The sequence below is a fragment of the Felis catus genome, chromosome B1 (assembly GCF_018350175.1).
Source record: "Felis catus isolate Fca126 chromosome B1, F.catus_Fca126_mat1.0, whole genome shotgun sequence".
Taxonomy (NCBI): Eukaryota; Metazoa; Chordata; class Mammalia; order Carnivora; family Felidae; genus Felis; species Felis catus.
The window spans coordinates 177,792,750-177,864,838 of NC_058371.1; positions in this window are offsets into that span (position 1 = coordinate 177,792,750).

Here is a 72,089-nt window from a genome sequence, read left to right on the forward strand (position 1 = left end):
GATCATAGTAGAGAAAAAAGAGATATGAAGACAGAAGCAGAGGTTTGTGTGGTATGTTTTAAAGGTGCAAGAAAAGGCCATGATCCAAGGAATATAGCATCCAAACGCTGGAAAAGTCAAGGAAACAGATTTTTCTTTGGAGTATCCAGAAAGAATGTAGTCATGCGGATACCTTGGTTTTATATAAAATCATAGAATCATTTTAGATTTTATGTAAAACTCATCTTAGAATCCTGACATCTAGAATTACAAGATAATGAGTTTGTGATAATATTTTTACAGTGGCAATAGGAGACTAATAGAAACTATTACAATATCTATCATAGACAAATTGTTCCATAAACCGATATTATATTATTAAGTCACTTATATCTTATAAAACATATTCTTTCAAAAGTACATGTTTAAGAATCAATAACATACTAATTTGTTAATTTATTAGCTACAATTTGCAAGGCAACAGACACTGTGAATGATACTTTGCATTTATAAGTTCTATACCTCACACCATTATAATCAGTATTACTAGTATTTTTTCTCATTTGTAATCGGCAATACTATAGTCACGCTGAGTATTTAATTCATTCAGAAGTCATTCAATCATTAAAAAATATGTAAAACAAATTGTGTGATTATCTATCGATTTATCTATCTATCTATCATCTTCCTATCTATCTACGATAGTTATTGTGGAACCAACATCACATAGTTAATTTCACTTATTATTTATTGAGTTCCTAATGTAACATATACTATTTCTATATTTCCCCTTCTTTTAACACAGATAGTATTATTATTCCTTTTTTTTCCCCTCATTTGTTATTTAGTATTACCATAGATGTCAAAATCTGTTCTTTATTATTCAGGGTTCTGTTTAGGGCACAAAGTGGAAAAATGGCTAGTTTCTCTTTCTTCTCATTTTTAATATTCTGGATTTATTTTTCCTGAAGTATTTCTGACCTTCATGTGATTATAGCCATTTATTTTCCTGCCTTCAGTGGTCTTTATTTACTCATGGTCATTTTGTGGCATCTTAAAAGGGACATGACCTTCCTTTCTTCTAAATATTTTCAACTTATGTTACTAAGAAAGAAGGATATTAGACAAAGTTAAACAGGTTTATTTATATAGTACATATAGACAATGTGTTCCAAAGCTCTTGACCATCTGGAGATTAACATATGGCATGCATACTAATTGTAGCCACTCCTATAATTCAGAAAACAGTGCTTGGAGCCTGATTCCAGCCCATTTTTGTGATCACATTTTCTGAATCAGAAATTGAGATTTATCATGTTTTTTTTTCAAATTGCAAATTTATGTCTATGAAAAGTTTTTGAAAAGTGAAGCATTAACTCATGAAAGCAACTTCCACATTTATATACTTTCATTGTACCACTCTCTAATCTCAGTTGTAGGCATGATAAAGATGGAGACAGTTGATTCATATTTATGTTTACTGTACCAAACGATGTATCAGAATGTGGGAGAACTCAATTTATAGATGTGAAATCAATGTAGTAAATCGCTCTACTATATGAGATACTACTATATAAATAGGATGAGCCATTATGAAAAAATCAAGATGAAAGTTATTTGTAGAGAAATGAATAGTACATTATTGGTTATTTATTAACTACTATTTATTCCATGTGCTTTTAACTCTAAGGAAGCTAATTATATGGCTCTGGTCTCTCTCTCATATTCATATATCTAATTAAACATGTAAAATTGTCATTCTGAGAAGACACCTCATCAATTACATATTTGTGTCAAATTTGTTCTCTTTTTCCAGTCTTTTGCTTAGATTTTTCCTTATGCTGATAAATGATGCCTATTTATTTTTTGTTTAAACATGTAATGTTCTGTTCTCCATTTCTGCTTTTCCAGAATGTTTTCTCCAACTCCTTGAATACATACTGATCTATTTTTCCTTGAACTTATGCTGTTTGCAACTATATCCTTTATAATTACATCCTCTTTCTTGATTACCCATTGCCTAGCTATTTGCTCCACCTGCTTTCTGTCAGCAAGTTATTTCCTATTTTAATAAGTTAAGTTTCTCAAGAATAAGAAAAGTGCTTTGTTCCTTTTTTATGAAATTCCCATGTGGTCTGAGATTTTGTCTATTTTATCCATCTTAATTCACCACCAGTATCACAAAGTAGGTGTTCAGGAAATACTTATGGAATCAGTGAAGATGTTCATCATCCTATTTTTTAGCATTCCATCAGTGTAATTTCTAATAGGCTAAGTTTACTGCACCAAATATAGGAATCTCCACATTAAGAAGGGAGGAAAACGCTTGAGAATTCTGTCTTGGCTCAACCTCTAGCAATAAGTCTATCGCTGTCTCATGACCTGCTGCTTGATTTGGCTCATGAGATTAAAATGCTAGGAGGGTGCCCAGGTGGCTGAGTCGGTTAAGTGTCTGACCCTTGATTTCAGCTCAGGTCATGATCTCATGGTTTGTGAGTTCGAGCCCCACATTGGGTTCTGTGCTGACAGTGCAAGGCCTGTTGGGATTCTCTCTCCCTCTCTCTCTCTCTCCCTGCCCATTCACTCACTCTCTCTCTCTCTCCCTCTCTCTCTCTCTCAACGAGGAAACCAGGCTGCTTGAAGCTAGCAGGGAGGGGATGTACATATGCATAAAAGAGATGGGAAACCAATAGCTCAGGAACCAGGTGGAAACATCAATGTCTTGGAGTTCCCTGATTATAAACAAATTATAATTTTAACATTTATAAATCTTTTATTTTTTTAGAACTTAAAAGTAAAATCTAAATTATTTTTAATTTATTTAATGTTTATTTATTTTTGAGAGAGACAGAGACAGAATGTGAGTGGTTAGGGGCAGAGAGAGAGGCAGACATAGAATCTGAAGCAGGCTCCAGGCTCCGAGCTGTCAGCACAGAGCCCGATGCAGGGCTCGAACCCACGAACCGTGAGATCATGACCTGAGCCGAAGTTCGTCGATCAACTGACTGAGCCACCCAGGTGCCCCAAACATAAATTATTTTTAAACATTATGGAATTATTGTTTTTACTATAGAACGTTTAGATTATCCAAATGCAGTTTTCTTGAACAGAAAGCAAAAGAGTGATATAATTGCATTCACTTATAAACTGAGAACCTAGCTCCTCTAGCCATATCTGAATGAAAATATTTCAGGAATGCAAACCTATCAAAATTGGCTTTCTAATAATGATCATTATCTCCTAGAAATTTTGAGTTTTGGCCACTCATGAGTATAAAAGTTCAAGTCTAACGATCATCCAAGATGCTAAAACTAAACATCATTTATCATACCTGGCTCAAATAAAAGGATTGCATTTTTCCGGTTGTAGTGTGATTCAGCAAATGATTACTTTTTAAAAAATAGCTTGCTAATAGGGAGACCATTTTTATTATTTCACTCCAATTTATAGGTTGAATTTGTGTAGTCATAGGAAAATAATTTTACTCTTTAAATAAGTGTAATCCCATATAGTGGGAAGGAAGGAATTTTACTTTTTCCATTTGTCTGTTCAGCTCGATCAAATATATTAGAAAGTGTTCTACCTGTTGATTGTAATGTTTCTCTAGTTGGAAGATTGAGGAAAGGACCCAGGAGCCCTACTAAATATAATCTTAGGTTCTATTTGACCCCAAACTACGTCTGTGTTCCAGAGGGCTTATCAAAAATCACATTCATGAATGTTCAACTTAATCATTCTCATCTGAATCCATCTTGACAGTTGTTTCTAAATTGATTTTAATGTGAGATCTGTTTTATCAGAAAATGACTACACTGTATTAGGTTGCTGAGGGAATGTCAAAGGGCGGGAAATAAAAACTATTTTCTTAATCCCTCTTGTAACATATATGAATTCTAATAAAAACTTTATTTAAACCCCTTTTTTATTTTCAAAAAAAATTCCCAAATTTAATTTAGATGTTTTCATTGTTTTCTTGTGGTCAAACTTATAAACCTATAAAACAAACAAAGCACTCTACAGTTTGAAATAATAGTATTCCTTATATCCTAGTTTTCTTTATTATCATTTAAGTTTGTTCTATATTTGGCTTTCCTCCCCTTACTTTTTTGTTTCATACTATATTTCTGTTTGTTCACTTGTTAATATCCTGGTATGGCTCTCAGCTGCCCTGAGGGTTGAAAAATTCTCTTTAAGTTTACTAGGGCTATATTTGGCTGTTGTTGTGATATAATTGCTATTATTATTTTAATCTCATTAGAATTGCTCGAGAGTTGAGTTGGATAATAATCAAGAAAAGGTAAGCATTTCAGATAAACTCTTTTTTTTTTAAATTTTAGTCATTATTTCCCATTTTTTAGAACCATTAAAATACCTGAAACATGAATCCTTTATTTGATAGGGTTTGGAAATCATAGAATGTTGGAGTCATTAAAAACTTTATGGATTTGATCATTTGGGCCTCTTCCGTTACAGAGATAGAAATATGAGCCTTGTACAGCTAAGAGACCTATAATCACCAATGTTTGGTTTAGAAACTAAAATCCTGGTTTCCTAATCTAAATCTTTCCTTAAAATTTGCTTTGAAATGACTACTATTTCATGAAACACTTAAAAGCAATTTAAAACAATCTCCACTCCCTCTATGTGATAAGAATTTCAGTTATCTTGAAAATAAGCAATTAACAACCTTTAAGATGAAAATTACAAAAATGAGGAGAAACTTTGTAAAATCCTTGTTACATATATTCTTAGTCAAATGAAAACATTAGAGCTACTGAGGCTAGCCTTTTCCTTTCCTTTTTTATGACTTAACATGCTGAATACTTACATGTAATTATGCTTTCCTATCTTTTCATTAGAAAAATAGGGTTTTTGTATTAGTGAAAGGAAAACTGGATTTAACTGAACTGAATGAAGGCAAAAATGTTTAACAATATATCCTAGTTGTCTACATCTTACATCCTATCAATGGAACGGTGTGGGCTTCCTTTTATTTGTATACTTCTATTCTTGAATAACTCTAACCAAATGGATTAATAAGGTGACAAATATGTTTTCATTATTTTTAAATACTTTTAAATCATTTCTTAGGGGGATTTGAGGCGGAGAGAATTAAGTGCCAGATGCATGAATTAGGACCTTTTGAGATCGTGATTTTAAAGAGCTTGACATCCTCTTGTGGCAAGAATATAATGTATTCAAATACAACTCACATGTTTAAAAAAAAAGTTCCTTTATTTAGATAAATTTATGTAATTGCTCTGTCATTCCTATTCCAATTGACAGAAGATATATAATGATATGCATGACTGAGAGGTAAACTCTTTACTTAAAGCTGAGTTAGTATTTTTCAGTTTAAAGAGTAGTGTTTTGTTCACCTATCTTTGGGTATATGCTCAGTCTTTCAAAATTTCTAACTCCTATATTCCATGTTTTCGAACACATGAGAATTTATATAGGCAGGAATACTTCCTCAACAAATTTAGACATACAATTTCTGATGAACTGAAACTGACATCTGTATTATTAACATATATTGACATTATTATATTAGTAACAAATATATTAACTGTAGTAACTTATATACTATATATTGTATTAAAAATGAATGTAGATGGATATAATAAGGACTTATAAAGGTAAAGATACAATATTAAAGATATTTTTTAATAAATAGAGATGTAATGGATATTTGGTGTAAATTGGTATAAATTGGTGTGAGTAATGAATAATAAGTAATGACAAGTAGAGGCAGAATCTGCTCTGTGTTATGGATCCAGGAGCAGTTGGGAATACAAGATAGAATTCTTTACTTTACCTATGACCTGAACTAGATTGAGTAGTGATTCCTACCAAGAGAAGAAATGGCACTTATTGTGGGAGAAGATGAGCATTGATATGTCTTAACTCATATAAGACTAGAATAAAAAGGAAAAACAAGACGGTGGATACTCTACAATGGGAATTGAAAGTGGAAATACAATATTATTCGTTGAAATAAAGTCCAGGTGGAACTACTTGTGAGTAGAAGAATAAGTTTTGAAGAAGGAAACATCTTTGCCTTGATTATGGAAGACTTTAGTAATCTTGCAACAGTCATTTCTTTCAACCATAGTATCAGGGTGACAAATGGCAAGTGATACTTTCAGAGAAGTGAGTTCTTAGTCATTTATCATTTTTCCATGGAGAATAATATATTTATAGTTATATATTATATAAATAATGTAATACAATCCAACATGTATTATTTATATGTACATTTCTATATATTTATATCTAAAACATTCCTTTTCCTTCACATTTAAACAAAAGTCAGGAATAACTTAGCAACTCTTCCACTTTTAGTTTTCTGTTGCTAAAAGATAAACTGAAGCATATTAAACATTTGGAGTTTATTTGAAAAAAAAATTGATTGGAATTGGACAGAGCCAAACTGGAAGTGAGGAAGCAAAGAAAATAAATTATTGATTGGCTGTAGCCTAAAGACTAATTGGCTGTTTGTGATTGGTTGTTCTTAGGCTTTGATTTTGTAAGTGCATTTCCAGGCTTAGATTTTGATTCACTTACATAGGATGATGTGACATCTGAGACATGTAAGTATAATGACCTCATATTTTAATTATACTGTCTTGTAAAGTCTAACTTTCTCTGGTTTTATCATGGCATCAGAGGTTTGCATGCTATATTAATTAATTGATAGATTATTAACATTAATTAATATAATTATAGTTATATTATAATTAATTACTACATTCCTGCTGTTGTTTTCTCAGTGTTTCTTTGTTTTTTGGAAAAGACACTGGTGTCAGAGATAAACAAAACCAGACACTAGTTAAAGTGGTAAGGAAAGATTTTGATTAGTAATGTGTTATTACAATAAGGAAAAGAGTCTAAGGTGAACTGAGCTCTGATTTGTGCAGAGATGACTGAGCATTTTATTTATTTATTTTTAAATATAGGAAGTCCCATTTTTTAATTTTTATTTTTACATTAATTTATTTTTGAGGGACAGAGAGAGACAGAGCACAAGTGGGGGAGGGGCAGAGAGAGAAGGAGACATAGAATCTGAAGCAGGCTCCAGGCTCTGAGCTGTCAACACAGAGCCTGACGTGGGGCTTGAACTCACAAACCATGAGAAGTCAGACGCTCAGCTCAACTGACTGAGCCACCCAGGTGCCCCAATGACTGAGCATTTTAAAGGGACAATGAAGAAATAGCCAACAGGGTGAACAGGGACTCAATTGAGTGGGGAAGTGAAAAATTACAAGTGGGAAAGGGGAAGTTGATCCATGTGAAATCCATGTGGATTTGCTAACTGGTGCTTATCCAAGTCAGGCTCCTACTCTCCCACAAAAACTGAGAGAGAGACAAGGGTCCTATATTCAGTCATTATCTGGAAAAAAGTAGCAAATTCTTATGGCAGGTTTGAATTTTCCCAGGCAGGTGCTTACAAGGAGACTTAGGGTCATCTTAGTGACATGACCTTGAGTTATTAGAAACTATACAAGTGTTTTGTTCAGGTCTTTATAGGACAAAACGGAAGCCTAGTCAAAGAAGGGCTCACAGGACATTTGCTAAAGTTTGGTCAAGGACAAAATATTTGTCAGTGGGTTCATAATAGATCTTTGGCATGACTTGGTTAAATATAGTGTCCAACTACATTGTGATGGTAAATTTTATTTATCAGTTTGGCAAGGTTGGGTTGCCCAGTTGTCTGGTCAAACACTAGTCTAGTCACTGCTGTGAAGATATTTTGTCACTGTGATTGATATTTATAGACAGTTTAAGTAGATTACCCATGATAATGTGGTTGGGCTTCTTCCATTCAGTTGTGGCCTTAATGAAAAGACAGGTGCTTCTGGAGGAAGAGGGAATCAAATCTTGTAATTGAAATACTGCCTGATTTTCATCCAGCCGGTCTGCACTACAAATATTGAACTTACTAGTTCTCACAATCACATGAAACAATTCCTTAAAATAAATCTCTTTCTCTCATTCTCTCTCTTTCTCTCTTTTTCCAAATATATATTTTCTACTCTTTCTACTTCTCTTGTGTTAAAACATAAACTGATGCTGGGGTGCCTGGGTGGCTCAGTCAGTTAAGTGTCTGACTTCATCTCAGGTCATGATCTTGTCCTCCGTGAGTTCAGGCCCCACATTGGGCTCTGTGCTGACAGCTCAGAGGCTGGAACCTGTTTAGGATTCTGTGTCTCCCTCTCTCTCCGCCCCTCCCCGCTCACGCTCTGTCTTTCCATCTCTGAAAAATGAATAAACCTTAGAAAAAAAAAAGATAAACTGATGTCTATTAAAAGTTTTAAGAGTTAACTTCAGCAAAATTGATTCAAATCTACCTAGCACATAGAAAGGAGTCCAACAGAGCTGTGCAAACTGAGACTTTTACAGGCAGAAAGGAGAGGGACAAGAAGTTACACTAGACAGTGAAGCAGTTGGTTACTGCAAGGCTACTTTCTTTTAGTAGATGAAAGGGGTCTATCAGGCAGATTACCTAACTAGTGCTAATCAAGCAATTCCTGATTAACTGGGGTGGCCCAAATTGTAATTAAGTTAAGTCTCTGGTGATGCGGGGCTTATCACAAACAACTCCATTTGGGCCTGTGGTCTGTAACACTGGAGAACACAAATCCTGGTAAATGGACTCAAGAAATTGATGGAAGTCTTAATAAGAACCAGTTCCCAGGTTTTCAGATCAGATGAATTAACACGAGCAGTGAAATTTCATTAAAAGGATATTGCATAACATCCTTCTGGTAACATACACAGTATTAAGGGTTACCAGGTTGGCTCTGTTCATACAAATTTCCGATCAGCTTTATTTTATTTATTTATTTATTTATTTGGGAGGAGGGGCAGAGGAAGAGAGCGCATCGTAAGTAGGCTCCGTGCCCAGCGCAGTGCCCCGGATCATAATGTGAGCCGAAATCAAGAGTCGGATGCTCAACCTACTGAGCCACCCAGGCACCCCCTCATTTCGGCTTTCTATTGGTTTAAGGGAATGAGATACTAAGGTAGAGGAAGTTGTTAATGTTAAAAATGTTACAGGTCCTGAGAAAACTAAAACTGGTACAAAGACGTGAGAAAGGAAGGGTGAGCAACATACCAAGGTAAAACTTACTTCTTTGCGTCCTCCTCCATTTTGATCTGTTATTCTCTCTAGGTTTCGGCTACTGTCTACTTCCCTATTCTCTTCACTAGCACAATAAGGCCTCCGAAATGCCCTCTTCTGTTTTTCAATGTATTGGATATCATCTAGGATTCTGCTGGGCTATGGCTTCTAAGGGACTTTGCAAAAATGTTGAGCTTTAAAACAAATATACCATGCAAAATTATTTATTTTATGCTCTGAAACCAATCAAAATGAAGCATGAAGGGTTGGATAATTTATGGAAAGTAATGTGCATTTACTTTACCCAAGAATGGAGAAATTATTTTCCCTAAACTTGTTTGCTCTCTCAATCCCCATCCTGAATTTCTATATTTTTGTCAGTTTCATTTGTCATAAGAAAACGTACCAAGATAGTATTCTCACATAATAATAGTATTGACCCTTTGCATAAAACAGGTAAAGATAGGGGCGCCTGGGTGGCTCAGTCGGTTGGGTAGCCGACTTTGGCTCAGGTCAGGATCTCGCAATCTGTGGGTTCCAGCCCCATGTCAGGCTTTGTGCTGACAGCTCTGAGCCTGGAGCCTGCTTCAGATTCTGTGTCTTCCTCTCTCTCTCTCTGTGCCCCTCCCCTGATTGCTGTCTGTTTCTCTCTCCCAAAAATAATAAACATTAAAAAAAAAGTGAAGATACATGTTAAATTGAAAAAGATAAAGGCATTTAGCTACTGGAACTATGCACATAACTTTGTTTCCCAAAGTCTCAATATAAAGGATTTTATCCTGCTCCCCCAAAGAGCCAATTTTAAGCTCTTCAAGACAACAGGCCCCAAATGGAGTTGCTTATGAGAAGCCCCACATCACCAAACTGAGAGTTAATTTAGTTACAGTTTTGGCTCTCCCGTAAAAGGAATTCTAAACCAGCCAATCAGGAACTGCCTAATCAGCTCCAGTGAGGGAATCTGCTCGAACCCACAGACCATGAGATCATGACCTGAGCTGAAGTGGGACGCTTAACCAACTGAGCCACCCAGGCGCCCCAAAATGCTGGTACTTTAAAGTAAACAAAGTGAAATGCATATGGTCACAAGGAGGCATTATGCAGTAAGATGTACTCATTTGTCTATTACTTATTGTTATATTACTTCTCTAGCAGCAAATTTATGACTCTACAACAGGTGTATCATTTATTCCATAGTTGGTGTTTTCATGTATCTAATTATCCCCTCAAGAGGTAGATGTCTACATCTTTTTTTTAATTACAATTAATGCCAAAAATTATAGTTTCATGTAAAGTCAATTCACTTTGAACAGACATATTGAAAGAAAAATGAAGAGTCTTCAAAGTACTTCAAAACCCTGAATTCTGAAGCAAACCTGAAAACATGCAAAAAGGATATAAGGAAGCAGCACACCCAAAGCCTGTGAAGGTAAGTTGAGTGGAAACAGTGTCACTGTGATAGGTAAAATGTGTTACAAAATACCATATCACTCGCATTTTAGTTTAGTTTAGTTTAGTTTTGTACTAATGACAATCACTAAATGAGATATTGCAATACCGTAATGTTTGGAAAAATTAAGTGAGTGAATTGTCATGAATGTCATTAATTTCAGGGCAATATTAAACACTTAACAAGGCAGCAGATAAACAGGTTTTGTCTAATGACATTCAAACCCAGCATGTATCTTACTATTATGAAAAATGAGTTTTCTAAATTCAAAGATCCTGCTAGATTACAGCTGGTTTGGCATAAAGATAATTTTGGAACTCAGCTTTAAGAATCATGCTTGATGGGATGTATGCTACCATGAAGATTTATTTTGATAAATTGTTTCATTGAATTAGAGCATGTGACAGTCACAAGCTTTCTTTGAGATTATCATAAATTTTTAGGATGAGAAATTTGAAGCCCATTACTGCTAACTTCAAAAATATACAACGTTAGTTCAGGATTAAAAGCTTGCAAGAATAGTACTAAAAAACTACATGTGTTCTTTGTACAGTTTCCCCAAGTGTTAATGTGTTGCTAGATATCCTTTAGCTTTTGTAGGCTTTCTTTGTGTGAATCCCTTTATGCATCTGTATGGGTACATATAATTATGTTCCTGAATCACTGGACAGTAAGTTGTAGACATGTAGCCCTTTACTCCTACATAGCTCAGTGTTTTCTTTCCAAAAACACAGGCATTCTATTGCATAACCACAGTGAAATTAACAGTCAAGAGATTTAATACTGGTACCAGTATGAAAGCCATATACAGACTTTGTCAATTGTTTAAATAATATATTTTATACCAAAAGTAAACTAGGGTTATGAAACGCATTTATTTCTCACGTCTTTAGTTTCCTTTAATCTGTTACAGTTCCTGAATCTTTCTTTGTATTTGGACAGTGTCATGATCAAAGAATTCAGACTAGTTATTTTGCAGAAGTTCCCTCAATTTGGATTTATCTGATGTTTCCTCATGACTGGATTCAGGTTATGCACCATGGGGGCACAATGACAACAAAAGTGATCTTTTATCCTTCTTGGTGCCTTGTATTAGTAGACAGGAAATGGAAGTGTGTTAAAATATTGGTGATATTAATTTAATGCTTGGTTAAATTGCTGTCTGCCGAGTTTCTACATCATGAAGTTATGATTTTATACGTTTTAATTAATAAACATCCTGTGGAGAGATATTCTGAAAGATATGCGAATATCTTAATATTTCTCAAAATTTCTACCACAAGTTTGAGCATCTATGAGGACTCATGCGTGAATCAATTATTATTACCATGGTTGACAAATTGGGATTTATTTTCCAGTTCTATAACTCTGACTGTATTTATTAATTGTTTTTCTGTTATAAAGAAGAGTTTTCCTTTATCTACCTCTCATCTATTATTTATCTATCATCATCATCATCACCATCACCATCATCTCTCATTTATTTTGTATCAGTGTGGATCCTTGGAATTATATTATTAAATAGACTATAATCCTTCACTGTCATTATTTATTTTGAGACTCAAATTGTCCCAGATTTCTCTAGTTTTAGCCCCTCCGAGCTGACTCCTGCTCTTTTTGACCTATCTGATCATTTCTTTTAATACTTGTCTGTTTTCTGACACATCAGGACATTCCAGGATTATCTTGTTATTCTTCAGCCATATCTCTGGATTCAGGTATTTTGTCACAGCTTGCTTTTTGTGGAGGATTCATTCTATTTTTAAGCCAAGATATGGGTGCTGCATGTTCATTGTTTATGGTTTTTATTGCTTCTTAGTATTTTTAGCTGATAGAACTGGGAAATTATGTAACACACACACACACACACACACACACACACAATCCCCATACAAATCTGTTTCTAATTCCATAACCACCTATATGGATTGGAACCTAGGGTAACCTTAATTCCAACTCAACACCACATGGTTTATTCTATGCTTTTCCCTTCCACATTATAACTACCTTCTCTGACAAAGCTGGTTCTCATCAGCCACAACGTAGCAACATATTTGCTTAGTTCTAAAATGTATAGAAAAATTAATATCTAGATTATAGAAAAATATGTCTCTGTAAAAAGGAAGTCTACTAACTATATATATATAAATATACATGTATATATATATATATATATATATATATATATACACGCACACAATATATTTATGTACTACTTTTAGGTTAGGTCATATAGTCCAAATAATGTGTTCAAAATATACGTGCGTTGCTTCTTCCCCCCCACACACTCTTCAGTGTACTTGTATTTTTGCCTTAAAATTCAGTTTAACATACAAATTAACTTGTTTCTGTTTTTAATCAATTTTAAGGTTCTCTTTCAAAATTTCCGATTTTAATTTTTTCTCTTTAAGTGTGTGAAACATTAGCATGTTTTGAAAATCAGGATTGTACCAAAAAGAGAAATTTAGAAATGTGCCACCTTCTTACCTCCTTTTCTCATTCTCATCCATTACATGTAGGTAACCAATCTCATTAATCTTTGACTTATTCCCATGATATTTCAATTTCTAATAGCCGAACCCAGTTTTCCTGACATCAATTCATGACTTTTTTTCCCCATTAAATAGGTTATTTCAGTGGATTGAAAGATTGTGTTTTTAGTATTAGAGTGTAAAGGAAGATATATGTATTTTGGAGTGACCATAACAGACTCATGTTTGGAGTTAATATTTCTATTTACTAATTGTGCAAGAAGCTTAGGTTTTCTGGTACACATTTTTAAAAATGAGAATATTATCAGTTTTACAAAGTTGCATGTTTGTGTAAAATAATCTATGTAATTTGCCTAATACTGAGCACTCACTATTTAGACTTTCACAATACTTGACAGCTGCAATTGTTTCTAGTACTGACCTCGTTTCTAAAGTAACACTGCATGTTCTCCTCCTTACAAACACATGGTATTCATTAGCAAATCAATATAACAGTCTGTCAATAAATTGTTATTGAATAAATTGTTATTTTTCACTCAAAAATAAGACAGTCTTTTTTTTTAATATAAAATTTATTGTCAGATTATTTTCCATACAACACCCAGTGTTCATCCCAACAGGTGCCCTCCTCAATGCCCATCACCCACTTTCCCCTCCCTCCCACCCCCCCCCCCATCAACCATCAGTTTATTCTCAGTTTTTAAGAGTCTCTTAGGGGTTGGCTCCCTCCCTCTCTTTTTTTTCCCTTCGCCTCCCCCGTGGTCTTCTGTTAAGTTTCTCAGGATCCACATAATTAAGAGTGAAAACATGGTATCTGTCTTTCTCTGTATGATGTATTTCACTTAGCATAACACTCTCCAGTTCCATCCACGTTGCTACAAAAGGCCATATTGCATTCTTTCTCATTGCCAAGTAGTATTCCTTTGTGTATATAAACCACAATTTCTTTATCCATTCATCAGTTGATGGACACTTAGGCTCTTTCTATAATTTAATGAAAAGGGAATTCAACTATACTTATCAAAAAATAAGAAATAAATTAGAAAAATCCTCTCATATAAAGAATGATAGGTTTGTTTTGAAATTTTATATTTTGACATTTAGTTAAAGTGTCTTTGCAATTAAGAGTATTCACAGAATATGATAACATTACTAACATGATATTCAAATGTGCTGTTTATTTTATGAAGTGAATAATTTATCTCTTAGTCTCAGTGGTTGACTCTAGAATGTGGACGTAACCATTTGACTGCATTACCACTGAAACTTCAGGAAACTTTCTACTTTAATATTTGAAGGGCATTTACCACAGAGGTAAGGTCACTAGAATCCTCCAGTTTAGCTTCTATTAGTAGAAGTAGTCAGGACAGCCGCTGACAATTTTTTCTCAAATAGGAGACAAAATAAGTTATGCAAGTAATATGTACCTTAAGAAGAGTACATTCTACACTGGACATGCAAGCTTTAGTGACATTTTAAGTAGGAAGGTTGAAGGAATCAAGTCCATTTTGGAGTAATTTTATAAGCTAAAGTAAGATCGATCCATTCTGCAACAGGAAGCTTCTAGACCACAGTAAAAATAAAACCAGCTTATAAAAGTGATGTAACACTACAAAAATCTATGCTTTGGTCAGGAGAAAACACTAAACTTAAAACATCGCTAAGACAATATTTCACTCAATTCTCTACTGTGACTATGTGCCCGTGCGCATGTGGACAAAAGAATTTCCTTGATATTACTGAAGTGGCTAATCAGTTTGCTTGTTTTCTGTACTTGCCCTAGATCATCAGCCACGAATAAGAATCTTGCTTAGTCTTAGGGGACAATGGCTCATTCTTTCTTGCAACACATTTAAAAAAACAATTGTGCATATACGTGTCTGAAGTGTCTGTAGTGATTAGAGCATTTGGTCAAGGAAGAGCACTCCTTTTTTTTTTTCCCCAGGCCACACTCTTTCTTTCTCTTCAACTTTGGGAGAACTGAGCAGGGGCTCATGATGGACAGGTTTTTGTTTTGTTTTGTTTTGTTTTTTTTCTAGAGAGACATGACTTGAAACTGTTAACTGGTTTATTGGCGAAAGTTCCCTTCATACGAGTCTACTGGCTTTCATGTCTTTTTTCATTTACTGAATACAAGTAAATATTTATACTAGGAAGATGTTTTTAGCTACAAGGAAAAATGTATCTAATAAATGTTCATCATAAAAAGTCATTTTTATTTTTTTCCATTTCCATTGAAAAATGCACGCAAACAATGATTTGGCAGAATTGAAAAGCTTTCTGAAGCCCATGGTCAGTGAAAAACTAAATGCTGCCCTGGGGCACATCTTTATGAAAACAATTAACAAGACTTTTCCCCCCTAGAATTAGATTTTGCCATTTAATGAAAAATAATTCATGTGGATTCAATCAACCAAAATATAACAGTGTTTACTTAGCTATTACCCTTAAAAGTGGTTTTAGACCCTGAATAGAAATATCTTGAGTCAGGAAAATCTGACTCCCCAGGGAACATTTTAGGAAGAGTAACTCTGAAAAGCTGAGTTAAAATCATTTTGGTTCATGAAGTGCACTTTGATCATTAACTTGGAACCCTTATCACAAGAAAATCCAATATTCAAAGCAGTACTGGGGGAGAAATGAAATAAAAAGGAAATAACGCTACTCTATTTGAAGTGGATTTTAAGTTAGAATTTGGCACATGCTGAAAACAGTTCTCATGCTGAACCGTTTCTTTCTTTATTTTCCCCGGTGGGACTATTATATTAGCAGTTGCATTGTGGATGCAGATTTTCTAAAATGATTGCCTTAATGCCAAATTATTTTCCTGGTGGTGATTTAGACTGTGGGGAGGTGTGCCAATTCTTTTCTGGCTACTGGACAGTATAGAGGGCACGTTGTTATTAGAACTTTGGTTTGTTCCATAAGGATCTCAAAATCTCCACCTAACCCCCCTCCCCCCACCAATTCTTTCTCTCTTGTTTTCTCTCGTTTCTTCTCTCTTCCACCTCCTCCCTAGTGCCACCTCCCCATTCATGATGGATAGTTACATTTCAGAGGTCTCCTCGAAAGGATGAGTTGTTGGAAAGAGTATGACAGATATAAATTTTAATCCTAGATGTATTTCCTGCAAGGTCTGTGATTTCACTGATATTCTACTTTTGACTCTTTCCTTCTTGTTTTAATGGAGAATAAATCATTATTTTGTAGGACTTTTGTAAGTCCTGATTGAAATAACATATATGACTTGTTCAGTACAATTTGGGTAAAACATAAGCTCCATTCCTTTTTTCCTTGACATAACAAAGAGCCATGGAAATATATATCATAATGTTCCAGGCCTCACCGAGTCCAGAGTCGTTATATGCACTTACAAGTGTGTGTGTGCATGTGTGCATAATGTCAGTTACTGACCTCTACCTACATTTATTCTTATAACCTAGTTCATAATTTACATGATAATAGAGATGTATCGCTTTCATATGTTGTTTTTTTATGCTTTTCTAGGTCCTATTTATTTGATTCCAAATCTGTAGGAGCACAGCCTTAGATTCTCACACTGTCTGAAAAGAGTCAGCCTGCTTTACAACATGCTGTTCTATAACTAACCCAGTTTCAAGGGAAGTACTGTGAAAACAATCAGGGAGTATAGGTAGATCTCTTCTCCTTATTTATATTTATGCAACTTTATAATGTGTTTTTTTTGCTTTCTCATTAGACTACAATGATTTTTGAAGTCATTTCTTTTCATTTTGCAACTATCCATATTCTTTACAATTTGAACATCTGTGTAATGTTCTATATTCTGTGGTTGCTTGCTCTTAATCGCGCCTCTGCCAATGACCTTGAGCAATTTTTATCTCTTTATATCTGTTTCCACATTTGTAAAGCTGTGATTAGAAAATCTTCTTTTCCCCTAAAGAGACATAAGTGTAGGGCATTTAAAAATGTTGGAAGAGGATTGATGATCAAAAAATAAAATGTAAATAAAACCTGTACTTATTTCTATCACAGGCTTTGAAACTGTTATGATTCCAGAAATGTTAGGGAAGATGTGAGTTGTAAGGTAGTACACTGAACTGGAAATATCAAGTTGATATATCTCATTTTCTCACCTGGAATACAAAGTTATTGTTAAGATTTCAAAGTCAAGGCTGTATACCTTATGCTATGCTCTCAGGAATAAGAATATTTATTTTGGACATTGTCTATGGATCATTTTGAGACTCCACAGATAGACCTGTAAAATTGCTTATAAATACACACTAATTAGAGACCCACATTCACCGTGATTGAGGAAATCTGAAGTCAAATGATTAAAAGACTATCTGTGATCCAAACAGTATTCTTATTCTGTTTTGGCCCTGATTCACTCTTTATGGAGACAACATAACATGACTTCTTTATTTGAATTTAATCAACTGAAAGTTAATGAAGATTATTATTTTTTAAATAGATTGTGGTTATTTACATATGACCCACATATTGGATACGGTCTCCAATTAGACTATTCTTTTTGGGGGGGTGAGACATTGTGGCACAATCTCCCACCTACTTTATTTCTAGAATTCGTCCTTGTTAAAATGTTCATCAGTTATACCTAAGAGTCTCCATGGCGGTATCTTATAAAACTCTAATAGTTTTGTTGTGGCACATTTTCCCTTTTTGCTTCTATGCACCATTACTCGCTTGTTATAGAAAATCTCCATGAAGTTGTTTGGCAAAACTTTCTTTCCATCTTTGTCTGCCATTAGTACGGCACTGGCCATGGTAAACATAGTGACTGTAGTTGAGTATGCAGCTTCTGGTTCTCAGAGTGCCCAGATGTTGCTTAGTTCAGTGCAGAAGCTACAAAATGGCTTATTTCTCATCTGAAGGCATATTTTGAAGTACTTCTTATGACTAAAATATTATTACTTGACTCATAGAAAGTATTTCTTCCAGTTTTTCATCTACTATATATTCACAGATGCCTAAACCCAGTTCGATTGGTTTAGATGAAGCACGCTTCGGATCCCTCTCACTTTCCTTCCCACTACTAGTCAGTTTAGATAAATGAGCATCAGCAGTGGCGATTCCATGTAAATCAGTGACTATAATAATTAATTTGGGAGAAGAAAAATGAGGAATTGTGCCAAGACATGATGGTAAGTATTTTTCCTTTATTTTTTTTTTAATTTTTTAATGTTTATTTATCTTTGAGAGAGAGAGAGGGAGACAGAGTGCAAGTTGGGGAGGGGCAGAGAGAGAGGGAGACACGGAATCCAAAGCAGGCTCCAGGCTCTGAGCTGTCAGCACAGAGCCTGACACGGGGCTTGAACCAACAAACCATGAGATCGTGACCTGAGCCAAAGTCGGACGCTCAACAGATTGAGCCTCACAGTCGCACCAGTATTTTTCTAATAACAGTTATTAATATCTAATTAAGTAAAAAGAAAATTCTGTAACCTTTAGAAGTAACCAAGTATTCGATCAATATTGCTATAAAATTATGATATGAAAAATTAAAATAAAAGAGACAAATTTCTTAAAAATTGCTATATTATCCATTAATGTATTCTTTAATGATTAAAATATTTAGTGTAAATGAACTCTCTCTTTTTTAATAACCTATACTGTAATTTACTTTACATACGTGTTTTTCTGGCTTCTGTCTTAGGAACACTGTTGTCATTCAGGTAACTAAGTTCATGTTTGACCACTTCATCCTCACTACATCGTTGCTATGATTGGTTGATTTTTCAATTTACACAATCTCTAGAATCCACTTTCTCTCATAATAATTATTTACATTTTTGTTATGTCTTCAATTAATCTGAAAAGGAAATTACATTATTTTAGCCTTTCTTTGCTTCAGTCATGCTTACACAATAATGTGAGATTATTGTTTTTTTTTAATTTTTTTTTCAACGTTTTTTTATTTATTTTCGGGACAGAGAGAGACAGAGCATGAACGGGGGAGGGGCAGAGAGAGAGGGAGACACAGAATCGGAAACAGGCTGCAGGCTCTGAGCCATCAGCCCAGAGCCTGACACGGGGCTCGAAACCACGGACCGCGAGATCGTGACCTGGCTGAAGTCGGACGCTTAACCGACTGCGCCACCCAGGCGCCCCAAATGTGAGATTATTGTTAACCAGCTATTGGCATTCTGGGATTTGAGGTTTTAGATATTTTGATTCAGGTGCCGGCAAGGTTTGAAATGTGATCATTGACTAAAGGCTGCTGAAGCAGTTGAAATAATGGACCTTTTCACTGAGGTTGTCGAAGTCACCTTTTATTTATTTATTTAATATGAAATTTATTGTCAAATTGGTTTCCATACAACACCCAGTGCTGATCCCAACAGGTGCCCGCCTCAATGCCCATCACCCACCCTCCCCTCCCTCCAATCCCCCATCAACCCTCAGTTTATCCTCAGTGTTTAAGAGTCTTTTATGGTTTGGCTCCCTCCCTCTCTAACGTTTTTTTTTTTCTTTTTTCCCCTTCCCTTCCCCGATGGTCTTCTGTTAAGTTTCTCAGGATCCACATAAGAATGAAAACATACGGTATCTGTCTTTTCCTGTATGACTTATTTCACTTAGCATAACACTCTCCAGTTCCATCCATGTTGCTACAAAAGGCCATATTTCATTCTTTCTCATTGCCAAGTAGTATTCCATTGTGTATATAAACCACAATTTCTTTATGCATTCATCAGTTGATGGACATTTAGGCTCTTTCAATAATTTGGCTATTGTTGAAAGTGTTGCTATAAACATTGGAGTACAAGTGCCCTTATGCATCAGCACTCCTGTATCACTTGGGTAAATTTCTAGAAGTGCTATTGCTGGGTCATAGGGTAGATCTGTTTTTAATTTTTTGAGGAACCTCCACAATGTTTTCCAGAGTGAATGCACCAGTTTGCATTCCCACCAACAGTGCAAGAGGTTTCCCATTTCTCCACATATTCTCCAGCATCTAGTCTCCTGTTTTGTTCATTTTATTTATTTTTTTATATGAAATTTATTGACAAATTGGTTTCCATACAACATCCAGTGCTCATCCCAAAAGGTGCCCTCCTCAATACCCATCACCCACCCTCTCCTCCCTCCCACCCTCCATCAACCCTCAGTTTGTTCTCAGTTTTTAACAGTCTCTTATGCTTTGGCTCTCTCCCACTCTAACCTCTTTTTTTTTTTTTCCTTCCCCTCCCCCATGGGTTCCTGTTAAGTTTCTCAGGATCCACATAAGAGTGAAACCATATGGTATCTGTCTTTCTCTGTATGGCTTATTTCACTTAGCATCACACTCTCCAGTTCCATCCATGTTGCTACAAAAGGCCATATTTCATTTTTTCTCATTGCCACGTAGTATTCCATTGTGTATATAAACCACAATTTCTTTATCCATTCATCCGTTGATGGACATTTAGGCTCTTTCCATAATTTGGCTATTGTTGAGAGTGCTGCTATGAACATTGAGGTACAAGTGGCCTTATGCATAAGTACTCCTGTATCCCTTGGATAAATTCCTAGCAGTGCTATTGCTGGGTCATAGGGTAGGTCTATTTTTAATTTTTTGAGGAACCTCCACACTGCTTTCCAGAGCGGCTGCACCAATTTGCATTCCCACCAACAGTGCAAGAGGGTTCCCGTTTCTCCACATCCTCTCCAGCATCTATAGTCTCCTGATTTGTTCATTTTGGCCACTCTGACTGGCGTGAGGTGATACCTGAGTGTGGTTTTGATTTGTATTTCCCTGATAAGGAGCGACGCTGAACATCTTTTCATGTGCCTGTTGGCCATCCGGATGTCTTCTTTGGAGAAGTGTCTATTCATGTTTTCTGCCCACTTGTTCACTGGGTTATTTGTTTTTCGGGTGTGGAGTTTGGTGAGCTCTTTATAGATTTTGGATACTAGCCCTTTGTCCGATATGTCATTTGCGAATATCTTTTCCCATTCCGTTGGTTGCCTTTTAGTTTTGTTGGTTGTTTCCTTTGCTGTGCAGAAGCTTTTTATCTTCATAAGGTCCCAGTAATTCACTTTTGCTTTTAATTCCCTTGCCTTTGGGGATGTGTCGAGTAAGAGATTGCTACGGCTGAGGTCAGAGAGGTCTTTTCCTGCTTTCTCCTCTAAGGTTTTGATGGTTTCCTGTCTCACATTTAGGTCCTTTATCCATTTGGAGTTTATTTTTGTGAATGGTGTGAGAAAGTGGTCTAGTTTCAACCTTCTGCATGTTGCTGTCCAGTTCTCCCAGCACCATTTGTTAAAGAGGCTGTCTTTTTTCCATTGGATGTTCTTTCCTGCTTTGTCAAAGATGAGTTGGCCATACGTTTGTGGGTCTAGTTCTGGGGTTTCTATTCTATTCCATTGGTCTATGTGTCTGTTTTTGTGCCAATACCATGCTGTCTTGATGATGACAGCTTTGTAGTAGAGGCTAAAGTCTGGGATTGTGATGCCTCCTGCTTTGGTCTTCTTCTTCAAAATTCCTTTGGCTATTCGGGGCCTTTTGTGGTTCCATATGAATTTTAGGATTGCTTGTTCTAGTTTCGAGAAGAATGCTGGTGCAATATTGATTGGGATTGCATTGAATGTGTAGATAGCTTTGGGTAGTATTGACATTTGGACAATATTTATTTTTCCAATCCATGAGCAGGGAATGTCTTTCCATTTCTTTAAATCTTCTTCAATTTCCTTCATAAGCTTTCTATAGTTTTCAGCATACAGATCCTTTACATCTTTGGTTAGATTTATTCCTAGGTATTTTATGCGTCTTGGTGCAATTGTGAATGGGATCAGTTTCTTTATTTGTCTTTCTGTTGCTTCATTGTTAGTGTATAAGAATGCAACTGATTTCTGTACATTGATTTTGTATCCTGCAACTTTGCTGAATTCCTGTATCAGTTCTAGCAGACTTTTGGTGGAGTCTATCGGATTTTCCATGTATAATATCATGTCATCTGCAAAAAGCGAAAGCTTGACTTCATCTTTGCCAATTTTGATGCCTTTGATTTCCTTTTGTTGTCTGATTGCTGATGCTAGAACTTCCAGCACTATGTTAAACAGCAGCGGTGAGAGTGGGCATCCTTGTCGTGTTCCTGATCTCAGGGAAAAAGCTCTCAGTTTTTCCCCGTTGAGGATGATGTTAGCTGTGGGCTTTTCATAAATGGCTTTTATGATCTTTAAGTATGTTCCTTCTATCCCGACTTTCTCAAGGGTTTTTATTAAGAAAGGGTGCTGGATTTTGTCAAAGGCCTTTTCTGCATCGATTGACAGGATCATATGGTTCTTCTCTTTTTTTTTGTTAATGTGATGTATCACGTTGATTGATTTGCGAATGTTGAACCAGCCCTGCATCCCAGGAATGAATCCCACTTGATCATGGTGAATAATTATTTTATAAGCTGTTGAATTCGATTTGCTAGTATCTTATTGAGAATTTTTGCATCCATATTCATCAGGGATATTGGCCTGTAGTTCTCTTTTTTTACTGGGTCTCTGTCTGGTTTAGGAATCAAAGTAATACTGGCTTCATAGAATGAGCCTGGAAGTTTTCCTTCCCTTTCTATTTCTTGGAATAGCTTGAGAAGGATAGGTATTATCTCTGCTTTAAACGTCTGGTAGAACTCCCCTGGGAAGCCATCTGGTCCTGGACTCTTACTTGTTGGGAGATTTTTGATAACCGATTCAATTTCTTCGCTGGTTATGGGTCTGTTCAAGCTTTCTATTTCCTCCTGATTGAGTTTTGGAAGAGTGTGGGTGTTCAGGAATTTGTCCATTTCTTCCAGGTTGTCCAATTTGTCGGCATATAATTTTTCATAGTATTCCCTGATAATTGTTTGTATCTCTGAGGGATTGGTTGTAATAATTCCATTTCCATTCATGATTTTATCTATTTGGGTCATCTCCCTTTTCTTTTTGAGAAGCCTGGCTAGAGGCTTGTCAATTTTGTTTATTTTTTCAAAAAACCAACTCTTGGTTTCGTTGATCTGCTCTACAGTTTTTTTAGATTCTATATTGTTTATTTCTGCTCTGATCTTTATTATTTCTCTTCTTCTACTGGGTTTAGGCTGCCTTTGCTGTTCTGCTTCTAGTTCCTTTAGGTGTGCTGTTAGATTTTGTATTTGGGATTTTTCTTGTTTCTTGAGATAGGCCTGGATTGCAATGTATTTTCCTCTCAGGACTGCCTTCGCTGCGTCCCAAAGCGTTTGGATTGTTGTATTTTCATTTTCGTTTGTTTCCATATATTTTTTAATTTCTTCTCTGATTGCCTGGTTGACCCACTCATTCGTTAGTAGGGTGTTCTTTAACCTCCATGCCTTTGGAGGTTTTCCAGACTTTTTCCTGTGGTTGATTTCAAGCTTCATAGCATTGTGGTCTGAAAGTATGCATGGTATAATTTCAATTCTTGTAAACTTATGAAGGGCTGTTTTGTGACCCAGTATATGATCTATCTTGGAGAATGTTCCATGTGCACTCGAGAAGAAAGTATATTCTGTTGCTTTGGGATGCAGCGTTCTAAATATATCTGTCAAGTCCATCTGATCCAATGTCTCATTCAGGGCCCTTGTTTCTTTATTGACTGTGTGTCTAGATGATCTGTCCATTTCTGTAAGTGGGGTGTTAAAGTCCCCTGCAATTACCACATTCTTATCAATAAGGTTGCTTATGTTTATGAGTAATTGTTTTATATATTTGGGGGCTCCGGTATTTGGCGCATAGACATTTATAATTGTTAGCTCTTCCTGATGGATAGACCCTGTAACTATTATATAATGTCCTTCTTCATATCTTGTTACAGCCTTTAATTTAAAGTCTAGTTTGTCTGATATAAGTATGGCTACTCCAGCTTTCTATTGGCTTCCAGTCACATGATAAATAGTTCTCCATCCCCTCACTCTCAATCTAAAGGTGTCCTCAGGTCTAAAATGAGTCTCTTGTAGACAGCAAATAGATGGGTCTTGTTTTTTTATCCATTCTGATACCCTATGTCTTTTGGTTGGCGCATTTAATCCATTTACATTCAGTGTTATTATGGAAAGATACAGGTTTAGAGTCATTGTGATGTCTGTATGTTTTATGCTTGTAGTGATGTCTCTGGGACTTTGTCTCACAGGGTCCCCCTTAGGATCTCTTGTAGGGCTGGTTTAGTGGTGACAAATTCCTTCAGTTTTTGTTTGTTTGGGAAGACCTTTATCTCTCCTTCTATTCTAAATGACAGAGTTGCTGGATAAAGGATTCTCGGCTGCATATTTTTTCTGTCTAGCACCCTGAAAATCTCGTGCCAATTCTTTCTGGCCTGCCAAGTTTCAAAAGAGAGATCAGTCACGAGTCTTATAGGTCTCCCTTTATATGTGAGGGCACGTTTACCCCTTGCTGCTTTCAGAATTTTCTCTTTATCCTTGTATTTTGCCAGTTTCACTATGATATGTCATGGAGAAGATCGATTCAAGTTACGTCTGAAGGGAGTTCTCTGTGCCTCTTGGATTTCAATGCCTTTTTTCTTCCCCAGTTCAGGGAAGTTCTCAGCTATTATTTCTTCAAGTACCCCTTCAGCACCTTTCCCTCTCTCTTCCTCCTCTGGGATACCAATTATGCGTATATTATTTTTTTTTAGTGTATCACTTAGTTCTCTAATTTTCCCCTCATACTCCTGGATTTTTTTATCTCTCTTTTTCTCAGCTTCCTCTTTTTCCATAACTTTATCTTCCAGTTCACCTATTCTCTCCTCTGCCTCTTCAAGCCGAGCTGTGGTGGTTTCCATTTTGTTATGCATTTCGTTTAAAGCGTTTTTCAGCTCCTCGTGACTGTTCCTTAGTCCCTTGATCTCTGTAGCAAGAGATTCTCTGCTGTCCTGTATACTGTTTTCAAGCCCAGCGATTAATTTTATGACTATTATTCTAAATTCACTTTCTGCTATATTATTTAAATCCTTTTTGATCAGCTCATTAGCTGTTGTTATTTCCTGGAGATTCTTCTGAGGGGAATTCTTCCGCTTGGTCATTTTGGATAGTCCCTGGTGTGGTGAGGACCTGCAGGGCACTTCCCCTGTGCTGTGGTGTATAACTTGCATTGGTGGGCGGGGCCGCAGTCAGACCTGATGTCTGCCCCCAGCCCACCATTGGGGCCACAGTCAGACTGGTGTGTGCCTTCTCTTCCCCTCTCCTAGGGGTGGGATTCACTGTGGGGTGGTGTGGCCCATCTGGACTACTTGCACACTGCCAGGCTTGTGATGCTGGGGATCTGGTGTATTAGCTGGGGTGGGTAGGCAAGGTGCACAGGGGCAGGAGGGGCAGGCTTAGCTCGCTTCTCCTTAGGTGATCCACTTCAGGAGGGCCCCTGTGGCAGCGGGAAGGAGTCAGATCCGCTGCCGGAGGTTTGGCTCCGCAGAAGCGCAAAGTTGGGTGTTTGCGCGGAGCGAGCAAGTTCCCTGGCAGGAACTGGTTCTCTTTGGGATTTTGGCTGGGGGATGGGGGTGGGGGGGAGATGGCGCTGGCGAGCGCCTTTGTTCCCCACCAAACTGAGCTCTGTCGTCAGGGGGCTCAGCAGTTCTCCCTCCCTTTGTCCTCCAGCCTTCCCCCTTTCCGAGCAGAGCTGTTAACGTATGACCTCCCAGTCGCTAAGTCGCGCTTGTTGTGGGACCACAGTCCGTCAGGCTCCTCCGCTTTTGCAAGCCAGACTCGGGGGCTCTGCTTGGCCGGCGAGCCGCCCCTCCGCCCTGGCTCCCTCCCGCCAGTCCGTGGAGCGCGCACCGCCTCACTGCCCTTCCTACCCTCTTCCGTGGGCCTCTCGTCTGCGTTTGGCTCCGGCGACTCCGTTCTGCTAATCCTCTGGCGGTTTTCTGGGTTATTTAGGCAGGTGTAGGTGGAATCTAAGTGATCAGCAGGACGTGCGGTGAGCCCAGCATCTTCCTAAGCCGCCATCTTGCCTCCGAGCCGTCTGTTTTGTTCATTTTAGCCACTCTAACTGGTGTGAGGTGATATCTCAGTGTGGTTTTGATTTGTATTTCCCTGATGAGGAGTGACATTGGTGCTGGGAGAACTGGACAGCAACATGCAGAAGAATGAAACTAGACCACTTTCTTATACCATTCACAAAAATAAACTCAAAATGGATGAAGGACCTGAATTTGAGACAGGAAACCATCAAAATCCTAGAGGAGAAAGAAGGCAAAAACCTCTCTGACCTCAGCCGCAGCAATTTCTTACTGGGCACATGTCTAAAGGCAAGGGAATTAAAAGTAAAAATGAACTATTGGGGCCTCGTGAAGATAAAAAGCTTCTGCACTGCAAAGGAAACAATCAATGAAACTAAAAGACAACCAACAGAATGGGAAAAGATTTTTGCACATGACCTATTGGACACAGGGCTAGTATCCAAAATCTATAAAGAACTCACCAAACTCCACACCCGAAAAACAAATAATCCAGTGAAGAAATGGGCAGAAGACATGAATAGACACTTCTCTAAAGAAGACATCCAGATGGCCAACAGGCACATGAAAAGAAGTCACCTTCGATTTTAATAGCACCTGTGGGTAAGAGAAGGAATACAATCCAGGTTCTAGAATCATCGGTGAAAAAGAGGTGAGTTGGGACTCATGCTGTTATCCCAATTATGGCCCTCCCAATTCTTCACCATGTATTGAAGTACTCGTGTACATAGATGATCTTCTTTCATGAAATATATTCTTCTTGAGTGATATTTTATATATATTTATTATTGTACTATTATCCCAACATATAAACTGGTATGTATTCATATAGTATGTGTGTAAAAAACCTTCATTAAGTGAATAATAAATGAATTTTAAACACATAGGATATTTATCTGCTCCTTATCATCATTTTTCAGATGTGAAAATTGGGGCCAAGAAGACAAATAAATGTGCAATGTATCAGGTTTGAGGTAAATGAGGATTATAAGTAGCTTGAGTACATAATACAGATTACCCAACAGAGTTTAGATTTATGTTGTTATCCTGGAATCATTTTTATAGCACCACTTTTACTGCCAGTATTTTCTTATATCGCCTCGTGAACGACATGCTCACCCAGTTACAACTCAGAACTCTGAAGACTTGTGATTTGTCTACTCTGTCATATTTTTCCTAATGTTTGAGTAAATTATTTTAACATCTATATGATTAAAAATATGTCGTAAGTGAATAAGGAACTTGTCCACATTCAAGAACTATTATCCTTATGGATATTTTGGTAATGGTTCAGTATTTAATTTTATTTATAATAGGCATACTTAAAATATCACTTCATTTTTTGGATCTATAATTTGGATGGCTATGGGTGAATCGCAATTTATTTATAATTGTAAGTACATGTTACATGAAGATAAAAGAGCAAATTAAGGAAAATCGAGAAAAGAAGCTAAGAAAATAGAAAATTTTACTGATAATTTACCTATGGCAAATTCGTTTTGGGGCTAAGTTTATTTACTAGGATTAATCTTTCAATTCAAGGTAGTGGGCAGTGGGTAGCACATACTCAATTCATAACATGATAGATTTTTATTTTGTGCTATGTAATTTTAAGTTTTTTTTAACGTTTATTTACTTTTGAGACATAGAGAGACAGAGCATGAACAGGGGAGGGGCAGAGAGAGACGGAGACACAGAATCCGAAGCAGGCTCCAGGCTCCAAGCTGTCAGCACAGAGCCCGATGTGGGGCTCGAACCCATGAACCGTGAGATCATGACCTGAGCTGAAGTCGGACGCTTAACCGACTGAGCCACCCAGGCTCCCCTGTGCTATATAATTTTAAATATTGACCCAATGGATGACTCTACACATGTACCTCCATCACTTAAGGAAAGAAATAGCAGGACTGTAGTTTTCAGCATAAGGAAGAGGTTATTTCTTCTCTCCGTCTGAGGCCCTGAACCATGCTGCACCCAACAAAACATTTTTGTCCGTATGACTACTGTTTGCTTATGAAAAAGCACTAATTCAGGCTATACAGGATCCCCGCTGCTCTTAAAAATTATATTTTTCTTTTCATTTGCAATTATATAGTGCTTTTATATTATAAAATTTAGAAAATGCAGGTAAATAACAATTTTTAAAAATGTCATCAGGGGCGCCTGGGTGGCACAGTCGGTTGAGCGTCCGACTTCAGCCAGGTCACGATCTCGCAGTCCGTGAGTTCGAGCCCCGCGTCAGGCTCTGGGCTGATGGCTCAGAGCCTGGAGCCTACTTCCGATTCTGTGTCTCCCTCTCTCTCTGCCTCTCCCCCGTTCATGCTCTGTCTCTCTCTGTCCCAAAAATAAACATTGAAAAAAAAATTTAAAAAAAAGTCATCAAACAAAAAACAAGCATTGTTGCTAGTTTTAACAGTGAACCCTTCCAGAATTCTCCCTCTGCATACATACCACGGAGTGGTAATGACCAAGATCCTCAAACAAGCTTCTGCTCAAATCTGGCCTTTACCACTTACAGCTAAGTGACCTTAGGCATAAGACACAGCTTCTCAGAGGCTCAATTTCCTAAGCAATACAGTGGGAATCATAACTGTATGCACCTCATGTGGCTTTTGTAGATTAATACATAGAAAATGTTTAAATGAATATTTTGTATACTGGTTAGTTATCATTATGATGGGACATCCTTATACATGGATATTTTATACAATATAAAATATAATAATATTTTATATAATTGTATACTCTAATACAGTGCATGTACTTAGTAAATATCTTAATTTTAATTTCTGCATCATATTATCTTATATGAATATTTTATATATTATTGATTGGTATTATTGGAATTATTTACCAAGTTTATTTTTTCTTAAATAATCATATATATACATGGTAAAAAATTTCAAAGTCTAAAGATGTACAAAGTATATATTCATATGTATGTGTGTGTGTGTGTATATATATATATACATATATACAGAAGCAACTGAAATTTTAGATACAAGGTTTTTCGTAACCTTGGTTTACCATGACAAAATGTAATTTTATGTCTTTACCCTATTCCACTGACCTATTATGTGTTCCTGTATTTCTAATCAGTCTATACTCATGGCCTATTATGACACCTAGTTTTTTGCAAACCACTCTCATTCCCCATGTGCCACTCATTTTATTTTTATCTAGGAAATCTGAAAATCTGTAGAACTAACCATTTTATTTATTCATTCTCTGTGCAGAAATCCACGTAATTAGACCTTATAGCAAACATCACCAAACTGGGCTGTTTAGTTTTATTTCAAATTTATATGTAAATTTACCTCAAAACAAAGATCTCAATGAATCTCACGGTACAACCTGAATGTCTTACTGTTTGCCCAGTAAAATCACTCTCTCCCTCTTCCAGGCGATGACTGTTTTCCTCTCATCCTTAAGACTTGAACACTCCCTTTTCCATACTCATTTTAAGGCAATGGCTTTGTATTAGTATTCATGAAGTGGGGGAAAACCTAGGTAGAAAACAGGTCATCTCCCCATCCATGAGTCAACACAGAAACTTGAATCGGTAACTAAATTTCTATTGTCTTTCCTGTTACAATGAAAGAAGAGCCTCTGTTCTTCTCAAAGGCCAATACTTCATCTTGTGTTTTGGATGCTGGCCTTTCTCTTTCTCAAGGACTCTGCTTCAGCTCTGCTTTATTCATGATCATTAATCTCCTTGATTCAACTTGATCATTCCCACGGCCTAGCTTTGTTCTTACATATGTATGTATGTATGTATGTAAGTAGGTATGTAGGTATGTATGCATGTAACTCTGTATGAATTTATTCATTTTTGCCTTCATTTAAAAAAGCAATCTTCTAGGGTGGCTGGGTGGAAAGTCAGTTAAGTGTCTGACTCTTGATTTCAGCTCAGGTCATGATCTCATGGTTCCTGGGATCGAACCCTATGTCAGGCTCTGTGCTGACAGCATGGAACCTGCTTGAGATTTTCTCTCTCCCTCTCTGTCCCTCCACCCCCCCAAATAAATAAATAAACATTTAAAAAACACATAAATAAAAAACAATTTTTAAGCACATTCTTTTCAGGTACTTGCTCATTATTCCAACCCACTCCTCAAATAAAAAAAATAAAAAGAAAAGTAATATTTTATAAAGAATACCCTGTATTTGTTGTTTTACTTATCCTGTAGTCCTATAGAGCCTTCAATTTTTCTAATTTGCTTTCTGTTGCCACCAATCAACAAAAACTTCTCTTCCGAAGTTCTGCTACCATCATTTTGTTACCAACTCAATAGATATTTCCTTCTCCTCTTTCAAGCCATCTTTCAGGATCATTTCACATGTCAATTGTTTGCCTTTTGAAATACTTTTTTTTCTATAAATTTCTGTTACGCTATGTTCTCCTGCTTTACCGCTACTCAGTGGATACTTCTCACTCAATATTCCTCCTCTTCAGGGGTACTCGATATTAAAATCCTGGCCCTTTTCCATACCACCTAAATGCTGGTAACTTGTAAATTCTGTTCCAAGTTTCACCTATTCCATGAGGCTCAGTCTTGTGTATGTAATGACCTATTTGGTATTTGCTAATGAAGCTCAAAATATTCTACAAAGAACCCATTAGTTACCAAAACTGCAACTTGGTTTTCTCACAATCTTCACTCACAATTTCTTGAGCCAGAAAAAAAAAAAAAAAAACCCACTTCCTTTGTCTCCTTTGCTATCATCCTGGTCTTTGTGATGATTATATCTCACCCAGACCACTAACAATTTCCCAATAATCTTCTCTGCATACTCTTCAGTGCTTTCATATATTTATTTGATAGTATCTAGCATGTTTGAAAAATTTGAAAGGCATATGATCAAAATGTTTAGAAATTAACATGAGAGAATGTCTTAATAAACTTGGGGTAAGCAAACATTTCTTAGGAAACAAAAAGTATTGGTTGTGAAAAAATATTTATGAAGTAGGCTAATTAAAATTAAGAATTTCTAATATTCAAAGTTATTGTAAAAAAGCTGAAAAGGCAAGTCACATGTGGAAGAAGATACTTGCCATTTATATATCAGATATAGGATGTAAATACAGTGTATTAACAAACCCAATAAAATATCATTAAGAAAATGCAGATTGCTCAGTTAAAAAATGGATGAATTAGGGGCTTCAACCTGCAAACAGCACAAATGTTTAATTGCAAGAACTACATTATTAAATGGGATAAAAACAATGAAAAAACAAACTACAGCTATATAAATCCCAGGGATGAATCCCATAGACATAGTACTGATAATATCTGATACATGAAGTTTATTTGAATGCAAGCTAAAAGTCCAAGTAAAAAAGATTATCTGAAAAAGGATAAAAAGTATAGTATTCCATAACCATCTCCTTACTTTTTGTTTTGTTGGCTTATTTTGCATCTTTAGCAGAGTTATACCAGATACTGATTGATATTTCAAATGATCTATATATTTAGTATCTTTGATGTTCTAAGTTTTCAAATTTATTTTGAAATTTTGTATTTTATTATGGAATTTTGGGAGGTTATATCCAGAACTGCTCTATATGTTATATTATAAATATGAGATTATATTTTCTCTAAGTTTTAAATAAAAAAGCCATATGTTTAAGGAAGTTAACTAAACACATACAACTACATGTCAGGCTGAAATAGCTAATTTGAGGAATAAAAGCCATTATATCCTATTTGCAATTATCAATTGCTGTGTAACGAATATCACCAAACTCGGTGGCTTAAAACAAAATCATTTTATAAACATCTTTTTTTTTAATGCTTATTTATTTTTGAGGCAGAGAGAGACAGAGTATGAGTAGGGAAGGGGCAGAGAGAGAGGGAGACACAGGATCTGAAACAGGCTCCAGGCTCCGAGCTGTCAACACAGAGCCTGATGTGGGGCTTAAACCCACAAACCGTGAGATCATGACCTGAACCGAAGTCAGACCCTTAACCTACCGAGCCACCCAGGCGCCCCTTATTAACATCTTTTAAAGGTCTGAAGGTTGCTTATGCGATTCTTGGTCAAAGTCACTCGTGGAGCTGTGGTCAGACAGTAGATGGAGTTGGTCTGCTTGAAGGCTTCTTTCCTCTCATGACTACAGGTTGAGTGATGTTGACTGTAGCTGGGAACTCAGCTGGCTCAGTTATCCTGAAAACCTAGGCATAGACCCTCCATGGGGCCTGGACTTCCTCACAGTAGGGCTGGGCTTCATGAGTGAACATCTCAAGTAGACCAAGCGAAAGCTTTATCAAATTTCATGATTTAACCACAGAGGTCGTATAGTGTCATATACACTGCAGGCACAGCTCCACCCAGATTCAAGTGCAGAGGACCTAAACCCCACCTTCTGGTGGATAAATGTTGACACATTCTGCAGGAAGAGCATGTGAGAGGATGGTAGATATGCTATATGTTCTTAACCAGAAAACATTATTGTACATCCAAATGTATTTGCAGTATTGATGCTGAACTAACGATAGTTATTTGCCAAAAAGAGGCTGTCATTGCCATGTCTCATCTTTATTATGATTTAATATATTGCATAAATCTAGTGGAAACAGATTAACATTAATTATGGAGTAACTGATGAAACATAAAATATTTGTAAGTACAGTTAATATATAATATGTTTACATATGCTGGATCTTTACTAGACCTAAACTACTTTTAGAATACTTCCTTCCATCCCCAATACTTGTGTTTTAATAAAGAGGTCAGTTTTATTTTTTAATGTCTATTTTTGAGAGAGAGAGAGAGAGAGAGAGAGAGAGAGAGAGAGAGAGACACAGAATCTGAAGCAAGTTCCAGGCTCTGAGCTATCAGTACAGAGCCAGATGTGGGGCTCGAGCTCACAAACTGTGAGATCGTGACCCGAGCTGAAGTCAGATGCTCTACCGGCTGAGCAACCTTGGTGCCCCAAGAGGTCAGTATTTTTTTAAAAACATTATTATCAGGAGATAATTCTAAAACTAATTTCTAACATATGTTTTCTCATCAAGAGACATTTAGTCCAGCATTCTATACCTGATAGATTATCATATCCAAATTTACATATTGATGCTATATGAGCATCATGAGTCAGCATGATAATGACCTTGAAATACAATAATATTTCTGTAAATAAATACCTGATTCTGACTATATATTTCACAGGGGAAATATATCATAGTCCATGTTATTGAGAACACATTGGCCTTTTTTGTTTTGCTGATTGTTCAGCACCATGAGAACAATTTATTATGTTAATAGAAAGTATAATGGAAAAGAGAGATTTTGTCTGATATTGAACTGTAATTAAAACGTTAGAGTTGGAATCTGTTTTTAATATAAATGAGAATTCAATAATAAACCCCCTGTGACACAAATTACTTATCTTAGAGAAGCACAAGGAACTTGAGAATTAATAACAATCTGAATATGCATTTAATATAACTCTGAACTAAACAACATGGGACCAGAAAAAAGGGTGAATTTAGAGTATATTCTTTAACAAATGTGTTAGATAAAGACACTCTGAATTAAGGCTATAGATCATTTTCATCATGGTGTCATGATATAGTCCACTCCAAATTTAATTTTTCACTTTTTTGATAATATTTTATTTGATATCCTTGAACCCATATTATTTTTTATTTTTGCAAAGGAAGAAAAAATGAATATTGATTTTCAAGTGGATGATTAATTATTGGTTTATCGTTTTTCAAAAGAGGAAACACAGAGGATCACATATCATGGAGATAACTGCTTTATAAAGGACGATCACATGTTCACACACTCATGGGTACATGGAACTAGGGTTCTAACCGACTTCTTTCCAATTCACAGCAATACCAAATGTGCTTCTGATGTGATTTCAGCCATTCTAGTTATATCTGTACATCAGCAATGCCAGAAACTGATTAATGACACAAATACTAGCAAAAAAAAGGCCTGTTGCATTTCAATGTTTTATTTTGTTTTGTCTTTTAGTAAAATAGAAGAGAAAAGCAATAGCAGCCCTCCATCATGTTCTAAGGTGTCTGCATTTCTGTATCTTATAAAGTGAATGTTTAGAATATGGCAATGTCATGATGTTTTATTTCTAAATTTCTTTCCCATTTATTTCTTCAATATTTGAAAATAGGGGCAGCTAAGGCGGTAGCCAATAAAGTCTTAAAAATATTTTAAGAGAAATATAACACCTCCCAAAAAAACATTTAAAAAATAATGACCATAATAACCTTAGTAGTAACAATTAATTCAATAAGTTCAAACCATCTGAGTGCTTTAAATTAATTAAATTATTTAATATTCACACTAATCCTCTGACTTGTAAAAAATTGGATAAAAGGAAGTTTATAAGCTGTTCAAGGTCACAAGGCTAATAAGTGGCAAGGTAGGGATTTGAACCAGTAAATCCAACTGCAGAGTCTAAACTTAACCTTCTAGAGAAACCAGAGAAATCTGCTGACTTAAGCAGCTGGATAGTTGCTTAACATTTTTACTTTTTGTTGGGTTGGCATCTACTTCTTTGTATTGAATCTAAGCAGTGTGTGTGCGATTTTAAGTGCAGCTCTGGTGTATGAAAAAGACAAGAAGACATCATGCAATTCAATAATCATAACATTAGAAAATGACGTGAAATCTATTGGCGTACTTAAAGTTCTTTCTCTTATGTCACACAAGTATTCCTCTGCTCCTGTAAAAAGAATTTTTTAGTCAACATCTCTCAAAGAAATATACATATCCCTACTAAATAATTTAAACAAGTGGAAAAAAAAAGAAATATACACAAAAGGATGGTAGTTTTATACTTTGAAGGATAACAAAATTGTAAGGGAGCTTCCGAAGAAATTCCTAATGTTAAATGTGTTGGTTGCTAAAGTGACTAATTTGAAGGGTAGTGAATGCATGGAATCCTATCTCTGTTAATTAATCAGTTGGTAAACCTTTTACTTATAATCTTTAAATAGTTTTTTCATGTAATTTTGTTTTTGTTTTTGTTTTTGTTTTGGTAAAGCATCATCTATGAGCCCCTGGAATTGAATCGCCTCGGGTAAGGATTTGCTAAGTTAAAGAACCATTATCCTTAAAAGGAATGTACCATTATTTTCCTTAATCTTTTTCATATTATATGGGATTTCTTCATATTAGATAGTCAAGAAAAAGTTTCTAATTACGAAAAGGATGGTATATTAAATCTTGATAATTTCCTGAATAAATTTAGTATGATATGTGAGGCAAGATAAAATATGGTTGGCCTTATGGCTTAATTCCTTTAAAAACAACAAGGAACTGGCTATGTAAGTCTGATTGTAATAAGCCTAAGTAAATCTGGATTAAATAGATTGCACTTCAGAAAATCTCCCGTTCTATTTAGAAAATTTCTTTTCCCTGAAAGACCAGAAACTTTCACTGTAACATGATTGTATAGATATTTTTTTCCCTACTCTTTCCAATCAAGTTAGTCGAGAATTATGAGGGTAAATATTTCTCTAGCATAATCTTCTGTGAGGTGCTCAGGCCGGCTGTGCCCGGCATAAATTACCCTTTTAGTTTAAGAAAACCTCTTGAGGGAGACTACATACAATCTGTAATCTGCTCATTATTTTTTTCTCTTCCAAGTTTTTCTTTAAATTCCAGTTAGTTAACATACAGTGTAATCTTAGTTTCAAGTGTAGGATTTAATGAGTCTTCACTTACATACAACACCCAGTACTCATCATAGTGTCTTTCTTAATACCTATTCCCCATTTAGCCCATCTTCTTGCCCACCTCCCCTGCAACAACTCTCTTGGTTCTCTCTAGTTAAGAGTCTGTTTTATGATTTTCCTCTCTCTCTTTTCCCCCATGTTCATCTGTTTTGTTTCTTAAATTCCACATATGAATGAAATCATATGGCATTTGTCTTTCTCTGACTGACTTTTTTCACTTAGCATAATACACTCTAGCTCCACCCACATCACTGCAAATGGAGAGATTTCATTCTTTTTTAGGGCTGAGTAACATTCCATTTATATGCATATATCACATCTTCTTTATCCATTCATCAGTCGATGGATATTTGGGCTTTTCTATAATGTGGCTATTGTTAATAATGCTGCCATAAACATCCAGGTGCATGTATCCCTTTGAATTCGAATTTTTGTATCCTTTGGGTAAATCCCTAGTAATACAATTTTTATATTGTAGAGTAATTCTATTTCTAACTTTCTGAGGAAATTCCATACTGTTTTCCAGAGTGGCTGCACCAGTTTGTGCAGAGAAAAAGTCTCTTCAACAAATGGTGTTGGGAATACTGGACGGTAACTTGCAAAAGAAAGGAACTGGACAACTTTCTTACACCATACATAAAAAATAAATTGATAATGGGTGAAAGACCTAAATGTGAGACAGGAAACTATCAAAATTCTAGAGGAGAGGGGCATCTGGGTGATTCTGTCAGTTGAGTGTCCAATTCTAGATTTTGGCTCAGGTCATGATCCCAGGGTCATGGGATTGAGCCCAGAGTTGGGCTCCACGCTGAGTGTGGAGCCTGCTTAAGATTCTCTTTCTCTCTGCCCCTCTTCCCCACTTTCATGCTTTGTCTCTAAAATAATAATAATAATAAATTCTAGGGAAATCACAGGCAGTAACTTCTTTGACATTGCCTGTAGCAATTTCTTACTAGATACATCTCCTAAGGCAAGGGAAACAAAACCAAAAATGAGCTATTGGGACTTTATCAACATATAAAGCTTCTGTATAGCAAAGGAAATAATAAAACTAAAAGGTGACCTTTGGAATAGGAGGAGATACTTGCAAATGGCATATGATAAAGGATTATGTCCAAAATATATAAATAACTTGTAAAAATCAATACCCACAAAACAAATAATCCAGTTAAAAATAGGTAGAAGGCACAAATGGACATTTTCCCAAAGAAGACAGCCAGATGGCCAAAAGACACATGAAAAGATGCTCAACATTGCTCATCATCAGGGAAATACAAATCAAAAGTACAATGAGATATCACCTCACACCTGTCATAATGGCTAAAATTAATAACACAGGAAACTACAGGTGTTGGTGAGAAAGAGAAAGAGGAAACCTCTTACAGTGTTGGTGGTTATTAATTTATTTGTTATTTTTGGTTGTAAGCTTTCCTCCATAGACCTCATTTTACATTTCCATCCGTGTCATCATTAATATTTGCCTTAGAGCCTTTTGAGATAGGCAAACACACCAGATAACCGCTCATAGTACATATAATCAGGAATGTTTTTACAAGGAGACACTACTTGGTTTCTAATATGTTTTGGCTTAAACCACTTGCCTGTGTATTATGGAATTTATGTGCACAGGTGTCCTTTTTTTCTTCTTCACCATGATGACCATTCTGGCAGTGCAAAGGGAAACACTGAGCTGGTTACATTCATGCTGACAATTTCTAGTACAGAATCATAAATTAGGAAATATAATTACAGTGTAGCTGTGAAATATACTGAAATCTCATTTGGTGGTATTCATTTCATTCAAGCATAGATTTAGAATTGGATATGACTGTCATGACGTATATTTTATTGGCAATAACCATGAAAAGTTCCATACCATTTTATAAATTCTAAAATGCTTTATCTAGCTTGATCCTCAGAAAATCCTGTGAGTTGAGTAAATATTATATGCCTTGTGCTCTTGTGAACTGGAGTCAATTGACTGGCCAAAGTTGACTGATGTGGCAAGTGGGAAACCTGGAAACTTATCCTGGTGGTCTGAGAAATGTCTATTTCAATGAAATACATATGAATCTTGTGAATAACTTTGTCTTTTCAATGTTATAGTTACCTGGGGTGCCTGGCTGGCTCAGTTGGTAGAGCATGTGACTCTTGATCTTGGGGATAAGTTCAAGCCTCATGTTGGAGGTAGAGATTACTTAAAAATAAAATCTTTAAAAATAAAATTACCATCTATTCTTACTATGTTTCTAAAAAATAAGTAAATATTTTCCCAACACAAAGAAATTAAAATTTATTCTCAGAGTAAAAGCAGTATTTCATACAGACTACATTGACTTAATGAAGAGCTGTATGAGTCAGGAGAGTCTTTGGAAACATGTAAATGAACCATAATAGGATGCTAACTAGAGTTTATTTTACTCATAAAAATTATGTTTAGAGGATCTAGTTCAGATAGGGTGCAGCTGTTCTAGGAACTCTTCAAGAACTCAAGTTCCTTTTAGTTTCCTTTCTACCAAAATTTAGTTCAAATGATTTTAATATAGTTGGTCTACCACCAGCCATTCCTTCCACATTCTTTTTTTTTAATTTTTTTTAATGTTTATTATTTTTGAGAGAGAGAGAAAGAGAGAGACAGAGAACAAACAGGGAAGGGGCAGAGAGAGAGGGAGACACAGAATCGGAAGCCGGCTCCAGGCTCTGAGCTGTCAGCACAGAGCCCCATGTAGGGCTTGAACTCACAGACCATGAGATCATGACCTGAGCTATAGTAGGCCGCCCAAAAAACTGAGCAACCCAGGTGCCCCTCTCTCCACATTCTAAATAGGATTAAAGAGAAAGATAAAAGACGCCTTCTGGTATGTCTCTCAGAAGCCCCAGTCCCAGCCCACCCACTTTTGTGAATGCCTCATTCACATTCCTGACTCCCCCACCAAGAGAATGCAGAAATAGGAGGTAAAGGAAAACACATATAAGCAGATTTCCACCTTGTGAGGATGAGAGGTCAAAGACAAGACACTCTTTTACTCACAGAGCTAAGAAAAGATGTGTGGAATAACATCATAACAGAAACTCATATGCATTTTTCCCTAGAGTCTGTTGGGTGTAAAACTGTATTATCTCCCAAAGAAACTTTGCACTAAATAGTGTGTGTGTGTGTGTGTGTGTGTGTGTGTGTGCGCGCGTGTGTGTGTGAAATCTTTCTTGGAAATGGAAGATGTTGAAACATGCATTTTATTGTCAAGGGATGAAAAAATGGATCGTACAGAGGTATAGCCAGATATCTCTGCCCTACATTTTATACAGAATCTAATTATATTCATTATATATATTTTTTCCTTAACAAAAAATGCTTAAAATTTTTATTTTCAGTCAAGGTAATATTGTCTTTGATAGTCTGTTGTAACCCAAGGCTAAAATTTAACATAGATGGACTTTTAGATTGATCTCACAATCGTAAATAAATATTATTTCTACATAGTGTTCTTAATAAAAATTTGCTGGTATAATTTTAGTATCGCAGTATTGCACAAGTCCAGAGGGTTCTATTTACTTTTTATGATGTATGAGTAGCAACTCCTGAAGCAGAACTAAGTAGTTGGTACAGTCTGGGACTAGGCAGTGAAGAGACCTTGAACTCTTAGAACTTCTGTGGAAATAAAAACTCTGTTGCCAATTAAGAACAGACTCACACACTTTAATAATTATATGAACAAGTAGACACATAAGATGTACAAAACATCCAGGAAAATATTGTAGCCTGGATAAACATACACACACACACACACACACACACACACACACACCTTCTAGAAGGGTAAATCAGTACTCCGCCAACTTCTTTGGACATAATCCTTCTGTAAATCTTCTTATAACATCCACAGGCACCAAAGGCTTGCATTTCCCAGGCTTCATTCCTAATATCAAAATATTCATATTCCCTTAAGGAAGAAAGATAGTTTATATCTTAACATGAATAAATTATTTTTTGTGGTTCTAACATGACAAGATTTGTCATCATTTTCCAATTTTCGATTTGTGTATTTGTTGGAGATTTTATAATGAAGACCCTGGTCAACTATTACGGTGTTGGGTGCTGATTGTTCCAAATATCCATTTGTCATATTTCTTACCCATTAAAAGAACCAGTGATATTCAGCCAGGTACTTGACCAGCCAGAGTACCTTACCCAGACCTCATTGCCCACCCTCCCTTACTCCTAAGAGTAGTCACGTGACTATGTTCTAACCAATTCGGGCAGAACTGATTACAGCAGACATCAGAAATGTGCTCGGCAGGGTGAACTTGGTATCTCCCACATTTGCCATCAATGTGACTTGTCCCATTTCCTGTTTCAAGGAGAATGAAAGGTGAGTGGAGCAGAACTGAATCCCATCTTCCATAAGGAAGAAAACCTACAGAACAGCTGTTGACCGCCACTGTTGCACAGATGTGTGCTGGTCAATAATTGATGGTTGTTTTAAGTCACTGAGTTTTTGGATAGTTTCATAACACTATTGTGGCATTATTGTGGCAATAGCTCATTGTCACATCATTCTATCTCTAAGCCCTTTTTTTTTGTAACATGTATTTATTTTTGACAGAGAGAGAGAGAGAGAGCAAATAGGGAAGAGGCAGAGAGAGAGGGAGACACAGAATGGGAGGCAGGATCCAGGCTCTGAGCTGTCAGCACAGAGGCCAACGTGGATCTCGAACTCACAAACAGTGAGATCATGACCTGAGCTGAAGTCGGACACTTAACCAACTGAGCCACCCAGGCGCCCCTATCTCTAAGCCCTTTTTATTGTGGGTTTTCTGCCAGTCACAGCTAAAACTGTTCTTCACTAAAATACTGAACACAACACATATTACCTTTTTAAGAATTGAACTTCTCTTTCTTAACTCAGTGACAGAGGCTTCTAAATTACAGGGACAATCCTCAGCTGCTTTGGCAGGCAAGAAGGGTACGATGAAAGGGTGATTCCCACCTACACTTTCTTTATAAGGATCACACAGCTTCCAAAAGCAACACATGATCCACTATTTTAAATGACAATAATCATAAAATACACTTTTAAACAATTTTAAGTTGTTAAAGAAATCCTATTTGATTTTGTTCTTATAATTGTCTCTTTGAGGAAAATAGTATCATCTACACTTCGCAATTTATGAAATCATTTCAACAAAAGCCTTTATGTAGTCAAGGAAAATGGTATTTTGAGATATATAAGTTTGGGTTGAAATGCCTTGTACCGGCCAGAACCCTTAGAGTTATTATTAAAGTATTCAGAGGCTTAATTGCCTTGTCAGAAAAAGATAAATATTAATATATTTTTGCAGTTTTGTTGTGGGCATAATGTAATCTGATAGGTTTTAATATTAAACAAGTGTGATGAACAAAAGAAGACAATCAGCAACCATTACAAAAATTTCCACGTAATTGTTCCTTTCTTTGCATTTCCCAAACAACATTAACAAAATGCAAATGTCATAGCAAAGATCATAGAAATTTTCCTCTTCCTTTCCTGAAAAAGTTTCTCACACTTTAGAGGTCACTCTTCTAAACACTTTGTAAACCTTCCCCAATGCCCCTATTCCTTTCCCTCGATGGTCTTTCGATCCAGTGTTTTCACTCCCCCTCCTTCTGGGGCACAAAACACAAAGATCCTCTGAAACTAGACAGGAACTTTTTGAGAGAGTACATTGAGGGAGATAGAAAACAACAATCGGTAACAAAGTAGGAGGGAAGAAAGATTGGCAATATTTTATAAAGTGTCATCCTAAACATTGATATCAATGTAGACATAGATATGTAACTATCTATGACTATATCTATACCATATCATCTATCATCTATCTATGTCATAGATCTGATACATAACTCAAGAAGTGTTAATATTCTACCATTATTTTACTTGATTCCCACAACAACATGTTGAATACAAGAGACAGTAAAAGTATCATAATCCTTCCTTAATAAAGAAAATAACAAACTTTGAAATGTTCAGTAAAATACCCATGACCATATAGCTAAACAAAATGGTGAAAACTAATTATAGATAATGGGAAATGGTTAAGGAATATAAGTGTGTGTGTGTGTGTGTGTGTACGTGTGTGTGTGCATGTGATGTATGTGTGTGTGTGTCTTTTTTTTTTTTTATCTCCTATTCAACATTTAATGTATCCAATATTCTAACTAAATAAAGACTTCAGAAATTCCGGACTTCTGTGATATTTTTAAAAATTAAAGTATAATTTATATGAAACATATACAGAAATCTTCAGTGCCCAACTCGATGTAAATCAAGATGAGGTATGCATATGCCATGAAAATTCTACCAAGTTCAAGTTAGAGAATGTTTCCAGCATTCCAGAATGCAGCGTCATGCTTCGACTCAGCTAACGTTCCCCCCCAATAGTAGCTTTTACTTTTATTTTCATCTGCATAAAATATTTTCATCTATGCTACAATTTAATATAAATAAAATTATGCAGTTTTTACTCTTCGTGTCTTGACTTCATTCCCCCTACATTATGTCTCTGAAATTCATCTATTTTGTTGCATGCATCAGTTCTTTCCTTTTAACTGTTCTAGTCATTATATAAATAAATGAACTTGTTTCATTATTCTCCAGTTGAAACCATAGAAATTATTTCTAATTAGAGTCAATTATGAATATTTTTGTACATGATTTGGCATAGTAGGCATTCATTTCTCTTGAATATATATATTCTCTTGAATATATATATATATATATATATATATACACACATACTAGGAGTGGAATTGCCAGGCACTATTATATTTGTAGTACTAATTTTAATTAATTGTGCCAAATACCCAGATATTTATTAATTTGCAATGTCACAAATAATGTGAGTTCCAGTTGCACAACATCTTTGCCAAATACTGGTAATATCAGTCTTTTGATTTTAGCCATTTTGGTGAGTGTGTGGACCCCCTAATTATGGTTTAAGTTTACATTTCTTTGATGATAAATGATGCTGAGTACACCTCATATATTTTAAACATTTTGATGACTCGTGCAAACAATGCCTATTCAAAATTTAGTTGTGTTAAAACTTAGTTGTCTCTTTCTTATTTTTTTTTTAATAAGTTCTTTTTGTAATCAAGATACATATCTTTGAGAGGCTTTATCTGTGGCAAATTTCTTTCCCACATTGTGACTTTCATATTTCACTTACTTAATGGAATTTTTTGATGAAAAACAGTTATCAATTTAAATAAAGCTAAAATGATCTAACTTTTCTTATATGATTAGTTCATTTTTTAACTTGGGATTTTAAATTTAATGAACACATAGAATAATTTCTATGTATGTATTATATTTATATGAAGATATTCTATATATACATATATGAATGTACATATATCTGTATATATTTACAAATATATACACATAAACATGAAAGCATGAAATGCTTTCTATTTATTGTATAGAAGGGGAAGAGAGTGCAAACTAAAGGTTGAATTTGCTTAAAAAAAAATTATTGTCTTATGAAGCTAAATTGTTTTTTTATTGTGTTCAATTTACAATTCTCTACTTTTTATAAAGAGAAAATTCATTTAATCTAAGGTGAGATATCCTTTAGACTTAGCGTAATTTATGCCAAATGCAAATTGGTAAGATTTAAATTTATATAGTTTTATTCTGATTTTATTTTTTTACAGTGTAGAGACATCCCTATAAATGGTGACTATAATTAATCATGAAACAAAGAACACAACTAGAAATAATGGTTAAATTAGAAAAAAAGGGGAAGGAAAAATGTATTGATAAAATGTCACTACAAATCAGCATCAAATTAAGGTCTTCACAATGTTATACTCTTTTTATCTTCTGTTTCAATAGAGTGAAATAAGATTAAATCAGACATTGGACTCAGAGAAAACTAAGCAGCTTAATTTGAACACTTGATTTCTTGTTAATTACATTCACATTTGAAATATCATTAAGCTATGTTTCTTAAGCAAGAAAGAAACATTAGTATACATCAATGTTTCAATACATAAAAAAACAAAATAAATTATATTTTTGGTTAAAGTACACTTTAGCTTTTTAATGGTTAAAGAAATGGAATTAGAAAGAGATTAACCCTGAGACATGTATTTCTATCTGCGTTCTATTCTATTTTAAATAACTGATGCTATATGGAGAGAAAAAGAAAAAAATAAATTGGCAGCATTGTACCCCAAATTACAAGGTGACAGGTGTTTTCATATTTTATACACGTAGAGAGATTATTTGATGATTTTTAAAGTTTTTAAATAGTCTGTGAGTCTCAATTATATAAGCATCAAAAGCAATTAGAACCCCTACTGTAATTCTGAAATTTTCAACAGTAAAAAAGAAAAAAAAATCTAAAATCTTTTGAATAAATCACTTTCCAAATATATATATATATATATATATATATATATATATATATAATTGACATTTTTTGACATATACTAGGCTTTAAATCTGACTTAAGAATACAAAAGAGATGGAAATATTCTTTAAAACTATTTTGATGCTGGAGCGCCTGGGTGGCTCAGAGGATTGAGTATCCGACTTTGGCTCAGGTCATGATCTTGCAGTCTGTGAGTTCGAGCCCAGCGTCAAGCTCTGTGCTGACAGCTCAGGGCCTGGAGCCTGCTTCAGATTCCTTGTCTCCCTCTCTCTCTGCGCCTCCCCAGCTCATGATCTGTCTCTGTGTCAAAAACAAATAAAACATTAAAAAAATTAAAAAATATATTTTGATGCTAAACAGTAATCATTTTTTTAAAATGAGACTTTCATTATTGCACAAGTATAGACATTTAGTCATTTAGTAAGCATTTTTTCTGAGTATGATTCCTAAGAAGCGAGAATAGAGACAGACAGAAAGTTGTTATGAGAGATGATTATTTTCTGCTGACTCTCTACACAGAAAGCATCTGATGACTAGACTGGCAATGGACTGAATTGTGTCCACTCTCCCATAAATTCATGTGTTGAAACCCTCAACTTAATGTGGTTGTTTTTGGAAATAAGGACTACAAGGAAGCAATTAATTAAGGTCACATGTCGTCATAAGGGTAAGGTTCTAATATGTTAAGACTAGTGTACTTATAAAAAAGGAAGAAAAAAAAAGGGAAGCACATGGGTGTCTCAGTCAGTTAAGCATCCAACTTTGGCTCAGGTCATGATCTCATGGTTTGTGAGTTCAAGGCCTGCGTCAGTCTTTGTGTTGACAGCTCAGAGCCTGGAGCCTGCTTTGGATTCTGTGTCTCCCTCTCTCTCTGCCCCTCCCCAGCTTGTACTCTGTCCCCCTCTCTCTCAAAAATAAATTTAAAAAAGAGGAAGAGACACCCTAACTTTCTCTCTTAAACACAGTGAAGAGGTCATGGGAGGACACATTGAAAAGACGGTCATCTACCAGCCAAGGAACAAGGCTCTATTAGATACCAACCCTGCTGGAATCTTGATCATGGACTTCTAGCTTCCAGAACTATAAAACATACATATATTTGTTATTTATAGCATTCTGTGGTATTTTGCTATCACAGCCTAATTTATCGCAGCAGGCTAATGTAGGACTTAACCAGTTGATTTTAAAATGATCTCTATCAAAGTTTCTTATGTTTCATTGAACTTAAAAATGGAGGTTTTTGAAACAAATATGTTTACAACATACTTACCATGGATGTAGGTGCAATATCTCTATTATTTTGTGTTAGGTGAAAAATATATTCCATATGCATGTTGCACTTATCAAGAATTTCCCTCCAATGAAATCTGTCATTTTTCATGAATACATCCAATCTATAGTCATATGTGCCTCTGTTTTTGCAATAGATGACCTTGGAAATATCTTCATCATCATTTTCACATATCACATTTCTATCCATCTTTAAATCTCTCTTTTCCAAGACCATCCAAATATAAATAAGTTCATGACAATTTTTTGACAACTTTTAAGTATGTCAATTTATGTTGATATTTTTACCCTTTGGACTTCCAAGGACTTAGTTGAGCAACTATTTATCAATTTTTAAGTTAGTGTATCCTTTCTACTACATACTTAAAAAAACTATATAATGTTAATTTGTTTCTGAGACAAGAGTTAAGAGCAATATCTTTGGTTTCACACAGATCTGAGCTCAAACACCTGCTCTCTTAAAAATTTTTGTAATGGACAAAGCAGCACATAAGGGATTGAATAAGAAAAACACTTCCCCAAAACCATTGACTGAGAAAAGGAGAGGGGCTGATTCCTGCAAGATTTTACAAGCAGCAAAGCTGTAAGTCTGAAGTTTGAGAAGTCCATGGCATCGCCAGCATCAAGCCTGGTGGGTGTAGTGGTATTCCTGTAGAGAAGTAGATCAGAGGCCCAGGAGTGGAAAACACACTCTGATGATCCCCTGTGTCACACTGAGAGAGACAGTTCCCCTTCTTGGAGTGCATTTGGAGAGACACTGTCTCCCATAGGACCAAAGAGCTGGCAGGGTGCCTTTAAACTGTTCTGTTCATTAGCATAGGTGCAGCAACACCTGCCAAGGGCAGCTAACCTGGATGCCAGCTTTTTGCTATGCTTAAGCCCCTCAGTGGTCACATGTCTGCTATTCTGGGACAGTTACCAGCCATGGCATGGCAAGACCTTCCCCCCCCGGAGGAGGATGGGTCTGTGCCACACCAGGTGGGTCTGAACCACACTAGGTCCCTGTAATTTGAAATTTTAAAACCCAGCCATGTGCCTGAGATAAAACACAGGAACACTGCACTGCAGGGAAGACAGACAGCTTGGACACAGCTAGAGTGAAGGCAGGGATCTGACAGAAGCCTGTGTCACAAAAGGGGAGATTGTTTGCTTTTCTGTGAAGACTTCCTAAACAGTGGCAGGCACGCATTTCCCTCTCTGGGGAAGAATGAGTTGACGTCATTTTTCACCCCTCCCATCATTAGAGACAAACATCAGCGATTGGCCCAGCTCACACAGTGGAGGTCTGAGCTACTTACACCACGCTCCACTCTGCAGATGACTTTTTTACCAGGGAAACTGGGATTGAGAGCCAGAGCAGGAGTAGCTCCTCCCCTAGAAGACCAACACTAACCTCCCCCTATATACACCATGACTAGTGATCATAGAGTGCTGCAAAGCTTCAGCTTTATTGGAAATAGAACCAGGCACAGGTTTTCCTAAACACAAAAGACAGAGTCTTAGACAAAATGTCAACAGGAAGGAGTTCATCCCAAAAGAAAGAACAAGAAGAGGTCACTCCCTGGAGCTAATCAAAATCAATATAAACAATATGCCTGAAACAGAATTTAAAACAACAGATAGTATCTGGGTTTGAGAAATGCATAGAAGAAAACAGAGAGACTCTTTATCACAGAGATAAAAGATGTAAAAACTAGTCAGTCCCAATAAAATAATACTGTAACTGAGGTACAAAACCAGCTGAATGCAATGACCACAAGGATGAAAGACTCAGAGCAATGAATAAGTGATATAGAAGAAAAATTATGGAAAATAATGAAGCTGAAATGAAGAGAAAATGAAAAATATTGGATCACAAATAGAAATTAAGGATCTCAGCAACTCTATAAAGTATAATACAATTTTGGTCTTAGGAGTCCCAGAAGAAGAGAAGGAAAGGAGGCAGAAGTTTCATTTGATAAAATCATTGTTGAAGGGCACCTGTATGACTCACTTGGTTAAGCGTCCAGCTTCAGCTCAGGTCATGATCTCACCACTTGTGAGTTCAAATGCCATGTCGGGCTCTGTGCTGACAGCTCAAACCCAGAGCCTGCTTAGGATTCTGTATCTCCCTCTCCCTCTGGCCTTCCCCTGCTCATACTCTGTCTCTGTCTCTGTCTCTGTCTCTGTCTCTCTCTCTCTCTCAAAAATAAATAAACATTAGAAACCAAAAAAAAAATTGTAGTTGAAAACTTCCCTAATCTGGGGAAAGAAACAAATGTTCAAATCCAGGAAGTACGGAGAACTCCCATCAAAATCAACAAATCTGGCAAACACCAAGACATATCATAGTAAAATTCACAAAATATCAAAAGAATCCTGAAAGCAGCAAAATAAAAGAAATCCCTCACTTACAAAGGAAGACATATCAGTTTAGCAACATATCTCCCTACAGAAACTTGGCAGGCCAGGAGGGAGTCACATGATATATCCAAAGTGTTGAATGGAAAAAAAAATGTGCAGCCAAGATTACTTTATTCGCCAAGACCATCATTCGAAATACAATGATAGATAAATAGTTTCCCAGAAAAACGTAAATTAAAGGAGTTTGTGACTACTAAACTAATACCAAAAGAAATATTAAAGGGTCCTCTTTGAGTGCAAAAGAAAGACTAAAGACTACAAAGACTAGAAAGGAACAGAGAAAATCTCCAAAAACAATGACATTACAGATAATTCAATGGCACTAAATTCATAGCCATCAATAATTACTCTAAATGTAAATGGACTAACTGCTCCAATCAAAAGACATAAAGAATCAGAATGGATAAAAACAAAAACAAAAAATAAGACCCATCTATATGCTGCCTACTCATTTAGATCTAAAGAGACTTATTTTGGATCTAAAGATACCTGCTGGTTGAAAGTGAGAGAATGGATAACCATTTATTACACTAATGGATATCAAAAGAAAGCCAGAGTAGACATACTTATATCAGAGAAACTAGATTTTAAAACTAACACTGTAACAAGAGATGATGAAAGTAGCTATATCATAATAAAAGGTTCTATTCAAGAAGATCTAACAATTGTAAATATTTATGGCCCCAACTTGAAAGAACCCAAATAAATATATAAATAAATTAATAACAAACACAAAGAAACTCAGTGATAATAATACAATAATAGTAGGGAACTTTAACACCCCTACTTACAGGAATAGATAGATCATCTAAGCAGAAAGTCAACAAAGAAACAATGGCTTTGAATGACACACTGACCTGGAAGGACTTAACAGATATATTCAGAATATTTCATCCTAAAGCAGCAGCATACACATTCTTTTCACGTGCACATGGAACATTCTCTAGAATAGATCACATACTGGGTCACAAATCAGCCCTCAATAAATACAAAAAGATCAATATCATACCATGTATATTTTCAGATCATAATGGTATTAAACTTGAAATTAACCACAAGAAAAAATTTGGAAGGCTCTCAAACATTTGGAGGTTAAAAACATCATATTAAAGAATGAATGAGTTGGCCAAGAAATTAAGGAAGAAATTAAAAAAATAATACATGGAAGCAAATTAAAATGAAAACAGGACACTCCAAGCCTTTTGGGATGCAGCAAAGGCAGTCTTAAGAGTAAAGTAAATGGCAATTTGAGCCTATTTCAAGAAGCAAGAAAGGTCCCAAATACACAGCCTAACCTTGCACTTAAAGGAGCTAGAAAAGGAACACAAATAAAGCCCAAAGTCATCAAAGGAAGGTAAATAATAAAGATTGGAAAAGAAATAAATGATATAAAAACAATCAGCAACAACAATAAAAAGCCAGTAGAACTGATCAATGAAACCAGGAGCTGGTTCTTTGAAAGAATTAATAAATTTGATAAACCCCTAGCCAGGCTTATCAAAACGAAAAGAGAAAGGACCCAATTAATAATATCACAAATGAAAGAGAAGAGATCACAACCAACATCACAGAAATACAAACAATTATAAATGAATATCAGGAAAAATTATATCCCAATGAATTGGGTCATCTGGAAGAAATGGATAAATTCCTGAAAACATATGAACTACTGAAAGTGAAACAGAAGAAAGTAGAAAACTTGAACAGACTGATATCCAGCAAAGAAATTGAATCAATAATCAATAATCTCCCAACAAACAAAAGTCCAGGACCAGATGGCTTCCCAGGGGAATTCTACCAGACATTTAAAGAAGAGTTAATACCTATTCTTCTCAAACTGTTGTGAAAAATAGAAATGGAAAGAAAATGCCCAATCTCCTTCTTCAATGCCAGAATTACTTCGATTCCAAAACCATACAATGACCCCACTAAAAAAGAGAATTACAGGCCAATATCCCTGAACACAATGAGCATGGATTCAAAAATTCTCAAGAAATACTAACAAATGGAATCCAACAGTACATTAAAAGAATTATTCACCATGATCAAGTGGGATTTATTCCTGGGCTGTAGGGTCATTTCAATATTCACAAATCCATCAAAGTGATACACCACATTAATAAAGAAAGGATAAGAACCATATGATCTTCTAAATAGATGAAGAAGAAGCATTTGACAAGATAAAGCATTCATTCTTGATAAAAACTCTCAACAAAGTAGGGAAAGAAGGAACATGTCTAAACATCATACAGGCCATGTGTGAAAGACCCACAGCTAATATCATCCCCAATGGGGAAAAAAAAATGACAGCTTTTGCTCTATGGTCAGGAACAAGAGAGGGATGTCCACCCTCACCATTGTTATTTAACATAATAGTAGAAGTCTTAGCCTCAGCAGTCAGAGACAACAAAAAGAAATAATTGGCATCCAAATCGGTAAAGAAGTCAAACTGTCACTATTCTCAGATGATATTTCTACTCTATGTAGCAAATCTTTTTTTTTTTTTAATTTTTTTTTTAACGTTTATTTATTTTTGAGACAGAGAGAGACAGAGCATGAACGGGGAAGGGGCAGAGAGAGAGGGAGACACAGAATCGGAAGCAGGCTCCAGGCTCTGAGCCATCAGCCCAGAGCCCGATGCGGGGCTCGAACCCACGGACCGCGAGATCGTGACCTGGCTGAAGTCGGACGCTTAACCGACTGCGCCACCCAGGCGCCCCTCTATGTAGCAAATCTTAAAGACTCCACCAAAAAATTGCTAGAACTAATACATGAACACATCAAAGTCACAGGATATAAAATCAGTGTACACAAATTTGCATTTCTATACACCAATAATGAAGGAGAAAGAGAAATCAAGAAATTGATCCCATGTGTACTTGCAGCCAAAGCCATAAGATAACTAGGAATAACCCTAACCAAAATGGTAAAGGAAGATCTGTATTCTGAAATCTATAAGATACTTTGGAAAGAAATTGAAGATGACACAAAGAAATGGAACAACAGTCCATGCTCATGGATTAAAAAAATAATTGTTAAATCTCTATGTTACCCAAAGCAGTCTACACATTCATTGCAATCTCTCATAAAACACCACCAGCATTTTCACAGAGCTAGAACAAACAATCCTAAAATTTGTATGAAACTACAAAAAATCCCAAATGGCCAAAGCAATCTTGAAAACCAAAAGCAATGCTGGAGGCATCACAATTTTGGACTTCAAGCTGTATTACAAAGCTGTAGTAATCAAGACATTATGGTACTGGCACAAATACAGACACAGAGATCAATGAGACAGAATAGAAAGCCGTGAAATGGACCCACAATGATGTGGTCTACTAGTCTTTGACAAAGCAGGAAAGAATATCCAATGGAAAAAAGACAGTCTCTTCAACAAAAGGTGTTGGGAAAATTAAAAAGTAACATGCATAATAAAATTGGATCACTTTCCTACACCAGACACAAAAATAAATTTAAAATAGATGAAAGACCTAAATGTGAGTCAGGAAACCATCAAAATCCTAGAAAAATAAATAGGTAACACCTTTCTGATATCAGGTGTAGCAATCTCTTACTAGATACATCTCTGAAGGAAAGGGAACCAAAAACAAAAATGAATACTTGGGATTTCATCAAGACAAAAAGCTTCTGTACAGTGAAGAAAACAATCAACAAAACAAAAAAAGAAGTCTTTGGGATTGGAGATGATATTTGCAGGTGACATATCTGATAAAGGGTCGGTATCCAAAATCTATAAAGAACTAATCAAATTCAACATCCCCCCCCCAAAAAAAATCCAAGTAATACAGTTAAGAATTGGGCAGAAGACGGGGTACCTGGGTGGCTCAGTCTGTGGAGTGTCTTGACCTCAGCTCTGGTCATGATCTCATGGTTTGTGAGTTTGAGCCCTGTATCTAGCTCACTGCTGTCAGCACAGAGCCTGCTTCAGATTCTCGGCCCCCCTCTCTCTGCTCCTTCCTCACTCACATGCTCTCTCTCAAAAATAAAATAAACCTTAAAAAAAATGGGCTGAAGACATGAGTAGGTTTTTTTTTTTTCCAAAGAAGACTTCCAGATGGGTAGTAAACACATGAAAAGATGCTTAACATCCTTTATCATCAGATAAATGCAAATCAAAACCACAATGATATACCTCCTCACATCTGTCACAATGGCTAAACTTAACGTAAGAAACAATAGATATTGGTGAAGATGAGGAGAAAGATGAAGCCTCTTTCACTGTTGGTGAGAATGCAAACTGGAATAGCCACTCTGGGAAACAGTATGGAGGTTCCTCAAAAAGTTAAAATTAGAACTACCCAGAAATTGCACTATTAGGTATTTACCCAAATGATACAAAACTACTGATTCGAAGGGATACATGCACCCCGATATTTATAGCAACATTATCAACAATAGCCAAATTATGGAAAGAGCCCAAATGTCCATTGACTGATGAATGGATAAGGAAGAAAGTACATGAATATATACATATATCACAATGGAATATTGTTCAGCCATAAAAGAGAATGAAATCTTGCCATTTGCAACAACATGAATGGAGCTAGAGTGTATTATGTTAAGCAAAATAAGTCAGTCAGAGAAAAGACAATTACCATTGATTTCACGCATATGTGGAATTTAAGAAATAAAACAGATGAACATAGGGGAAGGGAATAAAAAGAGAGAGGGAAGTAAACTATAAGAGATGCTTAACTATAGAGAACAAACTGAGGACTGTTGGAGCAGTCAAAGATGGGGGGTGGGCTAAACGGGTGATGGGTATTAAGGGAGGCACTTGGTGTTCCATGAGCATTGGTGTTACATGAAAATGATAATTCACCAAATTCTAGTTCTGATACCAATATTACACTATTTTTTAACCAACTAGAATTTAAATAAAAATTTGAAAAAGAAAAAAAAATGAAACCCCCCCAAAAAAGAAAAGAAGAAAGTACTTAATATCATTATCTATATCTCTAGCAAATTTTCATTTTGAGAAAGAGGACTGTAATATGTATTTTATAATGTGAAAAATGGAATGTACTAAATTTTATATATCATGTAGAAACAAAATACTGCAGCTGGAGAAAATAGTATATGGATTACACTTGAGCAAGTCTTGGTGAGACTATAATAATCCCAATAGTTTGAAATAAGTCATGGTAATTTCCGGATAGAGAAAAATGCTTTTGGAGAAGGCATAGGGTTCTTATAAAGCAGTTTATTGGATGATTTGTCTTCTTTGCATTACGTTACGCAGAAAAGAACAGAATGATAAGATCAGAACATAAGAACTGACAGAAGTTGAGGTCAGCCTTCAATGCCTTACCTTAGTCCTGCTCTCATTTTGGGAGATAATCATGGTGAACTTAGCTTTAATGGTAGTAGCCAATGAGAAGCCATGGGGTTGTGCATAATGAAGATATATTTGAAAATTAAACCTTGAGATAAGGTTAAAGGAAATTATATTATGTTTTAATTTCTGATAGAGATGAAAAGCTATTTACCACACATTTTTGAGGACAAATAGTATTTCACTTTCATATAAAATAAATATTAATAGATCATGTGAATATAAATAAAATGAGGATAATTTTGACCAATCAGATGAGACCCACATTCACCCTGACTTTATTGATAAATTGAACATCTTGATAATGTTTTATTTATTTGCTTACTTTGGAATTTTGAATGTTAAAGGGAATACATGCAAGATGTGCTTATAAGGAAAAAAAATGATAATAGTTTACTCTCATTAACATATATACTACCTTGAGAAGGATAATTAAAATTCTTACAGTCCAAAGAAATTTTGTACACCTTTAACATGTTAAAAGATTTATTTCTTGCTACATACCAAATAAACATAATTTCTTATACCCAAATATTTTCTTCAAAATTGTAATTTTGAATTTGATTTTCACTTAAGAAATAAACTAGCATATGGTAACAGCATACCAGCACAATAGTTTATTATTTCAGTCACCTTAAGAATAAGCCTTATTCTCATGGGGTTGATTTTAACCAGGAAGCACTCATAAATCATACAAAGAGACTGGCTAAATTTACTAAGGCTAACAAGTTCTGACTTACCTGCCCCACTCAGGGGTGGCAATCTCTTTTAAAGGATGTAAACAAGAAACGCAAGAATTAATGTTTCGCTGATACATAGTTTTTATTCTAAGTATTACATTCTAAAACACAGTTTTTGTATGGGTTTCCGTAATGAAATTAGAAACAGTAATATTATTGGGGCTCCTGGGTGGCTCAGTTGGTTAAACATCAGACATGATTTCAGCTTAGGTCATCATCTCACGGCGTCATGTGGGGCACGGAACCTGCTTGAGATTCTCTCTCTGTCTCTGCCCCTCCTTTGATCACACTTTCTCTTTCTCTCTCTTTCTCTCAAAAAAAAAAAAAAGTAAATAAATTAAAAAAAACAGCATTATTTCTTCATGCATAAATAAATAAATAATGAATAAGAAAGACATACAAGGAAATAACTCAGTACAGCCTAAATTGTAATTCATTTTTCCGATTAGCAGTTTAGAATTTTAAAAATTCTATTCCTTTAGTTCCGTTAAACACTGAAACCTGTCCACTGTTGGCTGAATAATAAAACTCACAGGCTGTGGAAATTGACTTTGCAAAAAAGAATGATTTATAGTCTCGACCTTTGATCTTTGCAAAATCTCAAAAGTTTGCCTTGTACTGAGATGCAAGGACGTTTTATTAGGAAATGAAAATAATCTCTTTCATTAAACAACAACAAACAAACGGGGAAGTGCAGCTAATTCAAACCTCCTTCAAATAAAGCCCTTAGGGTTTTAGGTGGATAAGAGGAAACCACACCTTCATTTGTTTCCTTCTCTTCAATAGAAATTGGTAAATGTTTCCACTGAGACAATAACGGCACAACTAATAAGGAACCTGAAATGTGCATAAGATCATCACTGAAGTGAATGGCATTCAGCTAACATAAACTGAGTAATTGTCTATGTACGTTTATAATCAAATTCACTCACTTTCTAGGTAGTTCAATTAAACTGTACCTCATTAATTCCTTCGAGAATAACGAAAACCATCTTGCAAAATTTTAAATGAACTCAATCAAATCAGCTCAAAAAATACACTGAAATTGAACCATCTAAAGAATTGACCTTGGAAAGCCTCTGTGTGCCATCGTAATCTTTTTAAATTAAATTATCCCTTCTAATTATTTACTTGCTGTTTAATTCCCTTACATTTTCTTTCATTTCCAACCTTTAGCTCACCTTTGCCACAAAATTTTCTACAGGCAGGGGGAGGAAAAAAAAAAAAGATACTTTCATCATAATGATGTACTGTTGATTCTGTAGCTAAAGTCATTGTAATTCTGGAAGTTGTTCTAAGTTTCGATGGATGTTTGCCAGAATTTTAGTCTGTGAGAGCTAAGTACTCTTGTTATACGGAGTGAGTAACACTCCCTGCATGGAAATAAGTTTACTCCCTTTACCTACCTAGAGCTAAAATCTGGAAAGAAAAGTAAACCTCCTTTCATGCATGCCAATAGTCGCTGTTTGCATCCCTCAACTCCAGGGGTGGCTAGCATGGGGCATGCATACAATATAGGGTAAATACTTACTGAATGAATTGAATGAATAAATATACATGTATGAAATAATGAGAGTGATTTCCAGGAGCTACCCTCAAAAGGCAGGTTTATTACTTTTTGGTAATGCTATGACAATACAGGCAAAAGCAATCTCTCACCTCCATCCTTTCCTTTTTTAGATTTTTGCTAGAATAATATATAATATTTCTAGGGGGAGAGAGAGAGAGAGAGAGAGAGAGAGAGAGAGAGAGAGAGAACAATATCTGTACCTCCAAATTCACTTGCAACAGCTTTTAAGAAATTAATAATATTGTTTTGGAGCTGTTGTGCAACCTAATTGTTAAGTTAACAAGGAAAATAATAAGTAAAAATGACTCTAATACAGTTCAGATAAATGCACATTTTCTGACGGGGTTTGATATGCATGCTAATCTTTGTTATTTAAAACCAGAAATGGTGGGAGCTGCTCATAGGTGGCTGATACTGTCTTGTTTCATCAGAAATCGACTTTTTAAGAGCAAGTTTCCTCTTTCATTCCTTCAGCAACATGCCCCTTCTCATATATTCAGTTATGCTACATTGCTTGAGGCTGTGCTTCTATGAATCCTTAACATGTTTCTGCTGCCCTCTCTGCTTGTGATTACCCCCATTTCAGTCCACTTTACAGCAGCAGTTGGGTATCCCGCTGTCTTCTATTTTCTGCACATGTGCAGCTCAGTAGAGCTGTGCTATGATGAATATTGTTTCAATGTTGCCAGACCAGTGATATTAAAAGACTGTATTTCTGGTGGCTGTGTTTCTATCACTGCTGTTCAGTAGTGCTCAGAGGTAGGTTGATGAAACAAACTCTGAAGCCATATATCTTATGGACTTTAAGAAACTTCCAGAATGCTCAAACGCTGCTTAGGGTGCGGGGGCTGTTTTATCGCAGTCTTGCCTGAAGTCCAGACTTTCAGAATTATTCTGGAAGTCACTCCTAAGCTAACACCGAGCAGGACACCCCAGCTGTGACTAGTGTAAGTATATCCTTTGAGTTTCTATGAATGCATTCTCCCTCGGTATTCACCAGGGATACCAAGAGGATAGAAACTATGGTTTATCTATCCAAATATGCCCTGCATATTGTCTGGCACAAAGGAAGAGCATATGAATACATTCATGGATTAAACAGGAGCTATATTATAACCTGAGAAATGGGATAAGACTTTTGTCAATTATAAAGTAATTCTGCTGTGGCTATTTCTACTACTTTCCTTCCTAGTCTCCACTGGAGCAACAGGTGTCATGCCTAAAAGATTTTATCTTCTCTAGTAAAGAAAGTACAGAGGAGCGCCTGGGTGGCTCAGTCGGTTAAGCGTCCGACTTCAGCTCAGGTCAGGATCTCACGGTCTGAGTTCGAGCCCTGCATCAGGCTCTGTGCTGACAGCTCAGAGCCTGGAGCCTGCTTCAGATTCTGTGTCTCCCTCTCTCTGCTTCTCCCCTACTCTCTCTCTCTCTCTCTCTCTCTCTCTCAAATAAAGAAACATTAAAAAAATTAAAAAGAAAAAAAAAAGAAAAGAAGTACACCAGAGAACCAGAGCAAAAAGTAGCCACTGGGTATCTTAATACATTTTGTAAAGTTCTAAAATCAGAGATAGATATCTAATAAGTCTGGTGATTTGATATTTTCAAAAAGTAAAATTTTTACACAAAAATTGAAACATTTGTTGTTGAATGCAAAGGTTAAGAACATGGTGGATTCTTTAGTGCAATTATGTTTTAATAAAACATAGTTTGCTGGGTCAGCAATAACACTACCAGGAATTTACCCAAGGGATATAGGAGTGCTGATGAATAGGGACATACGTACTCCAATGTTTATGGCAGTGCTTTCAACAATAGCTGAATTAGGGAAAGAGCCTAAATGTCCACCAACTGATGAATGGATAAAGAAGATGTGGTTTATATATACAATGGCATTTCTATATACAAATGGCAATGAGAAAGAATGAAATCATGCCATTTGCAGCAACGTGGAAGGAACTTGAAGGTATTATGCTGAGTGAAATAAGTCAGTCAGAGAAGGACAGATATCATATGCTTTCACTCATATGTGGATCTTGAGAAACTTAACAGAAGTTAAGGAAAGGGGGAAAAAGTAGTTACAAACAGAGAGGGAGGGAGGCAAACCACAAGAGACTTAAATACAGAGAGCAAACTGATGGTGGATGGGTGGAGGGAAGTGGAAGAAAGGGGAAAATGGGTGATGGGCACTGAGGAGGGCACTTGTTGGGATGAGCATGTTGTTATATAAGAGCATGTTTTTCAACAAAAAGACATAATCTAGATAGATCCCTACATAGGTCACGTAGAAGAAGAAAGAAGGAGGACCGCAGCATCATAGATAAAGGTTCCCACTAGTGCATTTACAAAGAAGAGTGACAAGAGAAGAAAAATGCATTTGTTCAGAAAGTGCCTGGTATATCCCCTTTCCCTAACCTCTGATGACCCTGTAGGTACAATAGATTATTATAAAATGTCCCGAGTCTTTAAAAAAAAATCAAGGAAAGCTAAGAGTGGGCCAATGGAACTAGAGAAGCTTTATGTTTGATGATGAGGGAGAGTAACCTCAGTGATCTGGTAGTTTATAAAATAACTGTCTTGTAATCATAAAGACATGTCCATGTCATAAATGTGTGAGGGAGGGAAGGAGCCCACCTAAGCAGTGGGTGATAAATCCTGAGAACTTGAGAACAGATGCTTCTCTAAACCAAAGATTGATAAAGAAGGAAAATCTGAGTTACCCTCTTAGTTTTGCCTACGTGATTCTTCTCACACTCCCCACCCTCATTTAGATTAGCCCACATCCCACTCCCATCTGTTTAGATCAAAACTAAGGAGTAATGAGAACAGATGAAAAAGGGGGAAACCGGACCTTACAGAGAATTTTGAATTGGATTGAAAAAAAAAATCAAGTTGAAAGTTAAGAATTAAATAATTAGAGTCAGAGAAATACATTTCTAGTTTCTATTCATGATTAGGTGGAATTCATAGTACAACAAAAATTTCCAATTGTAGTAGAGAATCAAAATTGATACAAAGTTATAACTTTCTTATCGGTACTTAGATAAATCTTGAATCCTTCTAATCCTTTGTACTCCAGGATGAATTTCTTTATTACAGCCTTTCCTATCTTTCTTCCTGGTCTCACCATGCTCATGATTTTGTCTTTGTATAATAGAACTTTTCATTAGAGCAGTTTCACTACAGAAGTTAACTCCTCTTTCTTCCTTCTGACCACCAATAATTGAATTGAATCACATCTTATATTTTCACCATTTACTCTTAAAACATGACATTGATTTGAAGTAAAATATTAAAGGACTGAAGATTCATATAAAAATTATAATTTCAAGCTTTGGATAGGTTGCAATAGTGCAACTGTGCAATTTTACCAATTATTAGCTCATTTCCTGTTATCTTTCTTTTTCTCTCTCAGTATATCGTGCGTGTGTGTGTGTGTGTGTGTGTGTGTGTGTGTGTGTGAGATATGCATATTTTTTAATGTACAGGGGTAGATTTCAGGCATCATTACCCTTTATCCTTTTAATGTTTTAATTTGCATTTATTAAGAAGAAGAATATTTTCTTAAATAACCTCAGTAAAATTAGTAATTTCATGAAATTTCACAGTAATACAATATTTTGTTGTAACCTACAGTCCTACTCCAATCTATGTGCCAATAATGCCCTGTGCAGGACTGTTTTCCATACAGCATTCTTGCCAGGTCACGTAATGAGTAAGCTTGCACATATCTTGTACATCTCTTCAGCCTTCTTTAATCTGGGACATTTCTTCAGGTTTTCTTTGACTTTTATGACACTGAGATTTCTTGAAGAATGCAAGCCAGTTATTTTATACACTATCTCGCAGTTTGCATTTGTCTGATGTTTCCTCATGATTAGATTCAAGTTATGCATTTTTGGCAGACACACTTCTTAAGTGATGCTATGTCCTTTTCAGGACATCACAACGGAGGCCCAGGAGTCTCCTTTGTAGTTTATTGTTAAAGTTAGTTTTGATCATGTGTTTAAAATGTTGTCCATTTTACCTATTTCATGATTACTACTTTTCCTTTTGTAATTAAAAACTAATTTGAGGAGAGGCCCTATGAGAAAATGTAAATATCCTGTTCCTTATCAAATGCTCTCCTCCTGATGATTCTTGCCAGAATCAATTCATACTATATTGATTGTAATGGTAATTTCTAACTATGTTCTTTCTTCTCAATACGTTAGTTGATACTATACTAAAGTGAAGCGATTTTCTTATCCATTAGTTATTTATTCTTTTACTTATTTATATATTTATGCACACATTGATACATGGTAAGTATTTATTTTCAATACAGGCTCAAAGATCCTACTTTATTCAATAGGACCATAAATACCTTTATATATTTTGACACTATATCATACCAGTTTGGCTAGTTAGCACCCTGCCAAACCGGCTCGTCCAAAATTTTGAGAAGCCCCCATTATTATTTTTAAGCAATTCCTTGCCTTCTAGCCCAGCAAGATGTTTTAGTTTCATTATCAAGCTTTAGGACCTAGAATCAGTTTTTTTTTTCCAAGGGTGCAAGTTCCAAGGTTGCTCTTTTAGTGGTTAATGGTATTTAGAAACCATATGGGTTATAACTTGCTGCCTAATTAATTTCCTCAAAATTCAGTAGCTTGAAACAATCTTAAACATGTATTATCTCTTGCAGTTGCTGTGGATCATGGATTGAAGAGTACTAGCCTGGGTGTTTTTGCCTAGGACTTCTCATAAGTTTTCTCAGTCAGTTCCCACTGGGCCTGCAGTGAACTGAAGATTTGACTGGGGTTGAAGCCGCCACATGGATCACTCATATGCCTGCCCTGTAGGTATTGATTATTTGACAGAGACCCTAGAATGTCCTCCAATATGGGTATCACACCAAGATGGCTTCCATATTTGTATGATAATGTGATTGGCTTCCTCAAGAGTGCATGATGCAAGAAAAAAATATATATGTATACACACATATATATTTGTGTGTATGTATGTGTGTGTGCGTGTGTGTGTGTGTGTAACCTTTTATGGCCTAGCGTTAAGAAACACACACTATCACATCTGGTATTTCTTAGCCATTCAAGCCGTGATTTAGCATGAGAAGGAAATACATAGGGGTGAAGATACAAGGAGGTAAGTCTCATTGGGGTAAATCTTAGATGCTGATTAAAAGAGAAATCAGACAAAATCATATTGCCCTGACACAAAAATAAACACATAGACCAATGGAACAGGTTAGAGAGCCTAGAAATAAATCCACAGCGATATGGTCAATTAATCTACCACAAAGCAGGTAAGAATATGCAATGGGAAAAAAGCAGTCTTTTTTTAAATTTTATTTTAATTTGAGAGAGAGCGAGCATGTGAGTCAGGGAGAGGGACAGAGGGAGAGACAGAGACAAAAAGAGAGAGAATCTTAAGTAGTCTCCATGCTCAGTGTAGAGCCCAAAAAGGGGCTCAATTCCATGACCTTGGGATTATAACCTGAACTGAAATGAACAGTCAAATGTTCAACCTAATGAGCCATGCAGGTGTCCCCAAAAGCCAGTCTTTTCAGCAAATCGTGTGGGGAAAACTGGACAGCTCCATGAAAAAAAATGAAATGGGACCTCTTTCTTATACCATGCACAAACATAAACTCAAAATGTATGAAAGACTTAATTTGAGACTGAAGCCAAAAAAACCTCTGAAAGAAAACATAAGCAATAATCTTTTGAACATTGTCATTAGCAACGTATATATGTGTATGTCTCTCAGGTAAGGGAAACAAAGCAAAAATAAATGATTGATACCAGACTAAAAGCTTTTGTGCAGCAAAGGAAATAACTGACAAAACAAAAAGGCAACTTAGTGAAGCGGGAGGAGATATTTGCCAATGATATATCCAGTTATAATCCAAAATTTATAAGAATTTATACAAACCAACTCCAAAATAAAAAAATCTGATTAAAAATGTGCAGGGGACCTGAATATATATACTTTTCCATAAAAGACATACAGATGGCCAACACACACATTAAAAACATGCTTAATGTTGTTAATTATCAGGAAAATGTGAATAAAAACTGCAATGAGATATCATCTTACACCCGTCAGATTGTGATTATCAAAAAGAAGACATAACAAGTGTTGGCAAGGATGTGGATAAAAGGGAATTCTCATGTACTTTCAGTGGGAGTGTAAATTGATGCAACCACTGTGCAAAACAGTATGGAGATTCTTTAAAAAGTTAAGGAATTACATAGAAACACTATGTAATCGAGTAATTTCACTACAGAGTAGTGGTATAAATATAATATATCCATACACACATGATGGAGTATTACTCAGCTATTAAAAAGAATGAAATCTTGCCATTTGTGACAACATGGATAAACCTAGAGGGTATTATGCAAAGTGAAATAAGTCATACAGAGAAAGACCAATGCTCTATGACTTGACTTATATGTGGAATCTACAAAACAAAATAGCATAACAAACAAACAAACAAACAAACAACAACAAGAACAACAAAAAACAGACTCCTGAATAAAGAGAACAAACTGATGGTTTCCAGAGAGGAGGTGGATGGAAGGATGGGTCAAATAGATAAAGGGGGTTAAGAAGAGAAACTTTTAGTTTTAAAACAAGTAGTCATAAAGATGAAAATTACATCATAGGGAATGTGGTTAATAATATTGTAATAACAACGGCAAACCGCTGCTGCTCTTCCCCCATCAAACGTCCCGTTCTCCACACATCAAGGGTTTTGTGTTGTTAGAATAGACTTTAGTAGATCATTCTGTGTTGTCCCATTATGTTTTTACTCTGTTTCTTCTTTCCCATGCTCTTTCCATTCTTTTTTCTTTTTTATTTGTATGTATTTTAATGCTTACTTATTTCTGAGAGAGAGAGAGAGAGAGAGAGAGAGAGAGAGAGAGAATGAGCAGGGGAAGGACAGAGAGAGAGGAAGACACAGACTCTGAAGCAGGCTCCAGGCTCTGAGCTGTCAGTACAGAGCCCAATGTGGGGCTTGAACTCATGAACCATGAGATCATGACCTGAGCCGAAGTCAGACACTTCACCAACTGAACTTGCTTTAACACCCAAGCACTGCAGTCCCTGTTCTAAGAGGAATTTAGGTGATATCTGTCAATATGGTGAATTTCCTTATGTGCATTGGTGAAGATTATGTTCACCTGAAATAGACAATAACTGCAAGAGAACAGTCACTCATGGAAGATAGAACTTAACCTGTTTTGTAAATGGAATCTGAAAGTAGGTAGCCTATGGCTGCATAGTGTCTCCAACACTATCTCAGATTTATGCCTTCTCAAGGTCCACCATGGCTCCTACATGTCTTACCATCCATGTCCACCATCCAGGGAGCAGGAAGAAAGATGATATGAAAAGGAATGTGTCTTCCATTTAGGGCTTCTTCCTGCAATTCCCATAGAACATTTTTATGCCCAAAGTTAGTTATTTAGTCACAACTAGACTTTAATGGAAGTTGGGGACTGCATCTATATTCCCAGCAGCCATGTGCCCCAGGAAAAATTGGGAATTCTATTGCTAAAGAAGTAGTTGGAAATCTATCAGGAGAATACTAAATATGTCTGCTCCAGCAAATTGTTTTAATTGCCATTTCTAAGAGTAGGGTAGAAAAAAAGACAACATACATTTTATGATAAAAGAGAAAATCTCAAAGGGAGGAAAAATTACATGAACACAAACAGGGAACCAAGAATAATAAACAAATAATCATAAAGAAACAAAGATACAGGATAGAAGAGATTTATTTCACAATAACCTCCATCCTATTATTCAGCACAAGTAGACAAATGTAGAGATCAGTATGGATTCAATCTGAACATATTGCTGCTAACTTGAGACTTTAGTATGCTATTAACAACACTATCTTGTGTTTTCCTTTCTCTCATTCATTTGAGAAATATGTACTGAATTCTTTCTATGAATCAAATAATAACACACCACACTGATAAAACAAAGAAGAATAAGAAAGATTTCTTTCCATGGAGCAGCTCTTGATTTAATGGAGAATTCAGATATACAAGCAAAAAAGTAGATTTGATTACAACAAAAAAAAATTTCTTAGACACATCGTAAGATGTTATTTTTTTTATATTAGAACAGAGATAATAAGAAATAGAACATCCAAATTATAAAATACATGGCAAGCCACTCTTCTCCGTCCATTAGGAATATATTGTTGGAAAAATTTGAGAAGTCTTACAAAATGAGAAGCAACTTAATTGCTTTATGCAGGCATCTTAGATTGTCAGTTTGAGTTATCTATGTGAACTAGAATTGAAGGGGTATAATAAAGGAGGTATGTCAATCAGATTAGAAAGAATCTGTTTCTTTTTTTAGATTAGAAAGAATCTTTACCATATTCTAAAAGGTAGATGATGAAGCTTTGAATCATAGTAGCGACTATAAAAATGAAAAGGAGAGGTACAGATTTAAGAAAAATTTAACAGATACATAGGTGGATCTAGAAAGTATAAGGCCAAGCAAAATAAGTCAGTCAGAGAAAGACAAATACCATATAATTTCACTCATATGTAGAATCGATCAAGCAAATGGAAAAAAAAATGACTGAATTGCAGAGAACAATCTGATGGTTATCAGAGTGGAGGTGGGCAGGGGGTGGGTTAAATAGGTGATTGAGACTAAGGAGTACAGTTGTCATGATGAGCCCAGGGCAATGTATGGAATTGTTGAGTCGCTATATTGTACACCTGGAACTGATATTACACTTTATTTTAACTACCTGGAATTTAAATAAAAATTTAAAAAAAGAAAATTTAGGAGATACAATGTGTAAGACTTCATAATGAATTAGATGTGGTGGATATGGGAGATGGTAAGACAGAGGGGCAATGCTAGGATAACTAGCTGTGTAATAATGCTAAGCATTGGCATGAAAATGATCAGAAATATTATATTTAACTGATAATATATACATTGTTTTAGAGCTTATTGACATTGAGGAATTGGTATCTGCATTCTGCTAAATATGTCCAGCACACATTACTTTTATTATTTGAGAGGCTTAAGCACGATTATAGAGTAAATGAAATGAAGCATATTAGAAAGTCAAAGATAGAGGAGAGTAATCTACTGATGGTGTAAGGTTTGGAGATGACAAAGAGAGATGGGGTCAAGAGTACAAGTGAAGTGACTGTCTTTGAATGTCAGAAGAAGAGAAATCATTCTTTGAACCTGAGTGAAAATCCAAATCCCAGTCTTATCACTTGTAAAAATTCAGAGTATTGTCTTCTGGCCACTTTTGATAGATGAGAAATCTCAAAAGAAAATCTCAAAGTCATACTAATAATTGGCAAATACAGGAATCAAATTTGGTATGTCCAAATTTTCCCCATGCTCTTTTCACTCCATGCTATCTATCTACAAAGACATGGCTTGGGATAAGCTTTAGTTTCTTCCCTTCCAGGATTTATGTTGAACTACTGTAATAGTTAAAATTATTTTTTCAACTATCCCCACAGATTCATCATGCCACACACACAGAAAACATACAACATTGTGTCATCATTATATATAAAAATAATTTCATGTAACTACAAAGATAGGGTTACTTTTTTATTTATGCTCATATGACAATATTTCTTAATTCCCCAAGGCAGGAGTTCACCACCTTAAAAGAAGTACGGGAACTGAGAGCTTTGGACACTGCAATGTTAAAAAGACAGAGATTAGTCCCAATCTGCAAGAAGATCGAGACCTAGAAACAATCAAGAGGTAGGAAGTAAAAGGAGGATGCTTCTTCCCAGGAAGCTAAGTGAAAAGGGTATGACAAAGGAGAGTAGAGATTATATGTATTAATTGTATTGCTATGTCAGATGAGATGAGTGCAGAGATTCACCATGATTTATCAAGGTTATGGTTGTTGTCAATCCTGACAAGGGCAGTGTGAGTGCTAGAGCCCAAACTGATTGGAATGAGTTTAAGGCAGCAGAGGAAATGGAGACCTTTAAGTACACTCCTTTTTTGGAGGATCGTTGCTGTAAATGAACGCATAGAAAATGTTGAGTGGTGGCTTGGAAGGAATATGAGCTCAGTAGAGGGATTTGTTTATTACATTTTTAAAATGGGAAAATATCGATACAATTGTGTGCAGATATAAATGATCCAGGAGAGAAAGAGCAGGTACTGCTGGAGTAACGGGCTGGATTTAAGTGAGAGGGTATGAGATGGAATGCAGAGGTGGGTGGGCTGGTCTTACACAAACACAGAGAGTAAATACATATTAATAAACTGAAGCATGGAAGAAATGGAAAAGGTGATGGTAGCCTGCTTTTGGATTTCATTTTTCGTATGATTGTTTCTATACTCTTAGTAAAGTAAGAAACAAGGTCACGTTCTCTAAGATTTTGAAGATTTCAATAGAGAGAAAAAGATATTTAATAACTGTCTAGGGACATGGGTAAGTGAATAGATAAGGGAAATATAGTATGGATGTTGGGCAGCATCATGGGCTCAACTGAAAAGAAACGTAGTGACTTAAAGGGAGAACAGTTAGCATGGTTACACATGCAGATACCAAGCCAGCAGATGTTTAGCAAGGTTGGTTTTTATATTACACAAGTATCTGAGGAATGAAAGAGAAGCAAAATTATCAAAACTGTAAGATAAAGAGATGACTACTTTGCTGTAACAAGGCATTTAATTTGGTTAAAAACTGAAGTGAGGAATAAAGTGGGTGAGAGGCCATGAAGAGGGAAAAATAGTTATTAAAATAGAATTCTCAGAGGGTGTCAAAAATTGTTGGTGTCTGCGTACTAGTTGGAGTTACCTGGATGACAGAAGTGAAGTCAAAGTTGGGTGGTTGACCTTGAGACTGTGGAAAGGCTTCAGGTATTGGTATATTGGTATAATGGTGTATTCTAGAATATGGCTCAGGAAGTGAGAGATAGAGTAGAGGCAATACAAGTGGAGGAGAAGAAGCGAAGGGACTGAGAGAGCAGGGTGCTGGAAGGATATCTGTGAGAATATTGACATTGTCAAGAACATGGCAAGAGTAAATTAGAATGGGTGACAGTGAAGCAGCTAAACTCTTCAAGGAATGATTGAGGGTGACCTTGAGGTTGGCAATGACAAAAGCAAGAAGCTGTATATATGATATACTCTTGACCTTGATTTAGTCACGGCTGCTTTTGGGGAAGGGAGGAGCATAAGTGTCTGAAAGTAGGAATGAGGTGCAAGAAGGACACCTATTCTACCTCTAAGCTTAGTGCTCAGATAATTATGGGAAGAGAGACAGCTAGTGGACAGTTGGGGGACCTCATAGGAGGCCACGATCTGAGGGGGAGAGCCTTATTAGAGGAAGAAGTCAAAAGGGACTTTTAGGTAAATGATTGAAGATCAAAGGATTTGGCTGATAACTGTGTGTTCCAGAAGATAAAATGGAAAAGTTTTAGGAGTTATTCAGGTGTAAATCACACCTGTCTAAGGGATTCAATCTAGGTATTAGAGAATAACCTATCCATTCCAGGCTTCTCCTGGTGACTAATTTGACCTGGAATAATGACATCATGAAGTCAGCCTTGATGGAGTCTAGGCAGTGAGTGATGAGGAACCTAGGAGTGCTGGTGTAGGGGCAGGAGGGATCCCCTCCTGGCGAAGGGAGAAGGTGGCTGGGACAGCACACAGCACACAGCACTCTTCTCAACCACAGACTGTGATCGTGTTGAATTTGAATTTGAGTTCAGATTCTAACAGATAATGTCAGCCTTCATATATCAAGAAATGAGAACTATCAAGGAATATTAAAAATTATCAAGAAATTAGAGAGACCTGGGTTGCTCAATTGGTTGAACATCCAACTCCTGATTTTGCCTTGGGTCATGATCTCATGGTTCATGAGATCAAACCCCACATCCCAAGCTCTGCGCTTGGGATTCTCTCTCTCTCTCTCTCTCTCTCTCTCTCTCTCTCTCTCTCTCTGTCTCTTTCTTCCCCCTCCCCCACTTTTATGTGCACCCTCTCTCTCTCAAAATAAATAAATCAACATAAAAAAAAAAGAATTATCAAGAAATACATCATGTAAATAGGCTCATGTTCTAGTCCCAGTGACACAACACTATTTAACAGAAGTGGAAATAAAGGTCAAGTAGAGGAAAACTTTTGTATTGTAGTGACATTTTACATGAAATATATATAAATCATATTATGTAATTTCTAATGCACATTGTAATTTCCAAGGTCCTTATTTGAGTCCCACAGAAAAAAAAATAATGTCTTATTTATTTTTAAGAGAGAGACATGAGCAGGGGAAGGGCAGAGAGAGGGAGACACTGAATCTGAAGCAGACTCTTGGCTCTGAGCTGTCAGCACAGAGCCCAGTGTGGGGGTTGAGTCCACAAACCACGAGATCATGACCTGAGCCCAGGTCGGACGTTTAACTGACTGAGCCACCCAGGCGCCGCTTAAGAAGGTAATATTAGCAATTTTATCTCCATTTTAAAATTGAGAAAAAAGATTTAAAAATACTAATTAGTTTTCCCATCATACCACAAATACACATTAGACCAAGCATTTCACCCAGGTTTCCTTTTCTGGTTATGAATTATCTTACTATTCTGACTTCTACAAGAGGCTAGTAAAGGCTTGGTAAAGAAGCCCATGGTATCACAGATTTGGGGCACCATCAATAACACTGGGGATATGTCAAGGACTTCACGCTATTTCTTACATTGAAGACACCTAGGAGGTATTACGAATGTAGCTGTAAGTTGACTTCTAGGAAGAGTTTTATGATTTCACTGTAATTACCTGTCTTCTTGTCTTACTCTTGGCATTCTTTCTGCCTGAGATGTTTTCAGCAGTCAAAACCTTGCTTGAGTGGTCATCACAATTCCTCTTCCTCAATAAAATATTTATTGACCCAAGAATAGGCTATAACCTCTCCTTTAAATCCCCTAGGAGTTGTCGTTATGCATTTATTCTGTCACTTTATATATATTCTACCTTACACTCTAGCCATTTGGGTAATCATCCAAGTACTTACCTGTAAAGTACAGATAGGAATAACTAGGGTACTTGGAAATCTTTAAAAGGAAAATACACATACTTGGCAAAGTTATTAGTAATAAAGGAAAGGTGAGCAAAGGCGTATTGTACAATATAAAATGTTAAGTAAATAAAAGTTATATGCCATTGTTAATGCTGAGAGCACAAGGCAGAGCACCATGGTTAGGAATTTAGGCTGTTGCTTGAGACTTGTGTTGAAACCAGCATCACTGCTTATTTTATAATATTGGGCAAACTGTTTAATTTCTCCGTGTCCCAGAGTTCTCTTCTACAAAATGGGACAATAAAAAACTTGCTTCAAAAAGTTATTCATTCTTTCAACAAATCTTTACTATGGGTCAAATACGGGTCCACACACATATGAAATTAACTGATATTTGTAAAGCAGCTAGAAAAACATTTCATACCTATTAGTGAGACCTCAGCAAATGTTAGATATTTACTTTCCTATTAATTTACTGAGAAAGATTCCTTGAATATAGATGATACTCAAAACATTGCTATTGAAATTCAAATTAATTGTAATTTAGGAATATATCAAACAGAATTTTAAACTTTCCAGAGCAGTGAGTCAAATGACCATTATCTTCACCTGTGGTCTTATGAGAACAGCATATATCCAGTCTCCATGAAAATCCTAACAAAAATATATCTGCCATGCCAAGTATCTTTACCTTATGTCAGAAACCAATTTTGAATTATACAAAAATTCAGGACATTTAATCAAACTTAAAAATATACTATTAATGCATAAACCATGATTCGTATGAAATACTTAAATATTAAAGAAAGTCAAAATCCTTTCTGACAGTGTCTGACCTTTATGCTTATCTATTCCTAAAATACATCTTGCCTATCAACCAAAGCTTTAATCACTTTCTCATTTCAGATATTGAAAGAGAGATTCCATTAAATCAAGTAAAGGTCATCTTTCTTTGAAATATAGATTATTCACCTTCACTCTTTAAAGAAGCAGAGATTGGAGAGCAAACTCAATAGAGGCACCTTTCTCCCCGCTCTTCAAAGTAATAAATAAGCAGCGAAAAGGATTAAGGATGATTATGTTCAGCTCTCAAAACCTGAGTTCCAAACCAGATATGAAATGTAATTCCAGTATTCAAGAGTAGGGTCCATATGTTGAAAAAGAAAGGACATATCCCATTTCCCTGGCTTCCTTCAAAGCCCTTATGAACTACCTTTGAGTTTATGCAGCCACAGAAGTGACACAAGATAAATAGGAGTGGGTAATTTATCTGAAATTTTTCCTAGAGAGGCAAATTGTTGTTGGATAGGAATCTAAATTTCTAAAGCAAATGTGTAGCATTTCTTTGCTCTGAAGTCTGCATTTGTTTTAGTAAGTAGCTTAGGAACTCCCTAGAGGAAATTTATCTCTAATGGAAATTTAGGTCTTTTAATTCATGCATGTTTCCTTTAAAAAAGAATGATTTCAATTTTCTTAAGGGATCAAAGGGGTTTGCTTTTTAATCCTCACTACTAATAGTGCTGTTCATTACATGCCTACCTCCAGACATTTCACAAACATGTGAGTCATTAACCATTAACACATACTGAAAAGTAGTGTTCTTCCTAAAGTATCTAGCAAGGGGATATGTCCATTAAGAGACTACCTTTCCCCCAGCGTATGCATATCCCATCCTTTTGCATCAAGCCCATCTCATCGATTTTTCCTGAGAACTTTGAACCAACTGTTTTTCCTTCTTCTGAGTGCTCATTGTATTTTCTGCTTTTTAACGCAGCAGCCTTTTAAACATACTTCCCTGTTCTCTTATAAGTTTATGGGGTTTGTCTAAATTTTTAATCTTTCCAGAAAGAGCTCTTTTTCCTACCTTGCTAAATAAAGGGTAAGACCTCTGAACTCCAAATATTATCATCCCCCTTGCTGAGTACCAAATGGCAAAGTGCCCTACCTTCCTTGAATTCTCATCTAAGGTTTACCAGGTGCAACCCTAAGATACCATCCGTACTGGGTAGGCTTGAGGTATAAAATTCCTATTAGATTTAGTCCCCAAAACCCACATACACCAGACGTCATGAACTTAGGAGAATTTGGATGGATTGTTTCTTCAGAAATGGAATAAGTGAAGACAAAAAGCAGACACAGGTTCAACAATTTTGGGAAGAAGGTGTGTTGGAGGTGTGGGAAGAAAAGACTAAGAAAATAGCCACCAGGGCTAAATTGACCCAAGGGTTGATGGTGTTCAGATTAGAGGTTCAATTATGTATGTTTCATTGCTAATTTTACACATTGAAATAAAAATATTTAAATATGCAAAAATAGTTTATTTGTAAAAGCAGATGATGTTTTCTTAAAATTTTTTACTGTTTATTTATTTTTGAGAGAGAGAGAGAGAGAGAGAGAGAGAGAGAGAGAGAGAGAGAAAGCATGAGTGGAGGAAGAGCAGAGAGAGAGGAAGACACAGAATCGGAAGCAGGCTCTAGGCTCTGAGCTGTCAGCACAAAGCCTGACCTGGGGTTCGGACTCACTAACCACAAGATCATGACCTGAGCTGAAGTCAGATGCTTAACAGGCTGAGCCACGCAGGTGCCCCCCACCCATTATGATATTTTTAAAAAAATCTTTTACCACATATACCAGATTATTATTCAACAAAATTGGAGGCATACAACCCATTTCTTATGTCAAATTTATTTATTAAGCTTGATTTGTAGTCAAAGCTAAGCTTACTCTACTGCTCTTATAAAATGGTCATGAGCAGACAGCTTAAAATAAATGGGCCATTATAATTGTGTAATGGTAACTTCATTTTAAAAATATGAAGTTTGCTCCAACTTTCAAGAACTGGGTAGATGGGAGGGTAGCAATGTGTGAAACCATCGCTATTGCAAATGACTCTGTAAAATGTGGCATACTAGAAGGATGTAGAAGAGAGAACATTTTCGTGTTTCACAGGGCTAAAGCAATTCCAAACATAAGAAAAAAAATTCTTAAAAAACAACACTATTAACTTATGTTTAAAAGTCCATTAGAACACAGTCGACTTGATGTTTTATTATTGACTAGGTTCAGGTGGATTTTTTAGTGTGTGTGCATAACTCCAACGTTAGTAGCACGTGAATTAAGTATTTTGCACTGAACGTTAAGTTGAGCTATGAAATTGTACAGAGTAGCCACGGAGCTGTATTAAGAAATGATAACAATTGATTAGCATTATTTAAAAAAGAAACAATTTCAGTGCATAGTAAAGTATCTCTTCAGAGGAAAACTGAACAGTTTTCCCTTTCATAATTATAATTAAAAATGGAAGAAGCTTCAAGCAGTTTTTAAGATTTTATAAATATTTAATGTAAGGAATGTAAATGTTTGTTGTTACATTATTTTCTGGCTGCAGAGTCCCAATTTTTCAGCATCCATGATGCATAAGCAATATGCAAATAGTTAGTAAACAGAATTAAATTATAGGGAGAAAAATCTTTAACACACCATGGGGCCAGAGAAATTTACGGTGCTTAGAGTTCCCCGATGAATGCTGATATTTTACTCTTAATCAATTGCAGCAGGTAGGAGGAACATCATTTTGTAAGCCAAGTGGGAATGTATATCCGTTT